The following is a 72,089-nucleotide window of genomic DNA, read 5'->3' on the forward strand; positions in this document are numbered from 1 at the left end:
AAATTATGTATTACTGAAGACTAGTCAGTTGTCTACTGCAGACAATTGTTTTGTTTTGTTTTTTTCTCAGTCATGAACCTCGAAATAGGGGCCTAGGTGCTGTCCCTTACCGCTTGGGCTCATGGCTAGCACTCCACCACGTTGAACCAAAAACCTTCTTTTAGCAGAGGCCACAGCCTAGTGTTCTATAGCTGAGGTCTGTCATCCTGCCTTCTCAGGAAGCTGAGATTTGAGTATCTGATTTCCAAACTATCCCAGACATTAAAGGTCCCATGAGACTATTAGCTCCAATTCACCACTAAGAAATCTGAAGTGGAAGCTTGGTTCTTGTGTCTCATGCCTGTCATCCTAGCTACTCAGGAGGATGAGATCTCAGGATCAAGGTTCAAAGCTAACCTGGGCAGGAAAGTCCTTGAGACACATAGCTCCAATGCACCACAAGAAAAGCTGAAGTGGCGCTTTGGCTCAAGTGGTATAACACAAGACTTGAGCCAAAGAGGTCAAGGACAGCACCCAGGCTAGACTTCACGTCCTACAACAATAAAAGAAAGACAGAAACAATCTAACAAACCTGAAGTAGAGGGCTGGGAATGTGCTTTAGTGGTAGAGTGCTTTAAATGTATGAAACCCCTGGTTTAATTTCTCAGGACCACATCACTAAAAAAAAAGGCTGAAGTGCCTCTGTGGCTCAAGTGGAAGAGGCAATCCTTGTATAAGAGAAACTACATACAGTACTCAGTTCCTGAGTTCAAACTCAAAGAATGGTGTATGTGCTTGCGCACATGTGTGCTTACACACACACACACACACACACACACAGACTAGAAAGTGATGCTGTGTTCAACCAGCCCTGTGTTCAACCCCAAATCCTAGACATCCAGGGCCCAACTAGGAGAGGTCAAACATTCCAAAACCTGATGAGATTCACTAGCCTTGTATGACAGGAAGCTTTGTGATATCACATATGTGCTTGGATTTCCGAAGCTTTTGGAAACCTAAGAGAAGCATCATAGGCCCATCATCGCCCTCAATGAAACACTTCATGAGGTTCAGTGCCCTAGTTATCTGCCTGAAGGACTCCTGAATTATATTAAGCACTGTATGTGAACAGCATAATACAGTCTCCCAAAGGCAGGATAAGTGCACAGGACTTGGCCTGCCACTGAACGTGTAACAAATGAAGGCTTCCTGTCAAACCAGAGCACTGGGGAGAGAGATAGCTAAGGCTACAAAGAGACCTTTTTCTTCTGACCTGCAGATCCTGCCCACACTCATCCTCACTATCTGACCTGGAGGAAGTTGTTTGTTACACAGCTGTACAGGACTGAGGTCTTTTGTCTGCCTATCCAGTCAATGAGAGAGACTTCTTCCAGCAGGCCTGGGATGCAGAGAAACCCTCAGGCTACACTGGGAAAAGTGAGAGGAGCCCAGGAACATGCACTGTCATCAAAACACTCTCTGTTATGAAATCATTGTATTGAATACAAATTTCCTAGCTTGGTGCTGTTCATCATAGCTACTCTGGAGCTTCACCTATAGAAATACATACATATATACACAAAGACATGGAGGTACAGGCTCTTTTTGAGGGGGCAGGTCCTAGGGATGAACTATGAGCCTAGGCATTGTCCTTGAGCTCCTTTTGCTCAAGAGTAGTGCATTAACCTTGAATCAAAGCCCCACTTCTGGGTTTTTCTATGATGTCTTAGAAATAACAGTGTCATGGACTTTCCTAAGCTGGCTGGATTCAAACTTATATTCTCTACATCTCAGCCTGCTGAGGAGCTGGGATTACAGTGAGAAGCCACTGACACCTTCTTTCCTTATTTCTTCATTTTTTAATCTGGACAATCTGACTCATTAAAAGGGTAATTCAATGGTTTGAATTTATAAGTCAACTACCCAATGTTCTTTATAAATGCTTTCTATGAAAAGTATTTTCTTTCCTCATCTTCTCCTCTGGTCACAGGTTTGAACCAAAAGGGAGAAATGAATGCCACAGGATTTGGGAGCAAATGTCCACAGGATATGCAAGCTCTGTCATTTAACATTGAGTTGAAGTGAATTTACTGTCTCAGGATGAGAGGACCAAAAACTGGAGTGATCCTCACACTGTCTGAATTGCACCTTTTGCCTATAAAATGATCTAATAATTATGATTGTTGGGTGTCTCAAAACCTTAAATATCTAGAACACACTAGAAGTATCTTCATGTATCTCTTGAGATTTCGACTAAGGGTTTGTGTGGAGAGGCTCCTAAGGGAATCCCTGAGGAAAGCCACTTGAAGCCTCTTCAGGAAATCACCATTCAAAGTCAGCCTGAGCAGGAAGTCTGTGAGACTCTAATCTCCAACAAACCATCAGAGAACCAGAAGTTGAACAGTGGCACAGAGGGTAGAGCTCCAGCTTTGAGGGAGAAAGCTGAGCAGGAGACACAGCCTAGTCCAGGCAGGAAAGCCTGGTATGTGCTTATGTCCAATTAACCACCAGATGGTTGGAAGTGGAGCTGTGGGGGTGGTAAAGCCTCAGCCTTGGGAAAATAAGCTGAGGAATGCATTGGGCCCTGAGTTCAAGCCCTGGGATGGCCACAAAAAAATTTCAAAAAGAGAAGGCCAAGTTTATATATCAGTGCCCTACCTACTTATGTGTGTATATTACTTCCCTGAGTACAAACAGACTGTATGCAATAATTCTGCTTTTATTTACTGGATTATTTTTCAGATATATTCCTTGTGCATACTGCATCATTCTCTTCATTACAGACCCATGGTTTTCTCTTCCAGGATTCCCGGCCTGTGTCCTTATATGATGCACAATGAAGCTTTCAGCAACCTTTATTTACAATTTATTATGAGGCCAATTCAGGAGCCATCACAAATCAGGCAGGGGAAGAGAAAATCAGGTTTCATAGAAGTAACCAGTATTCAGAAAGTTAAACTTGGGGACATAAAATGGTAGCATACTTATGTAAAAACTACCATTAAGGAAAAGATGAGGGGGCTGGGAATGTGGATTACTGAGAGAGTGCTTGCCTAGCATGCAAGAAGTCCTGGGTATGATTCCTCAGTAGTACATACACAGAACAAGCCAGAATATGTGCTGTGGCTCAAGCAATAGTGTGCTACAGACAATGCCCAGGCCTTGAGTTCAACCCAAGAACTGGCAAAGAGATAGCTAGATAGATAGATAGTTAGTTAGTTAGTTAGTTAGTTAGGTAGGTAGGTAGGTAGGTAGATAGATACATAGATACATAGATAGAAACATAGATAGATAGATACATAGATATATAGAAAGAAAGAAAAATGATAGATGAATTGGGTCTTGGACACCAGGAGGAAAGAAGGGAACAATTCCCAGTCATGAGGCCTTCTGCAGTGTGCCAGGCCACCAGCATCGCATTCACACAATCACAGAGCAGGAAGACTGTCTCTTTCCCACTTCTTAGGCAGCCAAGGGCCCCAGAGCCAAGAGGGCAGAGGTAGGTTCTAACTTAGGTGTTTGGAGAGAGAAGAGAAACAGCCGTACCTCTAGTTGGTCTTGGGATTTGCATTAATTACTTGGAGAATGAAGGAAGGAGAATGCACTGGCAGAGGTAAAAGAAGGGCCTTCAGATCTGACTGATGGAGAATAAAAAACCCACTCCCTAAGACCAGAGAGCAGGTTTTTTCTTCTCTGCTCCTCCTCTCTCCCCCACTAAACTGGTTCTCTATTGGTAAACTAAACATAGCCTGAGTCTCCCTTCACCTGAAGAGGAAGGTTAATTAGTAATTGTTTGAAGAGGCTGACAAAAGCCTGACCCTGGTTTAACTCTAACAAATGTTTCAGGTTTCCCCCCATTGCTGGTAGTGCCTGGAATGAATTGGTTTTGCAACTAACTTCCCTGTTGAGTGTGTACATTCTGCCTCCTAATCCTACAGGCCTGCTCTCTGCAACTAGCCTGACTTTTGCAACTGTTTTCTGTCATTCAAATACAGTGTTACACTGGAGTTCTTCCTGCTAACAGGACTAGGACTTGGATCCTGAAAACTTCATTTAAACACAGGATTGGTCAATAATGTTTCTTTCCTGCTTCTATAGCTCAAGAACTCTAGGAACATTTAGAGTGCCAGTAATTTCTCATCACCAAGGAAAAACAGGGAACTCTTGAACATCTGAATTTTCAGAAGTGGAAGTCAGATTATCATAGACTTTTCTGCCCTGGCAGGTATTACTCTGTGTCCTGAGACCTCAGCCTCCTGAGCAAGGGGGGAGGGCCTGAGTTACTAGTGCTCTGCTAGGTTCAGAACTGTAATGACATTGACAATACAAGTCAACTGCTTATCACAAAGGGATTGGAGAGCATATTAAGCCTTTCAATATTAGACCTTTCAGAACCCTGTGGACACAAGGTTACAATGCTAGAGTCTGAGAGGCTGGGCATATGGATCTGCTACACTTGAACCTGGAGCTCTAACTCCAATTCTGGTGTAGATCAGTGTTCATTTTCCAAAGAATGATCTCATCATTAGCAAATAGGACCTGGGTTCAAATCCGAGTCTTCACGCCAATGGCAGGAGATTACAAGAGACTCCTTCCTAAGGATAGGAATACCGTTTGAAAGAGTAGTTCATGAATCCATCTAGTCTAAAATTGGATGCAATAATCCTAGAATGCTGATTGATCTTAATTAATAGTTTATTAAGCATGAAAAGAATAATATTCCTCCAATGGGTGTATAATAAATACCTAAGAGTTAGTAGGAACGTAGTAGGTGTCATTAAATCATAGATAGATGGCTCTGGAACTCTTTACCAATATATATTTATTTGTATACCACCATCTACCTATTCATGTATAGCTGTTTTGGCCAAACCTGGGTGTCAATTTCAGTGCCTGCGGACCACCATACAGCTTCATTGGCTAGAGGCTGCCATGCTCAAACTCACCCATTCATGAACTGGGCCTGATAGGCACTGAGTTCAGATCCTCTCACTGCCAGGCATGATGGAGAACACATCTAAAATCTAGATGCTATGTGATAGGATGTAAACAATGAAATAAATTGTATAGGTGTCATCAGAGTCAATAAAATAAATGGTAAATAAATGAATGAAACAAGAAATAAAATGAATAGCCACAACAAACACAATGTCGACTGAACATCTGGACAGAAGTATAAATCCTATCTTTAAAATGTATATAAGGAGTATCTTTTCCAGTCCTGAGGCTTGAATTCAGCCCCCCTATGAGGAGGGAATGGCGGAGATCCTGAGATACTCGTTTCTGGACCTAGGAAGAGTCATGGAATGCAATCGATCTCATCTTTGAGTGAGTAATTCGTGCATGATGTGATTAGGAAATGTTAGGCAAGACTCATGGGGTATTTATTATTTGTAAAGAGCAGTTGAGGAAGTGTGACAATAATCATCACTGTCATGAAATGGAGTCATCAGGAAAGATCCAAGAATCGGTAGTCACACAGATTGGATTCCATCACAGGTCACCATCTCTCCTACTCTATACAAATATGTACTTACTTGCATGATACCTTCAGCTTTTGAATGGATGACTATTATGCTTCTCACTCCCCCCCCCCCCCAGGGAGGCTCAATCTTAGGTCCTGGGAACAGCCCAGCTCCTTTATGGCTCACAGGCTGTTGTGTTCATGTGGACCCATTCACCAATTGGGCCTGCTGGGCCCTGAGTTCAGATCCCAGCCCTGACAAAAGATTCATCTTCATATCAGAAGCCAATCGTTCCACCTGTTTTCCTTTCCTGTGCAAGTCCTGGGTCTCAGCTATAATGGAGAATTTGTGGTCCACCCTGTGGCCATGGGAATAAGTTGTTATCCATGTCAGCCCAGTTATACCTGTCACCATATCCTCAAGAAAATACACAATACATCCATGAATAGCATACAAAATAAAGAGAATAACTACACTCAACGCACGATGCAGTCCTCACACAGATGTGAATATATACTCCATGTTTCAATGATGCATTGAGGAATATTTTGACTTCCTTGGGGCTCGATCTCTATTCCTGGGAGCGGCCCAGCTCCTTAGTGGCTCACAGGTTGGTGTGATCACGTGGACCAATTGGCCAGTTGGGCCTCCTAGGACCTGAGTTTGAATGCCAGCACTGCTAACAATTCACCCTGATGTGAGAAGCCAGTCGTTGCATCTGTTTTCCTGTGCTGTGCAAGTTCTGGGCCTCACCTAGGAGGAAGACTGTATAGACAGCTCTATATTCATTGCAATAGGTTGTCATCCAATTCACCAGAGTTATATCTACCATCCTTTACTCAAGAAAAAACACAATACATCAATGAATAAGACACAAAATAAAGAGAATGACTACACCGAATGCAAGATGCCGCTCACCCATGTTTGGAAATATAGATCCTCTGTTTAATTATGAATTTATGACTATATTGGCACCCACCAGATCTCGATCTCAGGTCCCAGGAATGGCCTAGCTCCTTAGTGGCTCACAGGCTGGTGTGCTCACCATGACCCATTCACCAATTGGGATTGCTAGGCATTGAGTTCAAATTCAAGCACTGACAAAAGATTCATTCTGATGTGAGAAGCCTATGGCTGCACATGTTTTCCTGTCCTGTGAATGTCCTGGGTCTCAGGGAGGATGGAGAATGCTCTATAGGCAACTCTATAGCCATGGGAATAGGTTGTCATCCATATCAGCACAGTTATGTCTGTCACCATACTTAATAAAATACACAATACATCCATGAATAAGACACAAAATAAAAAGAATAACTACACTGAATGCAAGATGCATACCACACCTGTAGGTCAAGAGAGATCCTATGTTTATAAAAGGTGGGCTTGCTATTTTGTCCAGTGCTGGGGCTTCAAATCAGGCCCTGGACCAGGCCTGACATTCTAGTCTTCATGGATAGTAACCTTTCACTTCCCCCAAAGTGCAACAGAGCTACCCAGACCTGAGTTCAAATCTCAACGCTGACAAAAGATTCATCCTGATATCAGAAGCCAGTTGTTGCACACGTTTTCCTCTCCTGTGAAAGTCATGGGTCTCAACTATGATGGAGAATGCATAGGCAAACCTCTAACCATGGGAACAGGTTGTCATTCATGTCAGCACAGTTTTACGTGTCACCATATTTTGTAACATACAAAATACCTCCATGAATTAAAGACAAAAAAAGGAGAAGTGCAGCAAACACAAGATGCTGACCACCCAAATATGTCAATATAGATCCTATGTTTAAATTATGGATTTATGACTATATTGGACCACCCCCTGAGGATCAATGTAAGATCTTGGGAATGGCCTAGCTCTTTAGTTGCTCACAGGTTGGTGTGTTCACTTTGACTTATTGGACAATTGGTCCTGCTGGCCCTGAGTTCAGATCCCATTACTACCAACAAGTGGATCGTGGAGTAAAAAGCCGAGTGTGAAACTTGGTTTCCTATTCTCTGAGAATCCTGGGTGTCAGGCATGATGGAGAACATTTCTACAAATCTAGATGCTCTGTGGTAAGATGTCATCAATGTAATAAAGGTAATAGTAAAACATAGTAAAATCAATGGTTAATAAATGAACAAAACAAAAAATACAAGGAACAACCACACAAAACATGTATGGACTGAACATCTATGGGTAAGTATAAATACTATCTTTACAATGTGTATAAATAATATGTTTCTAGGGCTGGGTCTTGAATTCAGGACTAGTGAACAGGCCTGATTTTATCTTCAAGTACAGCTATGTTCCCCTTCATCCACACTGCTGCAGATTTACCCAGATCCTGAGTTCAAATCCAAAGCCTGGAAGAATAAACAGCACGAAGTGCAAGCCAGGGAACTAATTTACTTTTTTTAATTTTTCTCAGCACCGCGTTTGAACTCAGTCTTGGCAACTCTGCCTCAGCTTCTATCACCGTATGCTAGGATGCAGCCACTGGACCCACAGCTCTTCCTGAGATCCTAGTCACCTAGGTCTTGCAGAAACAATGCTCAAGAAAAATGCCTTTTTACATTTTCTTCCTTTGCACGGTGACCCTCCTGAATCTGAATTACACTGTTTCAAAAGGTACTTCACCTTGCATTGCTGAAGGCTGGCAGACTATCAGGGAAGCCGTAGGCCTACGTAGCAACATAGGCCCTGATTTCGAATCCCCGTCCTGACACCAACCAATGGCAAGAGATACTAAGAAACTGGTTCCTATCCATAAGAATAACAATGGAATGTTATCAATGTCATGGTTGAATGAGTTGATTGTGAATCATGCTCCTATAAAATTAGGCAGCATCATTTCAGGAGGTTCATTGATTTCATTTATTATTTATAAAGAATTAAAAGAATATTATTACTTACAGGAATGCAATAATTTCAGGACACTGATTGATTTCATTCATAGTATATGGATGAAAACAATAACATTAATTATATAGAGGCATAATAAATACCCAGGAATTGGTAGGAATGTAGTCTATATAACTGACTAATATATAGACATCTCTGGCACTCTAAAAATTATATATTTATTAGCGTGCTGCCATCTTCATGTCAATCTGTTCTTATTTTGTTAACCACTGGGACTCAATATCAGGTCCTAGGAATTGCCTGTCTGCTCAATTTGCCCCAGGATGGCATGTTGACACTCACCCATTCATTAATTTGGCCTTGTAGGCCATGAATTCAGATGCCAGAACTCTCAAACAATGAATCATGGAGTAAGAAACTGATGGTGACACATGTTTTCCTTTTCTGTGAATGTCCTGGGTGTCAGGTATGAAGTGGAATACATATGCAGACCTATATCCTATGTAATCAATGTAATCAATGTTCTATGTGCCATAATAGCCAATAAAATAAATGGTCAATACATGAATAAAACTAAAAAATAAAGTAACTACACTGAATGCAATATGGAGTCAACATATGTATATAAATAGAAATCATATATGTGAATTGTACATGAATATGACGTTTTCTATAGGTGGGGATTGATTTCAGGCCTAAGGAACAGACTTGAATTTCTTGACTTCAAGGGGGCAAGCTTCCCCTTCCCGCACAGTGGAACAGAGTTACCAAGACAATGAGTTCCAATCACAGTCCTGGCAGAAAAAATGGCACCTTTATACTATGTGATGTCCAATTCTTAGGTATTTCGTTAAAATGCCTCCATTTTATTACTGTGATTGTTTAAATGCTTCATAAAGTATTAATTAAAATCAATCAGTGTCCTATATTTGTGTATAATTTTATCCTAGAATCATTCAAAAAATGCTCCTTCAATCTTGACATACATCACATTCCATTGGTAATCATATGGATGGGAACAAGATTTTTAGGATCTCCTGCCATTTGGAGGTGGTGGCAGGGCCAGGACTTGAACTGTGGGCTCCAACTCCTACTTCAACCCAAGGATAGGGAACTCACCGGTCTGTCCAAGAACAACAGCAAGACCAATTAGGCAGGCACCAGTAGCTCTAAGTAGTTCTTGATACTTACAAGGCTGTGATAGGAGGAAAATGGTCAAAGTCACCCTAGGCAGGAAAGTCCTTGAGACCTCTGTCCAAATTCTTTGTCAACAAAGCCAGAAGCTCTGTGGCTCCTGTGTGGATGATAAGCCTTGAGCAAATAAAAGCTCACACACAGTGCCCAGATCCTGAGTTCAAGGTCAGGACTGGGAACAAATAAACATATACAACTATCTGTGCAGCCATCCAGCTAAAGCAGGTCACCCTCTTGTCCCCAACTGAATTGTGCAGAGTTCCTTGCGAAAAGTGCTAGGGGATCTGCTGTCATCCTTACTCTGCCCATGCTGCTTGCATCACAGGATTCTGGCCACATCTCCATTTTTTCATGTTTCCTTCTGACCAATGGGATACAAGAATGGTGACCACACCCACATTCCATGCTGCCCAGTAGCACCAGGGTTCCCTCTGTTAGTTTACACCACTACCAGCAGTTGAGGAACTTAGAGCTGACTGAGTGCTGAGCAAGAGACTCAATGTGACTTTGGAGTATAGTAGGAAATTGATGCACTCCCTGGCCCCCCAATCCCCTTCCTACCTTCCTGAGGTGCCGGGTTTCAAGCTCTGGCAATGGTGCGCTGCCAGCCAACCTAAGGCCCTGACCTGGTCCCTGCCCTTGGTCCTCTGCTCTGGGCCCATGTGTCCATAATGCCACCACCCAGGCTGCTCGCGCTACCTGGAGCAGCCACCAACAGCTTCTCCCAGTGGCTGCCCCAACAACACCCCCACCCTGGGTCAGACACCACTCTGGGGTAACCATGAGCCCCTGCTTAATTCCTCTCCCTGGCTCTGAGGGGCCACCTTTCTGTCTTGGGCATTTCTGAGGTAGAGACTCAACATATGCTCAGGATTGGCTGGATAGTGGTCCTTGTATCTGTGACAGGTATGATCCACCAGGCCTGGTCCTCTGTAGTTGGGATGGTAGACATGTAACTCCATGCTCAGTTATCAGTTTAGATCTATTAACCCAAACTCTTAGTCCACAGCAGCCGATTCTTGACCACAGGTGAAGCTCTGTGTAGGGCCTCAACCATGGGAACTCAGTCTCCTCAGGTGAGTTGTGAGGAAACATTTATACAGAGGGATCTCTGGAGCATGGCTAGGAACAGAGGGAGCAGCATACAGATAAAGTTCTTGGCTGCTGGCAATTCTGTGAGCATATGACAGGAAGATACCTGGAAAGGGCTCAGGTGGGGCCTGTTACTAATCGTATAACAAGTGTGGGATTATGAAACAAAGAATGGCTCTCTTTCATCATTCCCCTATCCCCATAAAGGAGGGGAGCCTTCACTCTCTTGAGTATTTCAGCTGGGGAAACCAAGGCACAGAAAAGCCAGGTGACCTTCTTATGACCTCAACTTCACAGGACCTCGGCCTGACTTCTCTACCATGTTCCCTAGGACAATGGGTTCCATTCAGTCCACTTCTTGTGGTGGGAAGTCCACTTCTTGTCAGTCGTGGTGCTTGAACTCTAGGCCTGGTTGTTGTCCCCGAGCTCCTCAGCTCAAGGCTAGCACTCTACCACTTGAGCCCATAGTGCCACTTCCAGATTTCTGGTAGATCTTTGGAGATAAGAGTCTCATAATCGTTCCTGCCTGGGCTGTCTAAGAACCATGATTCTCATATCTCAGCCTCCTGTGTAGTTAGGATTAGAGTTCTGAGCCACCAGCACCCGACTTGTGTAATTTTGACTTTCTTTCTCTCTCTTTCTCACAGGAACAGGTTGAATGGGTGCTGGAGGAAATGACCCAGAGTCCCCATAATGCTGGAACCCAAAGTGGCCCTCTCTTTCTGGAGGTTGGCTGTGGGTCAGGAGCTGTCTCATTCAGCCTGTTCAAACAGCTCCATGAGGTAAGCCCCTCTATGCCCTGGCTAGATTTTATGGGTTATTCATTGTCCATCCAGCCTTACTGGACTTATTGTATTGTATTGTTTCTACATCATTTTATAGCACCTGGCCAAAATTATGATACATAGTTACAGAATGAAAATATAATGTCAACTTAAGAAAGTCATTTAGGGCTCTGGGAATGTGGCTTCATGTTACAGTGATTGCCTAGAATGCATAAAACCCTGGGTTCAGTTCCTCATATCATATAAACAGAAAAAAACTGAAAGTGGTGCTATGACTCAAGTGGTAGATTGCTAGCCTTCAGAGAGAGAAAAAAAGCTCAGGAATAATTCCCTAGCCCTGAGTTTAAGCCACTGGGCTGGCAAAAAGAAAACAAAACACAACAAAATACATTTGGTTAGAACCCATACTTGGAATATAAAATTGCTCCTTCCATACTGACACCTGACAATAGTCCCTAAGTCATGTACTTTACTTATATTAGGATACTGTGTTGAAAAAAAATGTTTTGTTCATTAGGTCACAGCAATTAATGCCAGGAATGTGCTTAGATGTCAGGTGAAGATTAACTCTGGAAATTCAAAGACTCTAAGATTTTGTGTGGTCACTGCTAATCACAAAGAGAAGGGTAGTCTAAGTGAGATTTGAAAACTTTTTGGTCAGTCATGACACCAAAAAGGTAGAGGCTAAGTAACAGTTGTAACAGAAGAGGAGGAATAACTTCAGATGGAAGGAATAAATGATAGTAACTAAGGTATACCAGAAACTCTTCTAGAGAACCATTTTTGGTTATTGAAGTCCTAGTTATCAACTAGGCTTACTCCTCATTGCCTTTAGCATTCTAAGTCTCTTAGGCTAGTTCTTAATCTCTGTGAGATAAATGTATCTGCTTCTGTGCTGTTCTTTCATATCTGATCTCGTTTGCTTTCTAAAAATCTCTCTTTCTATATTTCTCTATGAACATTTCCTGATACTAAATGCATCTATACAGATGGCTCATGAGTCATTAATGTAACAACGTGGAAAAGGAGAACATATTTATTGCAACCTCAATGTTTCTGAAAAGCTTCAATGTCATCATTTGATTCAAATTTCCATTCTTTGGCTAGTGTCATTCAGAGTACATAAATGCAAATATGAGCTGGGTCCTGGTTGTTCACACCTGTAATCCTATCTACTCAGTAAATTGAGACCAGAGGATTGTGGTTCAAAAAAGCAAGCCTGGTTAGGGAAGACCAAGAGATCCTTATCTTCATTTAACCACCAGAAACCCAGAAGCGGTGTTGTAGCTAAAGTAGTAAAGTACTCAACTTGACCTGAAGAGCTGAGGGACAATGCCCAGGATCAGAGATCAAGCCCCACGACCAACAAAATAAGTGAAAATATGACTTTAAGTTTTCCCAAAAGGAACGAAAATATCAATAATCTTCCCAAGCAGAAAAAATAATTCCAAAATTATTCAGTGAACCTACTTTTGCTGAGTTATTGAGGTTATGGCTTCTTTGCTGGACATTTTCTTCTTTTAAAAACTGTCAAATATTAGCTTTATAATAAACTTCATTTAATATTTCTTGTTTCAAAAAAGAAGTCGATGCAGTTGATGTCACTTAGCTTTCTTAATATTTTAGTTCAAAGCCAACCCAGGCAGAAGACTCTGCCAAACTCTATGGCTAATTAGCACCAAAAAGTTTTGGTTCGAGCAGTAGAGTACTAGCTTTGGGGGCAGGTGGACAGGAAAGACAATTTTTAAGGGACAGGGTTGAGCCTCTGGCTTCAAGCCCCAGAACCAACACAAAGTAAACAAACAAGCAAAAAACTCCACATATTTCTTTGGGACCCTCCTTAAAGGAGTACTAGTCTGAGAAGAGGCTCCTTTTGCTGATCATGCTCACTGGATCCTGCTTTTTTAGAATCCTTATTGCTATGGAGAAATCAGGACCAGACTAAAGGAATTGATAACTGACTCCTGCAACAAGCGAATCATCTCAGGGTTCAAATATCCATCCATAATACACTTTAAAACCTCCATGACTTTGTTTCTTTGCAGTAGAACACTTTTAAAACAACGTTATTTCCTTTTGTTCTATGTTGGCCTTCAAATGGCATATTATTTCTTTTGGTAATATTCTAAACTAGAAGTTTACAGAAAAGTTTCATATAAGTAAAGAACACACTCGAACAAGTCAGGGACAGAGATTCCTTCAAGCCTTGGGATATTTTTCTTGTACAATAAAAAGGAAAGCACAAGTTAACTTGAATTTTGTCATTCCTCTATTTTCAATTCCTCTCCTGGGATCAGTGTCCACATCCAGTAACAGTTATTTCAAGTAACAATCAATTGTGCTGCTTGAGGTATAATGAATGTTTTCTTTCTTCACTGAAATAACACAAGGATATCTTTGGACCTGAGGTAACACATGTTTCAGAGACAAGTTACTAAAGAGAAAATATGAAATTTATATTGCTTATAAATATATTATCCATGAGTACATTAATTTCAAACTTTAAAGTTCTCAGTAAATTAAGGCAAATTTGAAATAGGAAGAAGGTTCTCAAATCATTCTTTTGTGAGTGTAGGTGCTATGCATTATTTCCCAAGTGCACATGAGTTAACAGTAAGAGAAACAATAGCAATAATAGGAGAAAGAGAAGTTTTGTGTTTAAGTATAAGGGTTCAATACACTATAGAAGACTCTACAAATAAGACAACATTGAAACAATAATTCCAAGTCCAGTATGTAGATTTACGGGAGTGATATAGAGAAAGTATTACTCCTACGTGGACCATGAAGTATGAGTCCACTCCCTTTCTAAATAACCCTTGCTAATCACGCAAATTTGTTAAAAGTAGAATGGAAGAATAATTCTTCCCCAATAAAGGTCAGATATAAGAGCATGAATTTAACCAGGAAAAAAAAATGTCCATCTTGAGAGAGCAAGGATTATATTAGCAATGAACTGGTGGCTGACATTTATTTTTCTTTACTTATATTTTTTGTTGGTGGTGTTTTTGACATTTGAACTCGGCCTGGGCACTGTCCCTCTGCTATTTGGCTCAAGGCTAATATTCTACCACGTGAGCCATAGTGTCACTTCCAGTTTTCTGGTAGTTAATTCGAGAAAGTAGTCTCCAGGACATTCCTACCCAGTCTGGCTTTGAACCTCAATCCTTAGATCTCACTGCCACCCAGCTTAAGATCACATTTCTAACAATGTACACTCAGCATATGTAATGTGTATGTTCATCTATCTTTATATCAATTCTTGAGTTAAAAATCTGGGCTACAGCTTAGACTTTACATTCACAAAAATGTTTTTAGTTTAAAAGTTGATACTCCTAGAAAAATAAAACCTAAGAATGTAAAGGAGTCTGGGAATATCAGTTTGCATACAGCCTGGGCAGAACAATCTTTGTTGTTAAGCAGCCAAAAGCTGAATTGGAAGAATGGCTCAGGTGATGGAATACCAGTCATGAACAAGATTGATGAGCAAGATTGATGAATAAGAGCTTGACACTTTTGCATACATGTATACAAATATACACATACACACAGAGGCACTTATATGTGCACACACAAATGAAACAACTCTCAGAATATGTAGAAAAGTTAGAAAACAATAGAAAATATGTCCTGAGTAAGACTAGAATCAAGTGATAATTTTTTATATTAGAAAGTCTTAAGTGAAATTCTTCAAAAAGTTTGAGAATATTACATAGGTAGAGACGAAATATAGTAAGAGAGTCAAGTAATCATAATTCAAGGGATCAGATCCATGGAGGAATGAATCAGAGACCCGTTCAGGTGCATCTGAAAATGTTCATATCCTGTGTGAAATGTTAGAAAATCTTTGAAAATAGTAGATAAACAGTCTGAGCAGTCACTTTGGTGGATAACATCACTGGAGAAGTTTAGAATTGTTAGTCTCTACCTAGATTAAATAAATCAACCAACTAGGCAGGGCAATGTGATACAAGCCTAGAATTCTAGCAGATTAGAGATTGGAATTATGTAGTGATACCTTCTCTGGACCAGGTAGTATAATTTTGTCTTAATAAAGCAAACCAGTCAAGAAAGGAATACACAGTTGGAAGTTTGGGCTAATTTTGTCATTATGGTTTGAGAAGTCAAGTTTCCTATTGAAATGCAACACATATATAATATTCAGTTGTGTTTTAAATGCTCTTTTTTACAGAACATTCCTAGATGCAAAATGGCTCATGATTCCCATCCAAAATTTGAAAAAGTAAATAATCATCATTCTTTTGGATTCCAAAGAAATGATGAAGGATTACAAAAGGGTATCCCTGGAGAAAAAGCAAAGTTCATCTAATGTAAGACTATGTAGATTTTGCTAAATTAGAACGTAGATTTAAAATAAATATTTTGGTTTTGTTTGTAATTTCATATTCTATATGATACTACAAAATTATTTTTAAGTAGAGTGTTTAATTGAAAAACTCACAAATGATTCTAACATTCTATTTGCCTAGAAGATTCTTTCAAAAGAGTTATAATTAAAAGTTATTTAAGAGATAATTCCAATCAGTTCATATATAAAATGATAATGTGAATAATATAGACAGAGTTGCCAACAAATGGATGAAATTAATTTATAAATTAAGAAAAATAGCATTTTTTGAATCTTTGGTATAACATGGTATGAAGAGAATAATTGTGTGACATATTCTTTCTTCTACATATATGTAACACAGGAAGCAATTTCCTTAATTACGTGCCTCTTTATACAATGAGAAAAATGCTAGCTTTGAGGTTTGTTTTTATTTTTGTTTTGTTTTATTGGTTTGTCCTAGGGCTTGAACTCTGGGCCTGGACACTGTCTCTGAGCCTGTTTTTGCTCAAGGCTTGTGCCCTACCACTTCAACCTCAGTGCCACCTGTGTCTGGCGTTTTCTGAGAAGTTTATAGGAGATAAGAATCTAAGGAACTTTCCTGCCTGGGTTGACTTTCAACTGTAATCTTCCCATCTTAGCATCCTGAATATCTATGATAGTTAAAAAATTATAAAATATAAATAATATTTACAAGTGTTCTGATGTCAAGAATACCACTGGGGGTAAAATTTATGGAACCCACTTTATTGAGGTGTTCTTTCCAGAACAAGGAGGGCATCACACAGAGGTGTAGTATTATTTCACAATAGAGATAAGCTATTTGTGATGTGAATTAAGGGAATTTTGAGGTGCACCATACAAGTTGGAAACTGTTGGGCTAGGATGACTTTATGAGATAAATCTTGGGATTGATGGTCATAGAAATAATAGCTTACTTTGATAAACAATTGCTTACTCTTAAAGAATTAATTATTACAGATGTTTCATAGTTTTATCCTCTACCAGAATGTGGCTATTTTTCTGTTGACTTCTAAATCTGTATCACCCCATTGGAAACTGCATCTATTGCAGAATTATATAACATGCAAACACGTATTGTTTTCAATCTCTCAGATATAGAATGTTCAGAATTTGAAAATGAGTATTTATTAGTCATAGGAATTTGAAGAACACATATATCCTGTCTTCTTAACAACTTATTTACTTTTAAAAGTTATGGGTTTCACCAGAATTAATTTGTTTTCGGTTTTAGCATGAGAAAGTACTATATTTATTCTTTTTTGAAAATATAGGCAAGTATATTGTGAAAATATTGTCAAGTTGGATAACATTCAAGTTGATGATCCTCTGATTAAAAAGGGATAATTAATTCAAATTAGATGCCAGCTAGTATTGATTTTTAAAATGGTACTACATAAAGAATAATATTTATTATACTAATCCATGATATTTATTTCATGCAGCTTATTTTTTAATTTTTTTATTAGCAAAGTGATGTACAGTGTGGTTACAATAATTGTAAGGTACTGAATACATGTCTTTTCAAACTTGTTACCCCCTCTCTCATTTTTCTCATAAATTTCTTTCACCCCAATACTCCTCACAAGTTGTAATGTACATTTCCAACATATTATTTTGTGAGTATTGCTATTAAATTGGTTTGTCCTTGGTCAAAGAAAATAGAAGTTACATAGTACATTAAAAACAACAATTGTAAATAAAAATCTCTGTTTCCATATCTTGGAGTTCATTTTGCTCAGCATCAGCTTACATGGACATATATATGCATAACAAAGCCACTGGAAAATAATAGTTTCATGGACACTATGTCAAGAAAACAGCATTTTAACTGTTATTGATGGTAAAGTTGGAATTAGCGTTGGTGAATTCGCGATTCTGATAAAGGAATTTCAAAAGAGTTTTAAAATTATGACAGGTAAATTTTAATTGTTCAAAGTTTGTAACAACATAGCCTATGAAGAAAATTTAAAATTGCCTGGGAAAAAAGGCTTTCATGCAAAGAAATCCATGGAGACTTAACTGAGAGGGAGCAATGTGGATAAAGATGGCTCATTTTTATATTAAACAAACAAACCTCAGAAACCTTGCTATCAATCCTGTAGGTTTCCTTGAGAATTGTCCTTACCCAGGAAATATACTCTTACTATGTGAAACAATGTTGTAGTGTAATTTAAATTCAAACTTCTTTAAAAAATAAGATATCAAAATTTGTGCATTGACCGTTAATTATCAAACAGTAATTCTCTGAAAAAGATAATTTGGGTCCAAATATTTAGGGAGAAAGTGCCCTCCACAATGAAAGAAGGTATTGGGTACACGTTTTTCTGTTTGTAATATTTTCCAAAATGCCTTTGCATGTGAAATACTGAAAAAGAGAAAAAAATCTGATTGGATACTTCAAACCAATGATTTCATATTTCTAAGTATCTCACAAAAACGTAATATCCTTATTAACATGAGATAGTGAGGACTTCTCTTATTACATTCGGCAAAAAGTTTTGGGATCAGAAAAGAATTGAGCAAATTGAAAAGGTAAGAAAACGTGGTCTTAGAAGCCGTAGCTCAGTGTATTGGCCTAAGCAGTGGAAAGAAGCCAAAACTTTTTGATATAGATTGTCATAATATTTTTGCTACCTAAAGTGATTTTACAGAGCGTATTTGCCTCACTACAATGTGGAATAGATTGAACGAAGACATGGAAATAAATTCCACATCCAAATAAAAGAGTTTTAAAAGAGAAACCATGAAGATGTAGCAGTGGGGGAGGCCTTATAGTCCTTCAGCTTCACTAGACTTGAAGCCAATAATCTGTGATTAATTGGAAATCACGCAAGAGCTAAGAAGAGGACATAGAAGTAGGACATAGAAGCATTGTCCTTTGTAACAGACACTGTCATCCAAGAAATGGGTGATTTAACTCTATTATTCTTCATACAACTTGTTGAGCAAATGCAAAATGAAGACAAAAAATAATCTATTGAAATAATTTTCCAAAGAATAACTTCACTGTTCCTGATATGGTATCTAAGGAGAATATTAAGAGAGAAGATAAAAGTGGAGTATATTTTTTGTTTCCTCTAAGCATATTTTTAGCAAAATACATCTTTGAGGTTAGAAGTGATTGAAGCAAAAAGTGGTGGAGTATTTATTTTTGTGGGCACTTTAGACACAAGAAGAATTTCAAGGTAAAAGAAAAAAGAATCCTAAATATTTGTGATCACAGCTTCTTGGACTGGTTTTTTGGAGACAAAGTTTTACATTAGAGTTTGTCCTCATTATCATAGATGTTGGGTTTTCATGGCAACCAAATGCAAGGGGGAAGTTTAATGTACTCGCTTGGACAAGTAAACAGATTGATAGAAAAAAATGGCAGATAATATTTAGTGAATTACTTTGACCAATTACTTTGCCAGAAAAAAGAAGGAAAGATATAATTCAAAATCACTTGACTTAAAATTATGAAAATATAGTAATGAAGAGATATGCGAGAAAACAGAGGATTTTTTTTTTCTCCAGTGGAGTAATGGGTTCTTGAACTTGTTTCTATCATTCTATCTTCACAAGCTATCAAGTGCGGATCAGGATTGGAGGATCCAGTTCAGACAAAGAGAACTCGAAGAAGAAAATATTTGCAGCAGATGTAGGTGATTTATAACCTTAGACAATCTATTTAAATCTGTTCAAAATTCTCCCCTACCCCGTACTGCCCTCTTTCAACAGTTTTTTTTTGCTTTCCCAAGACTGCTTTCATTAACTGCTTAAAATTTTGAGAGGTTATATTCAAACTCCTAGAGATTGCTGTTTGGTTGTAATTTCTGTGTGATTTTGTTTTTTTTTTTTTTGTTGTGTTTTTAAGCTGCATTTCAAAAGCTTGTGCAAGTATGTTACAATTAAATATGTCCATCTAATTGTCCAATGCTCCTGGATCAGAGTTACTCCTTCTATCATTCTGAACCAACCCCTTCTCCAAGATTTATTTCGGATTTACTACTTCCTTTATCAAATGTGTACATTGAGTATTCTAGCTGTACTTGTCCCTTGTTCCATTTTTCATTCATTCTATGTCTTTACTATTATTCTTCTCTGGTTTCATCTTCCAGATAGTCATTCTCTTAAAATGTCTGTTAATATTTTTAAAGGTTTATACACATTCCATGGAGTTTCAGTCCTGCAAATACTTGAACTTATGTCAACTTCTATTTCCATAATTCATTCATCTGCTAAAAATTCGCAAGTCTGGAGATGTGAATCTTTAGTCAACAAGAAAGTTTAAAAATGGCTTAGAATGTATTCCTAACTACCAATTTTTATAAATGCCTTTGTACAATGGTTTGTGATTATTTTATTTTACGTGGGATAGTATTTTCTGCTACCTATATGTTTTGGAAAAAAAGAAAAATAATAATTACTACTATAGAGAAATATGATAGATATAGAAGACAGATTTTATGTTTGTCACATCTCTGATGAGTACCTATATTCAAGACTTCAAGTCATAGTTTTTACTATGTTAGACAGACAGGGAAAACATAAAACAACATATGATAAGGCAACTATTTGTGACTTTTTAAAATGTACCTCATTATGTGATTAAATTTACTTTATTAGCTAATGTTTGGGTTTGAAACATGGGAGGCTGATCTATTTAACACATTTCTGCAAGGCACCTACTGAACAACACAAAGGTTGGGTGGTATTATTTCTACAGTTTAATGAATGGTTGAAACTATTTGACATTAGTGCTGGGTAAATAAATCCACTCTATTGTAAATTGCTCCCTCCACTTGAAAAACTTTTAATGTCACTAAGTATCATCTACTTGTCAAATGTTATTTTGGCGAATGTGATTTTAAAAAGTTTATTTGAAAAGGAGTATACTTTCAGGAGATTAAATGTAGGTTATCATTGGATTGAGAATGACAACATTTTTATACTACAGAATCAAGTTTTACTGAAGTACCAGTGTTTTGAAGCATTAAGGATCTTCTCAATTAATGTTTTTTCTGAATTATATTTGACCTCTAAGTCAAATTTTTCTGGCCTTGGTAGACCAATTATGGATCTATCATTCCAGGAACTATTTTTTTGGCCTACATATGCTGGACTGAAATATTTCATTAATCGTTAGGAGAGAGGTATTAAAAGTAATCTTGTGAAATTTGTGATCTTGCTCACTCATATGGGCTGGTCATCTGTAAATTGGAAATTTGAATTACAGTACTTTCTCTCAGATTTTTTTTTATCTCATCTTTATGTTGCCTTGCATTTCACAATTGCTTACTGCTAATTCCTATGTCTCAAGGAATTGAGGACCTGAAATATTATAAGAAATGAGAATTTGAGATGGGTCTTCAATTACTTTCTGATGGCATATTGCATGGGCCTAGGTGAGACGTCTTGCCCTTCTTATCTGATGATGTGGATAACTGGGACCTGGGATACTAGGAACCCTGGGTCCTGCAAAAGAATAATACTTTTTCGAAATAACATCAGCAAAATTTGGGTTCAAAAATATGATTCAAAAATATGGAGAAAACAGTTTGGGACCAGAGAGTTAAACAATAAACAGAGCAGCAGTGTAAAATCCCTTATAGATTAGAGGAAAACAACATTGTTTTTTTACCATGTGAATTAAGATGACCAAGAATATTTAGAAGGTATCCCAAGTTAATACCGAAGACATTGCATTGATACTTTTATATTCTAATATATACTCTAAACCTAATTATTTATATTCCAATTGTATTTATTGGAATAAATAAATATAAATTTATTTCTCAAATTATCAACTGATTCTAGTAAGTTTCACTGTGTAAAATATAAAATCAGCACATATAAGTATAAATTATATAACTATATGTAATATAATAAAAAGGCACATGTTTTGCATTGTTCTGTTGTTGTTAGGATATCAAAGGCAACTCTGTTTTAAAGTTTTATTCCATTATCTCTACCTCAGTGTTTGGTAGGGTTAGGCCTAAAGATTTACCATTTGTAGATTTACAGACTGGAGGCAAGAGGAAACAATGTGATAAAAACATTACCAATTTAAGGCCTAAAATCGAGGAGAAATATATGGACTTCTCCTGCAGCTATGGAAATATTTGGTGATGTAAATGCTGTAGTGTAAGTTCCTGCCTGGTTGGAAGGTAGACAGACCAGGACTTTAGGTAATCATGCATATGAATGATTTTTCACCTTCTTGGCTTTAGCTACTTTTGAAATGATAGGTATAATAAACAATTATATTTTGATAAAATACCTTCTAGTCTGAACAGTGCTGTCTGAACTGTTCATCTCTCTATGATCCCTTGTAACTAAGATTAATTTTGTTGCAGTAAGACAATCTTTGCTGTCAGGGTAAGATACTCTGGTTGGTCTGTTCCTACATGGAAGAATGAGAAAGGGTCAGGGAGACATTTGTGCCAGTAAGACCTCATTTGGGACATTTTAAGCTGCACAAGTTTAGAAGTAGCTCTTGAGCAAAGCTTACTTTGAATCCCTTAGCTCCACAAATCTAACTCAGTTGGACAAATAAGTACTTGAAAAAGCCATCACCTTTGGACCTAGCTATAAAGGCTTCAATGTATGATCAGGTTTAAAATGAAAAAGACTTAAAATAGTCATTGACAAAAAAGGTTGAAATGTGAGCAATCGATTAAACAATATACATTTTTTCCCCACTCTACACAGAATTTTAGGGAAATAAGATCAATAGCATTGCTAGGAACAATAAGGTTTCCTTTTTACAAATAGGCAACGAAAGATATATGCCTATATTAAGATTGCATCATTAACTACTTAAATTTACAAGATACTACATGCTTCAGCAGCACATCTACCCAAATTGCAACAATACAGAGAATTACATGGCACTTCCACAAGGATGATATGGAAATTTGTGAAGTATTCTTCAGATTCAAGAAATGAAAAACAGTTATTAAAAAGTTGATTACAAAGATACAAGTGAAAGAATACATTTAGTTCATAGAATTAAAAGTTTGTCTTCAGTGTATTAACTCTTCATCTTAGAAAGGCCTTTACATAGCATAACCTTTACAAAACATTTGAAATTAGATAACATTGTCATTTTATCCCAAAGAAATAAAATACTATAAGGACCTAGGAAAAACGGAATCTTAAACTGTTTCTATATGGAATGCAATCTGAAAGAACACATTTATTAATGAACCTATATATTATAAATCAACGTAGAATTCAAAGTATTATATTTGGAGAGAATGAAATAGATTTTGGACATTATACAAACAGAATACAGACTATTTTAAAATAAACTTTTTCAGACAAGTACCAGAAATATCTTTAGTTTCTTTACTGCTCATTTCAACAGGTAAGTTAAACTTATTTCTGATTTTAAAAAATCACAAACTCTGCAGAAATCATTATAGATATATACAAACAAGTCTTGAATACATTTTGATATCAAAGTCAGGCAATTCACTTGGAAGAATACCATGGAGTCCATGAATTTTTATAGTAAGATATTGTTGTTACTTTGTATTGTGAGAATATTTTGGAAGGACACAAAGATGGACCATCATTTTTGAAATTTAAGAAACTTAGCCGAACCATTACAACATATGAGAACAATTTGAACAGCCTTTCACAACTTCAAAGATGTAGTGATACATATTATGCTTTTTGCAATATCAAATGCAGTTTCTTCCAAGTTGTTCTTCAGACCTGGTTTGATAAAATGGTTCAACAGAAGGCAATCCAGCATATTTTTTCTACCTCTATTCCCAGCAGCAAGATGCAAGGGGGTCAAGAGGCATTTAGTTTGGACATTGGTATCTGTATCATGATGAAGTAAAAAAGAAGCAATTCTGGTATTATTCCATGTATAAGCACTGTGCAGGGGTGTCCGGCCATCGGCAATTATTTCATGAATATCTGCCTCGAGCCACCAACTCATGGACAAGGTCTAAGTGTCCATTGTAGGCTTGCCAATCAAGTGGGGTATACTCATCCTCATTCCTAATATTCACATGAGTGGCCTTTTTGGAAAGTAGTGTCTACACTGTAGTAAGCTGAGTATTTTCGGCAGCCCAAAGAAGAAATTTGCTTGGATCCTTCTCCATCTTTTTTCTTGCAAATGATACCATTCCTCACTTTTTCATCTTGTTCCTTGTCTTCATCAGAATTGCCTAACCAGTGACTTTGAATACCACTGGGAATGAGGTGCCTATGTATTTCCCCAATAATTCACATTGGTTGAACTGGTCAGAAAAATCCAATGAATTTTCTGCTTCTGTTTTTTCACCATGATTTGTTTTCTCTTTTTCCATGTTTTCTATTCTAAATTATTCTCACTGGTGAATAGGGAATTGATAGAGAAAAGAGAAAGATTTTCCTCTATATTCAAAGTTATAGGCTGAAAATGATGACCAGTGGTGTCTTCATGTGCAGCTTATTCTAGGAATGAGAAAATAGGAAATAATGCTTTCTATGAAAATGATTGGGATAATGGCAGAGCAGAAAGTGAAATGATGCAAGCAAAAATATAAAAGCAAAATAAATTAAGATAATTATGGAGCAATCATATTATCTATGAGAATCATGAAAAAGAGAGAGGAAGAGAAAGATGTACAATGACCTAGCTAGCCACAAATTCCATCCATGCCTCTGATCAATTTATAGAGGAAACAATTTTATTTTTAAAAAAGAGATGGAAATAGAATTTATGTATTTACTTGAAATTAGTAAATACATTTTAGTAGCCTACCCAAAGATACATAGCTTTGACTAAATTACAGACAAGAATATAAATCCTTGACAATTCTAGTAACAGATCTGACAAATCAGTTAAATCACACTTTTCCTGTACAATGAACGAATGTGTCTATTCTAGAAAAGCAGCTAGAGAAGGAAGGCCGATTGTATCTGTAACAAAACTTTGTGGAAAATGGTATTGAGGATTACTTACTGGTGATCCACTTGCACTGGAAGCATGATTCTGAACTATTGCTTGCTGATTCTGAATTATTGCTTTAATCATTATATTCTCCAGGAAGAAAAAGTGAGATTTAATTGATAGCAAAGAACTACTAATACATTTTGACTTCTCATTAAGCACCTTCAATCATCAAAATCACATGAAGACCATAGACAGGCCTACTTATTTTAGATGAAAATGTGTGTCTTTACAAAAACAAGAAATTTAAGTAGTCATACAAAGGACTTCTATTTTATTACTGCGTTATACTTTTTCCTAATGTTGGGCAACAATAAATAATGGACCTATTAGAAAGCTCTTATACCTCATATGTTCAATAGTGAGTCCTCTTATATTATATCATGGTATTTTTTGTTTATGGCCTTAAGAAGAAATTTACCACCATGAATTTCTGACAGGACAATATCATCACTATACATCTTGTTTCTATACACTCAGTTTTAAATTACTATCTAAGTATGTGCATTAATAACTATAGAGGAAAAAGAAGCCACACTGGTGGCTTTTGTTTTTAATCCTAGCTAATAAGAAAGATGAAATCTGAGGATTGTGGTTTGAAACCAGAAAAAGCAGGGGAAAAAAAAGCCATTAAATTCTGATTTGAAAGTAACCAGCAAAAGCTAGAAATGGAGCTGTGGGAAAGCAGTAAAATGCTAGCCTTGAGAAAACTAAAACAAAAAAGTAACAAATTCTGGGACAGAGCCAGGCCCTGAATTCAAGCCTTAGTATTAGAACTAAACAAATTAATTAATTAATTAAAATAAATTAAGTGGTCATTTGTGGAGAGGCAAGTACAATGAAACATGCATGGTGACTAGATTGTGTACTTTTTTAATAAGGAAAACTATCATTTGTACTAATCACTAATATTTTATTTGAACTTTTTTGTATGATAAACTCTGAATGTATATGTGTGTGTACATGTGCGCACATGTGTGTATATATATATGTGCGCGTGTGCTGATGCAATGTTGTTTGCCAATGTGGACAGGGTGAGGTTGAAAAGAGCTGTGTTGCAATGTTTTTATTTATCAGCGTTCTGTCATGTCATTTTATTGGAACCACCCTTCTGTACATATATATGTCAAATAATGTCATCATAATCAAAATATTTACAACATTAAGTTAGATAAAAGAGATCACTTTCAATTCCTTTTATATGTTAGGTAGGAAGATACAGAAATAATTAGGTAGTAAGTTATTTCTGTAAGATGACTGTCAGTACAAAATATGTATTTGACCTCTTAAATTGGTCATACTTTTAACATATACGCATTGAGTGTGTTTGGCCAACTTGACCAAACAGGTATTACTCTCTGGTTAATCCTATGAAACACAAAGTGGATAAACTCTTTCCGGATTTCTATTGAAAACAACTTTCTTCGTAAGATCATATCTATTCTCACTAAGATAATCTACCCTGTATTTATTAGGTTTGAATATCCCATCATATTGACTGAAAATCAGTATTGTGGATATGCTTGTTAGATATACCTTTCAAAAACAAACAAACAAAAAGCATGTGTCACCTCCAGATTGTGGATGCATTTGAAGTTGTTTTGTACCTGCAATGAGGTCTTCACTAATGTTTCTTTTATGGGAGTAACTATCACAACATTAACAAATAAGGCTTTTCGAATCTTTTCCAATATAAATAACATCCCAGAGTGAGTCTTGTAATTTCTGAAGACCCTTTGAATATTTTAGTATTATTTAAGTTCATTGACTATAGAGCAAAAATCATTTCTGAAATAAATATTGTTAAAATCTGAAAATGTAAGTGGGTATATAGGATTTGTGCATCATTTTATGAAAAACCAGTTCTTATGAAACTAAATAAAATAGAATAAAAGGATGTAAGTGACTTGGGTAAGCTAACTATTATTATAACTTGGTTTTCTATTAACATAGTCCTTTGAATAGATGATTCAGTTAAATTATTTCATTTGTGTCACTGCACTTCTTATTTTTAGAATCTTTGTAGTTATAAGAGTGAATTTGTGGTATAAATAAGGGTCTTTTAAAATGGATTAAGCTTGTCTTTTGTGTCCTACTCCTAAGAAAATGAGTTATTTTCAAGCTTTAATAGTTTATAATTTAATCTTCAGTATCATAAGGCATTAAAAATGCAATAGAATTGATGTCTTTTCTTCATAAAAGAAAGGCAAATCCATTTCCTAACAAATGGGGCGATGTCATTCTTTCTGATGGAGGCATAGAATTCCATTTTGTATATATAACACATTTTCTTGATCCATTCATCTACTGAGGGGCATCTGTTTTGGTTCCATATCTTAGCTACCGTAAATAATGCGGCAATAAACATAGTTGTGCTGGTAGCTTTATAGTGGTCTTGTTTGTGATCATTTGGGTAAATGCCCAAAAGTGGGATTGCTGGGTCATAGGGGAGCTCTAGGTGGAGTCTTTTGAGGAACCTCCATACTACTTTCCAAAGTGGTTGAACAAGTTTACACTTACACAACAACGTAGTAAATATCCCGTGTGTCTACATCCCCTCCAGCATCTGTTGTTATTAGAGTTCTTGATTATATCCACTCTAACTGGGGTGAGGTGGTATCTCAATGTTGTTTTGATTTGCATTTCTTTTATGGCTAGGGAGGTTGAGCATTTCTTCATGTGTCTATTGGTCATCCTTCTTTCCTCTTCAGAGAAGTTAATAGTCTAGGAAATTTGTTTAACAGGATCCTAGCAAATAACTTACCAAACATGCAAAAAGATAGACCTATTCAGATACAAGAATCTGTTATAACTCCAAGTAGACCAGACCATAACAGGACATCCCACCATCACATTATAATCAGCACAAGATAAATTCGGACCAAGGAAAAGGTCCATAAAATTGTCAAAAAGAAAAGAACAATCACCTATAAAGGGAAACCAATGAGAATCGCCTCAGATTTCTCGGCAGAGACAATTAAAGCCAGAAGAGCCTGGAATGATGTATGCCATGCCCTAAAGACAAACAACTATCTAGAAAGAATACTGTACAAGCTAAACTCTCCTTCATAACCGAAGGTCAAATAGAAACCTTCCATAGCAAAGAAAATTAAAACAATATATCTCCACCCATCCAGCCCTACAAAAGATACTTAAAGATGACCTACACCTAGAAAACCAACAAGACCACAATAAAGGCTAAGAGCACACCAAAATTGAGAATCCAAGAACCATAGGAAGAACCCAGTTGTCTCAGCCCACAAGAAGGTGTTATCCACCTGCCATTTTATCAAAGGCAGGAACTCCCAAATAGCTCAGAGTCCTATCTCAATATTAATGGGATTAACTCTCTAATTAAGCGACATAAACTGTCTAATTGGGTTAAAAAGCAAGATCTTTCTATCTGCTGCCTTCAGGAGTCACACATTGCTAATAAAAACAAACACATTTTGAATGTGAAAAACTGGAACAAAATCTACCAAGCAAATAGCCCCCATAAACAGGTAGGAATTACTATCCTAATAGCAGATAAATTAGACTTCATATTAAAATTACTTAGAAGAGATAAAAAGTGCACTACATACAAATTAAGGGAACTCTCCTTATGGAGGAAATTACAATTCTAAATCTGTATTCGCCAAGCAACGGAGCAGCCAAATATATCCAAGAAACACTACTTTCCCTCAAATCTCATATAGATCCAAAGACACTAATTGTTTTGGGACTTTAACACACCACTATCCCCACTGGATCGATCAACTTGGCAAAAACTCAACAGAGAAACCGCAGACCTACACAACTGCATAGATCAACTAGATTTAACAGACATCTACTGAGTATTTCACCCAGCAATATCAGAATACACGTTCTTCTCAGCAGCCAATGGAACATTTTCCAAAATAGACCACATTTTAGCTCACAAAGCATACTTGTCCAAATTTAGAAACATTGAAGTAATACCTTGCATTCTCTCACACCAAAAGGGAATCAAATTAGAACTCAACACCAAAAGCCACCAAAGAAAGTCCTGTAACACATGGAGGCTGAAAAACACTGTTGAACCACCAGTGGGTCATGGAAGCGATTAGAAACGAAATTCAAGTGTTCATGACATTCATCAAAAAGGAGCTCACAAACTGCCAGCTCCTCTGGGATAAAGCAAAGGCAGTACTCAGAGGCAAGTTTATATGTCTGAGTTTCTACATCAATAAATTGGAGAGATCTGAAACCAACAATTTAATGAGACAGCTAAGCCTCCTTGAAAAAGAGCAGCAAGATAAAGCTCAATCTAGTAGATGGAAAGAAATACTTAAAATTAAATCAAAATTAAATGAATTAGAATCCAAAAAATCCATAGAAAGAATCAACAATACAAAGAGACAGTTCTTTGAAAAAATTTACAAAATAGACACACCTTTAGCTAATCTTATTAGAAAAAAAGAGAACATACCAAATAAATAAACTTAGAGATGAGAATGGAAACACCGGAGAAACAATCAAGATTCATAACATTATAGGGGAATACTTCTCAAAACTTTATGCTAATAAGTTTGAGAACTTGGCAGACTTCACCTTTTCCTAGCAAATATCGACATGCCGAAACTAAACCAAGATGAGTTAAACCATCTTAACAGGCCCATATCCAGCATTGAAATAGAAACAGCAATAAGAGACCTCCCATCACAGAAAAGCCCAGGACCAGACGTTTTATAGCAGAATTATACAAGGCCTTCATAGCCGATCTCACACCAATACTCCTTCAACACTTCAATTAAATTGAAAGAGAAAGTTCACTACCGAATTAATTCTATGAAGCCTTAATTACCCTCATCCCCAAACCATGCAGGGAATCATCAAAGAAAGATAATTATAGACCCATATCATTGATGAACATTGATGCAAAACTTCTCAACAAAATTTGGCCAATCAACCACAATAATTCATCTAATAAAATCATACCCCACTATCAAACAAGATTCATTTCAGGGATGCAAACCTGGTTCAATATAAGAAAAACAATATAATTCATCACATCAACAAGAGCAAGGATAAGAATCACATGGTTATCTCAATAGATTCAGAAAAAGCATTTGACAAGATCCAACACCCCATTATGAGGAAGGTTCTGAGAAAATTAGGAATCCATGGAACATTCCTCAATACAATAAAGGCTTTATATGACAAACCTACAGCCAGCCTTGTACTCAATGCTGAAAAACTAAAGCCATTTCCTCTAAACTCAGGAATGATACAAGGATGTCCACTCTCTCCACTTCTCTTCAATCTAGTATTAGAATGCCTAGCTACAGCAATAAGACAAGAGGGAAACATAAAGGGGATGCAAATAGGGAAAGAAGAAGTAAAACTCTTCCTCTTTGCAGATGACATGATCTTGTATTTAAAGAATCCCACAGACTTCACTCCCAAATTACTGAAAGTGATTCAAAACTTTGGCAAAGTAGCAGGGTATAAAATAAACACTCAAAAATCAATGGCTTTTATATATGCCAATAATAAGAAAAGTGTAGCTGAAATTAAGAAAGCAACTCCATTTGTATAGACCCACCAAAAATAAAATACCGAGGAATTAACTTAACCAAAGAAGTGAAAGACCTCTATGATGAAAACTTTAAAAACCTGAAAAAGGAAATCAACACAGAACTTTAAAAATGGCCAAAAATCCCATGATCCTGGATTGGAAAGATCAACATTGTGAAAATGGAAATACTTCCCAAGGCTATCTACAAATTCAATGCAATACCTATCAATATTCCAACCTCATTCTTCAAGGAAATGGAAAAGGCCATCCCAAAATTTATATGAACAATAAAAACCCTGAATAACAAAAACAATACTTAACAGAAAGAAAATGCTGGAGGAATATCAATACCAAATTTCAAACTCTACTACAAAGCCATAGTAATCAAAATATCTTGGTACCGCACAAGAACAGACCTCAGGACCAATGGAATAAAATGGAAAACCCAGAAAGACCTATAACCATGTAATCTTCGTTAAGGGAGCTAAAAAAAAAAAAAAGAATGGAAGAAAGTCAGCCTCTTCAGTAAATGGTGCTGGCAAAATTGGTTAACTACTGTAGAAAAATAACGCTAGATCCTTTTGTATCACCCTGAACCAGAATCAACTCCTAATGGATCAAAGACCTCGGATTCAAAGCAGACACTCTGAAAACATTACTGGATGGAATAGGAGAAACCCTAGGTTTCCATGGCACAGGCAAAAATTTTCTTGATATCTTTTTAAACCAATTGTATTCACAAGTTGGAGAGTCTTTAATTCTTGCTTAGGTCTTGGAGTCTATAATTTTTAACCTTTCGTTTCTAACATTAATGATAGGTCAGACTGCATTTTTTGCGTATATGAAAGGTAAAATATTTATCTGGGTTCAAATGTGATTTTTATATCAGTCTTCCTTTAATAGCATTTTAAAGTTGTAAATTTCTCTCAAAATGTTGGGTATCAAAAGCAATCAAAATACGTCTAATGGTAATCAACTTAGGTGAGCTACAATGTGGAAATGATTGGTCCATAAGCCCTGCAGTCTGTTTCCAGCAGGAATTGGGCAGGTCATTCTTTCAGTAAGACTGAGTTAACCAGAGATGGCGTCCCCAGGCAGTGCAGTGTTGAGTCATGGGTAAAATACGATTTTTACTATTTTGAGCTAGAAATCAAGAACGTTATAGTTTAGCAGTTCCTTTCACAAGGGAGGTGTAAATTGATTATGACCGTGGAGTTTTCATATTACAGTTACCTATTTTCTAACAAAGTGAAATATTATTAGAGTCTACAAAATAATTCTGGGTAATTTTCCTAGAATTAGTAGACTAAGTGCTGGTATTTTAGTCATAAAATAGAATGAAGTTATTTGATCAGTGGGAGATGGACCTTAGGCTAACACTTACCATGTGTGCAATGTTGTACTAGTAATTCCAACTCTAAAGACTTCAATATCATTATCTGAGAGTTCAAAATGGAAATAGTTACACTTTATGGAATTATTGTGAGGATTAAATTAGATATCATAGGTTAAGTACTTGGAAAAAAATCAATTAGCTTTTGGCACATTCTACCTGTTATTTTATCATGTAATGAATTCTAATATTTTACTGAGATTTTATATTGTGTATCTTTATGATGTGCAATGTGATGTATTGATATTCGTTGTATTGGTCACTTTTCTGTCACTATGAGGAAAATAACTGCAAAGAAAATTTCTGAGGAGGAAACTATTATATTGAGTCAAGGTTTAAGAGAACACAATTTAAGAACAGATGTCTCCATTGTTTTTAATTTTATTTTTTATTAACTTAAACAGTTGTACAAGGGAATTTCCATTCAACAAATCAGTTTTAAGTACAATGGATCTTTATATAACTTCCCCTCACCCTTCCAAATTTCACCCCCACTTTAATGTTTTTCTAGTTTCATTCTATCGGCATTGAATAGTATGCCTTCATTCTCTTCCTCCATCACACTCTTTATTCCTTCCTTTTGACTTCCCCTCACATCTTCCAAGTGATAGTTTCCTAGTATTGATTTTGTGGGATTAAAAGTTCAATTTTATAAGAAATTACACCTTTTAAATACCCCTCTGCAAATAGCATGCTTTGGTTAATATTGTTGTGTAAACTTGTATAAAGTTCTAGCTTCCAAATATGAGACAGAACATGGCTCCCTTGTGTGTCTGGCTCTGACTTAGTTAACTTAACATATTTTTAGATATATCCATTTATTTGCAAATAATTTAACAGTCTTCATAATGGATGGGTACAATCCAGTTATGTATATGTACCATAATTTCTCCAAGCATCCCTCCACCAAAGGGCATCTGGGCTGTGTCTATAACTTGGCTATGGTGAATAGTGTAGCAGTGAACATGCTTCTGAAAGTGATTTCATTGTAATCTTTTGGAAGAATTCATCACTATCTTTCTGGGAGCAATCCTCTAGACAGTTTTCCAGAATAAGCACATGCCTTCCTTCAACTCCATCACAACGTTTTTCAAGTCCTCAAAAACACACTACTCCTTACAGGTCTCAATAAGCTAAAACACACTGTGCCCATATTCTTTCAATATATTTTTTCATAATTGTACATATAATTTAGTGAGAACCTTCTATGCAATCCTAATGTGAGAATGCGGGACATGACAAGAGAGTAAAAGTAAGAAATATGCAATTTAAGTTATCATCATATTGAAATCTTTTTCAGCTCTAACTCATAGCCTCACATACTATTATTTTAATCTTTATTTGATTACTTCATCTATCACCTAAATTATAACAGGTGATTTAAATACAAAGGCAAAAATGTGTGCTTTGATTTTGACACTAATGTGTGAGGATGCACAATATGTGAAAATAGATGGATTGGAATTAATAGCTATTATCTATTTTGTTAATGTAGAGATGGTTTTCCCAAACTGATTCTCACAATTCACATTCCATTCAACAACAAGAAACGTGTGACAATTCCCTTTGTTTTGATCCTTATTAACTTTTTTTTCCTTTTTGTTTTATAATGAAGGATGATTTCATAAATTTCTGTAGATACAAAAATGTGATAATATATTTCTACATGTATGCATTGATATATACGTACACACATATATTACACAGGTTATAATGATCATTTATAACTGCTGTAATGGTACAATTTAATAAGTTATTAAAAACATCGATGGCTCATGCCTGGATTCCGGAGGCTGAGATCTGACGACCATGGTTTAAAACCATCCTGGGCAGGAAAGTCCGTGAGTCTCTTATGTCCAAACAACCAACCGAAAATCAGAATTGGAACTGTGGCTCAAAGTAGTAGAGTGGTAGCCTTGAGAGAAAAAGTTCAGGGACATCATCCAGTTTCTTAGTTCAAGAAATAAAATCTACCCCAAAAAAATCTATTTAATTTGCACCTGTTAAGTAGAGTATTTCCATTGCCCAACTGAACATCCATGTTCATTTGCAGTGTAACTTTGTTTTGTCTGAAGTACCACAAAACATTATCACTTAAGTAGAAAGCATTGCAACGTGGGTTCATTCTATCTGTCTCATGGACTTTTCTCCACTCACATATTAAAATGTTACAATTTATTTAAAATCATAACTTTTTAATACCCATAATAGATTTTGAATTGAGTGTCTTGTGCCCCTAAATGGTCTTCTTACCACTTTGTCATGTCCTCAGCCCTAAATTATCCTGATTATTTTTCATATAGAATTTGGCTTCCTACTTCTGTATGATCTTGGGCTCAGCCCACTTTATGTTATTCTTCCTGAAATTTATAATAACAGGTGAATGGCATTGAGTACAGATATTTCTGTCCAGTCTGGGCTTTAACCACTATCCTCACAACAGTTCACACTCCCATGTACTCAGGATTTTCATAAGCTTGTCGTAGCTTTTTTTTTTTAATCATTGCATTTCCTGCAGGTTCTTGAGTACTGAATTAATTTGTGTTTTCTTGGGTTGTTTTGTTTAATTTGAATGTATGTGTTGAGTTTTTCCTCACTTTTCCTTTTGTTTCTTTCACTCAAGTTCTTATCTAAAATTCTGAGAAACCAATTCTTCTTTCTCAAGATAGTCAAGGTGAACATTATTTATTCCAAAGCAATTTTAGTAATATTTAAACACCTTCATATCTATGAATGGTATACAAATGCTAAATGCTGAGAAGGGCCTTTTTATTTTCACAGCAGTCCTTAGCATACACAAACAGATCATGAAATAGATGAAGATAATATAACTACAGATGCTGGCCAGGAGGAGAAAAACCTATTATTAATTGTTTGACAGAGGCTTCCCTTCTGGAGAAAGAAATATGCTGCTTGATGCAGGATTACACAAAATCATATTGCTAGGAGGATCCTAAATGATAATCTAAAACTACAGAGTTGTGAGAGATGAATTGACTTCCTGAATAATATACTTTTGGGTCAACTAAAAGCAGGCTTCCAAAAAGAGAGTAGATTTTAGAGAAACATGACGAATTTTATGTAAATAGGTCCTTACCTGATTTTGCTAATTTGTGAAGTAATACAGGGAAATAAAGTACAGCAAGGTAAAAAAATAAAGAACTTCCTTAAGATAGTGTTCTAGCACAAAACTGGTGCTATCTTCATCTCAAATGGGCAGAGTAAGCCAGAAAAACACTAGAAAAATGGCAAATCCGGGTATCTCAATTCCCAATCTTGATAATCAGGGGTCAGAACAGATAATGAATAATCCAGAAGAGAGTTCCCAAATAGCTCTACAAACACTGCTGGCAAACATGATAAATGAGAAGTTTGACAACTTACAAAGGACTCTGTATGAGCGTGATAGGGAGAGAGAGGATGCACCCCAAAAGTCTATACCGGAATATCATAAGCGTGAGGAAGCTACTCAAAAACTGATACAGGATTTGCATGAACAACTTGAAAATACTCAAAGAGAAAGGGAGGAATGGCTTGAGCAGGCTGAGAACACTCAAAGAGAAGTGCAGGAATCCCACGAACGGGAGGAAAGAGAGCTGCAGAAATCCCACAAACGGGAGGAAGCTAATCAAAGAGTAATACAGCAATTGAAAGACCAGGTAGAGAACACACAAAGATCACTAAAGGCATTCATGGAATCCATTAACAAAGAGCTGAAGGAAGTCAGGGAGACCACAAAGGGAATGCTGAATGGAACCCAACAGAAGGAATGGGAGTCCAAAGAAACCATAACCAATCAACTAAGTGATTTGAGAACAAACACTGAACACCAAATTAAGGAAGTAAAGAAATTCATACAAGACCTAAAACAGAGCTTCAACAAAGAACTTGAAGCCATCAAAGCTGACCAATTAGAAGGAAAAGAGATAAAAAACAAAGTAGAGAGTCTTGACAGCAGGTTAGATCATGCAGAAGATCGAATCTCAGGGATTGAAGACAGCCTAGATATTACACAGAAAGAACATACAACCATCCAAGATAAGTCCAAGAAATATGATAGAACTATCCAAAACCTGGAAGACACCATCAGAAGGCCTAATCTAAGGATAATGGGTGTACAGGAGCACCTAGAAACAGAAGTTAATGGTCTAGGAAATTTGTTTAACAGGATCCTAGCAGAGAACTTCCCAAACATGCAAAAAGATAGGCTTATTCAGATACAAGAAGCCTTTAGAACCCCAAATAGACCAGACCAGAATAGGACATCCCACCGTCACATTATAATCCACACAGGATCAACTCAGACCAAGGAAAAGATCCTTAAAGCTGTCAAGGAGAAAAGATTAATCACCTATAAAGGGAAACGAATTAGAATCACCTCAGATTTCTCAGCAGAAACAATCAAAGCAAGAAGAGCCTGGAATGATGTATGCCATGACCTAAAAACAAAAAACCATCAACCAAGAATACTGTACCCAGCTAAACTCTCCTTCATAACTGAAGGCCAAATAAAAACCTTCCATAGCAAAGAAAAATTGAATCAATACTTCTCCACCAAACCAGCCCTACAAAAGATTCTTAAAGATGTCCTACACATAGAAAACCAACAAGACCACAATAAAGGCCAAGAAACTGCACCCAAACTGAGAATCCAAGAACCATAGGAAGAACCCAGTTTTTGCAGCCCCCAAGAAGGTGGATAACATGGAAGGAACTCCCAAATACCTCTCAGTCCTTTCTCTTAACGTTAACGGACTGAACTCTCCAATTAAGCGACATAGACTGTCTAGTTGGATTAAAAAAAAAGACCCTTCTACTGCTGCCTGCAGGGGTCACATCTTGCCAATAAAAACAAACACATTTTCAATGTTAAAATCTGGAACAAAATCTACCAAGCAAATGGCCCCCATAAACAGGCGGGAGTTGCAATCCTAATAGATAAAATAGACTTCAAATTTAAATTCGTGAGAAGAGATAAAGAAGGTCGCTACATACTAATTAAAGGATCTCTCCCTCAGGAGGATATTAAAATTCTAAATATCTATTCGCCAAACAATGGAGCACAGAAATTTATCAAAGAAACACTACTTTCCCTCAAATCCCATATAGATCCAAAGGCATTAATTGTTGGGGATTTTAACACACCACTCTCCACACTAGATAGATCAACTCGGCAAAAACTCAGCAGAGAAACCGCAGATCTAAATAGCTGCATAGACCAACTAGACTTAACAGACATCTACCGAACATTTCACCCAGCAGCATCAGAATACACGTTTTTCTCAGCAGCACATGGAACGTTTTCTAAAATAGACCTCATTTTAGGTCACAAAGCAAACTTGTCTAAATTCAGAAACATTGAAGTTATACCTTGCATTCTCTCTCACCACAGTGATTAAAATTAGAACTCAACACCAAAAGCCACCAAAGAAAGTCCGGTATCACATGGAGGCTGAACAACACACTGCTGAACCATGAGTGGGTCATGGAAGAGATTAGAAAGGAAATTCAAATGTTCATGCTATTCAACAAAAATGAACACACAAACTACCAGCTCCTCTGGGACACAGCAAAGGCAGTACTCAGAGGCAAGTTTATAGCTCTGACCTCCTACATCAACAAATTGGAAAGATCTGAAACTAACAATTTAATGACACATCTAAACCTCCTTGAAAAAGAGCAGCAAGATAAACCTCAATCCAGTAGATGGAAAGAGATAATCAAAATTAAATCAGAATTAAATGAATTAGAATCCAAAAAAACTATAGAAAGAATAAACAAAACAAGGAGTTGGTTCTTCGAAAAAATTAACAAAATTGACAGACCCTTAGAAAATCTTATCAGAAAAAGAAGAGAACACACCCAAATTAATAAACTCAGAGATGAGAATGGAAACATCACCATGGAAACAACCAAGATTCAGAACACTATAAGGGAATGCTTCTCAAAACTTTATGCTAATAAGTTTGAGAACTTGACAGAAATGGACCTTTTCCTAGCAAATATTGACATGCCAAAACTAAACCAAGATGAGCTAAACTATCTTAACAGGCCCATATCAAGCATTGAAATAGAAACAGCAATAAGAGACCTCCCAGCTAAGAAAAGTCCAGGACCAGATGGTTTTACAGTGGAATTTTACAAGGCCTTCAAAGCAGAGCTCACACCAATTCTCCTCCAACTCTTCAATGAAATTGAAAGAGAAAGCTCACTACCGAACACATTCTATGAAGCCATCATAACCCTCATCCTAAAACTAGGCAGGGACTCATCAAAGAAAGAGAACTATAGACCCATTTCTTTGATGAACATTGATGCAAAACTTCTCAACAAAATTTTGGCCAATCGACTTCAACAATTCATCCAAAAAATCATACACCACGATCAAACAGGATTCATTTCAGGGATGCAACCTGGTTCCATATACACAAATCAATTAATATTATTCATCACATCAACAGGAGCAAGAATAAGAACCAAATGATTATCTCAATAGATGCAGAAAAAGCGTTTGACAAGATCCAACACCCCTTTATGATGAAGGTTTTGGAAAAATTAGGAATCCATGGAACATTCCTCAATACAATAAAGGCTGTATATGACAAACCTACAGCCAGCATTATACTCAATGGTGAAAAACTAAAGCCATTTCCTCTTAACTCAGGAACAAGACAAAGATGCCCACTCTCTCCACTTCTCTTCAATCTAGTATTAGAATGCCTAGCTACAGCAATAAGACAAAATGCAGACATAAAGTGGATTCAAATAGGGAGAGTAGAAGTAAAACTCGCCCTCTTTGCAGATGACATGATCTTGTATTTAAAGAATCCCACAGACTCCACTCCCAAATTACTCAAGCTGATTCAAAACTTTGGCAAAGTAGCAGGGTATAAAATTAACCCCCCAAAATCAATGGCTTTTCTGTATGCCAACAATGAGAAAAGTGTGGCTGAAATTAGGAAAGCAACTCCATTTGTAATAGCCCCACAAAAAATAAAATACCTAGGAATTAACTAAAGAAGTGAAGGACCTCTATGATGAAAACTTTAAAATCTTGAAAAAGGAAATCAACACAGAACTTAAAAAATGGCAAAATGACCCATGCTCCTGGATTGGAAAGATTAACATCGTGAAAATGGCAATACTTCCCAAGGCTATCTTCAAATTCAACACAATACCTATCAAAATTCCACCCTCATTCTTCAAGGAAATAGAAGAGGCAATCCAAAAATTCATATGGAACAATAAAAGACCCCGAATAGCAAAAACGCTCCTCAACGGAAAGAACACTGCTGGAGGAATATCAACACCAAATCTCAAACTCTACTATAAAGTCATAGTAATCAAAACAGCTTGGTATTCGCATAAGAACAGACCTCAGGACCAATGGAATAGAATTGAAAATCGAGAAATGAACCTACAGACATATAGCCATCTAATCTTCGATAAGGGAGCTAAAACAATAGTATGGAAGACAGACAGCCTCTTCAGTAAATGGTGCTGGCAAAATTGGTTAACTACATGCAGAAAACTAAAGCTAGATCCTTATATATCACCCTGTACCACAATCAACTCCAAATGGATCAAAGGCCTTGAACTCAAAGCAGACACCCTGAAAACATTACAGGATGGAGTAGGAGAAACCCTAGGTCTCCTTGGCTCAGGCTGAAATTTTCTGAATAGAGACCCGGAAACACAGCAAATCAAAGAAAGGTTGGACAAATGGGATTGCATAAAGTTGCAGAGCTTCTGCAGGGCAAATGACATACTAGCAAGATCAACGGAAAGCCCACGGATTGGGAGAAGATCTTTACTAGCCATACAACGGACAAGGGTCTCATATCTAAAATATACTTGGAACTCAAAAAATTAACCCCCCAACAACAAATCCTCAAAGAAACAACTGCCCAATAAATAAGTGGGCGAAAGACTTAAAGAGAAACTTCTCTGAAGAAGAAAGAAGGATGGCCAATAGACCCATGGAGAAATGTTCAACATCCCTAGCCATAAAAGAAATGCAAATCAAAACAACATTGAGATACCACCTCACTCCAGTTAGAATGGCAAAAATCAAGAACTCTAACAACAACAGATGCTGGAGGGGATGTGGACAGAAAGGAACCTTACTTCATCGTTGGTGGGAATGTAAACTTGTTCAACCACTTTGGAAAGCAGTATGGAGGTTCCTCAAAAGGCTTCACATAGAACTCCCCTATGACCCAGCAATTCCACGTTGGGGCATTTACTCTAATGTTTACAAACAAGACCACACTAAAGCTACCAGCACAACTATGTTTATTGCAGCAGTATTTACCATAGCTAAGATATGGAACCAACCCAGAAGCCCGTCAGTAGATGAATGGATCAAGAAAATGTGGTATATATACACAATGGAATTCTATGCCTCCATCAGAAAGAATGACATTGCCCCATTTGTTAGGAAATGGAAAGGCTTGGAAAAAATTATATTAAGTGAAGTAAGCCAGGCCCAAAGAAACATAGGTCCCATGGTTTCCCTTATTTGCAATATCTAGTATATGTATGAGTCAAGCGGAAAAGGTCAGATAATGTGATGTTAGGAAAATGAAACCTTAGATATGTATTTTAATGTTTTTTTCTTTCATGCATGTGTTTCTAACGCATTTATAAGATTATTTCTTTGTTGCTTTGTATGTCCCTCCCCCACAGTGTAACCCCCACTTTCACTATATTTGATGTCAGTATAACTTGTGGAGGAGATGGGGAAAAACAAGTCGTTTAAGGATTCAAGTGGACCTGTTGCAACAATGAGAAGTACAAAATGTCAGGTCAAAAACGAGCTTTAAAATGTCGTTGTGGGGGGGAAGGGGGGGAAGGATTGGGTGGGGGGGAGGGTGGAGGCTGGGAATGGAGGTGAAGGGTAAACAAAGGAGGAGGCTGCTATGCTTGGTAAGAAATGTACGCATTATCCTGCCCATGTAATTGTAACCCCTTTGTACAGTATGTTCTGAAATAAAATTAAATTAAATTAAAAAAATAATAAAGAACTTCACATTGAAATACTCATTTGTGTTTGTCTATGTGTGCATGCATGTGCAAGTACACACACGCACATGTGCATATGCTCATGCATGCATTCATCATTCTGGAGGCTTGATAGTGCCTGGGCACTATTCCTAAATTTCTGTGCCCAAGGATAGTGTTCTACCACTTGAGCCTCTGCTCTACTTCTGGTTTTTTTGGAGATAATGGCATGTATTTTCATGATTGGACTGGCTTGGAACAGAGGTCTTCAGATCACAGCCTCCTGAGTAGCTAGATAACCTGATTCAGCCTCTGAATAGCTAGTTAAAATTCTGCCTGTCCTCTATGTTTCACTGCTCTTTTATTCTTTTCCTGAGGTAATCACAAGTCTAAGACATATATATTTCTAATGGCTTTAAAAATACTGTTACTGCTTGGCACAAGTGGCTCCCATCTGTACTCTTTAACTAGTTACGAGGCTTGAGAACAGAACCCAGGCCAAAAGTTTAGTGGACTTCCTTCTCAATCTATAGCTGGGTGAATTGGATCATTTCCACTATCCTGCATTATCTTCAGGCTAAGTTTGGAAGGACTGCAGAATCCAGGCCAGCCTAGGTAGGAACCTAGACAAGTTGGTGTGCAACTCTGGTGCCATTGATGATGGGAAGGCTAAAAGGACAGATCAGGTGCATGTTCTTGTGGAAAGGGAACACCTATCCTAAAATTAACCACTGATATGACGCCAGCCTAGCAAGAACAATACCCCAAGTTGAAATCCCCACAATTTCCCACAACCAAAATAAGTATATACATTAACATCCAAAAACTTAGTACAATCTGTTCTTTGCTCAACTATCAGCTTTATCTGATTATCATATGATATGATAGAATAGTTTCTTCATTAAACTTAAGATATATTTAAAACGACATGGAAAATTCTTTCTCAATTGTTAAATGCAAACAAATGGCAAATTGCCTCATTTCTCACCTATTTGACGACCACTATAAATTCTTCTTATGATTATTAGTAGTGGTAATATATTCTGACTTATTACTTTATTTGTAACAGTTTTTAAACATTTTGCTTCTCTGCTGAAGTTGAAGTATTTAAATAATATTATCAAATTATATTCCTTAGGTTGTTAGGGCAGTTTTTTTTTTTACAAAGTTTTAATCAATGGCTTCTAAGAATTCTTAATTGGTATATTATTTGCTTTAGTTTTAATTTCAATTTAATTTTATTATAAAGGTAATGTACGGAGGGGTTATAGTTACATAAATAGGGGTATAAGTACATTTCTTATAGAAGCAACATTGTTATCTCTCCCATCGATTTTTTTACAATCAAAAAAAGAACTACTGATGCTTTTGCTGTTGCTATTGATCTATGGGTACTTTTGTTTTCTTGTTCATGCATTCTTTATTAAAAAAACTTGATATACAGAGGGTTTACAGTTACTTAAGTAAACTAAACAGTAGACTTCACTTTATTTTCCAAATTTCAAATTTTGAACTCAGTTATTTTCTTTTGTTTCTTTAGGGTAATTCTTTTTTCAAAGTTGTATAATTTAAATTTGCATGATTTTTACACATGTAAATTATTTAGACACGTATATTTTGCTTTAAAAATATTTAACATGTGAATATTTAAAAATTATTTTCTTAATTTTTATATAGTTGGTGAATTTAAATATATTTATTTTCTTACAGTTCTAAACCTATTTGTCCAGGTAACAAATACTTACTGTATTTTCAAGAAGCACATACTTTATTAAGAAAGGTTTCATTACCTGGTCACTTTTTGGAAATATTTGTACTGGAATTAAAAAAATATGTTTGATGTGGGCATAGTGATTTGTGGCTTCCATTAACTAGCCATGGCAGGAAATGTAAATAGGGTTTGTAATTCGGGAGAGACTGAGAAACTATGAGACCTTATTATAAAAATATTCAGAGTGAAATGATTATAGGTATAGCCATCCATAGCGAGATATAGAGAACCTGGTTATCACATTCTAAATATTGCGTTAAAACACAATAACATCAGTCTTTTTGTCAAAATAAAAAGATACATGTTTCAAAATGTTTATTATTTAAAACTTATTTGCAAAGGTTCTCATGTCTTCTATTTCTTAATTTTCAATTTAGTTAATCTATAAGAATCTAAGTATATTATGACTATTTTATTCCTACTAAACTTTTAAATACTATGAGCAATATTATGATTTTATATATTAACATACTTGTATTATTTGGGATAATTTCCTGTTTAATATGATAATATCAATATTCTAAATGTAAGTGGTGTGTTTATACTTGTATGCATGTGTGTTTATGTGGTTTTTGTGTGTGTGTGCTTTGTTCGTACTTTATAATGCTTGGGAGATAACACCATTGCTTCACATATGCTAGGCTAATATTTTACCATTGAGCTATACTGTCTAGTTATAATCCAAATAGTGTTTTAAATTATGACTTTAAAACTTTCATTCCAATACGTTTTTTCAAAATTATATATGATAAAATGTGATCCATCTCTATCCACATTAGCTATTTTCAATGTTATTTAGAATACTTCCACTGACTTTACACTTCCAAAATCTTTTGTTTGTTATTGACAATGGTTTTACTTTGTTTCTTTTCTATCTTCGTTCTTTTTCCTTTGAGAGTTTACCTATTCTTTCTCCTATATCTTTGGAAATTAATTATCATATTCTTATTAAAATATCTTTACATTGTAACAGGTCTAGTATTTTCTAATTTATTTTTTCCCATTTTCTCTGACTTTCAGTACAAACTATTAGGTGGATTAAAAAGAAACTTGATTCAGGACAGTTTATCTTTCTCCTTCTCATCTCTGAAATCTTTCTGTTTTTTGAAGCACAATACCAGTGACAAGCAGCTCCTATGTGGTCCATCATTCTTTCCCCTCTCACTCTCCCCTGTTGTACAGCTCAAGTTTTTATCATTCAGCTTTATTGTGCTACAGCGTTATCTAAATCTTAACTCATTCCTAAATTAATTTTATTTGTTTCAAGCATTCTCTAAAACATTTTTCTATATATAATATCTAGGATATTGTGTTTTCACAAGGTGCAAAATATGAGTGACTATCAAACATCTATATATCTCTGTAGAATATTGTTCCACCAGCTCAATAAACTCATATGTAAATTCAAGGAATACAGGTCTATAGGACAATCATGTAAAATGGTGTAACTTGAGCCTTCATACTAGCTTTGAATCTTATTACCAAGTTAAGTAGTGAAGACAACATAATTCTACTATAAGAACAGATATATAGAAGAATTTAACACATTTGTCAAAAATAAATTCTTAGTTTTATGGTCAATAGATTTTGAAAAGGATGACATGACCTTATGAAATACAAATATAATCTTCAATGGGTGTGTTGACATTATTACCTCTCTAGATTTAAAGAATGATCTTAGGCTACTACCTCAATCCTTTTTGTGTTTTGTTTTGATTTTGTCAGTCATGGGGCCTGAACTCTGGGCCTGGGAGCTGTCTCTCAGCTCTTCAGCTCACGGCTAGTGCTCTACCACTTGAGCCACAGCACCACTTCTTTTTGCTTATGTGGTGCCTAGGAATCAAACCCAGGGACTCACGCATGCAAGGCAAGTGCTCTACCACTGAGCCATCTTCCCAGCCCGTCTTAAGTATTTTTATATCTTCTAATTCTATATAATTTTTTCCCGAATAGGGTATTTCTTTAAAGAACATATGTAACTTAATAGTCAATAGGAAGAGCATATGAAATAATCTCCACTCTAGTATCTAAAAAAAAAAAAGAAAAAGAAAACTCACTAGTATGATTATAATATAAGAACATGATGCAAAATATATTAATTCATTTGTGGAGAAATTGATCACAGTGATTGATTTTTATAATACTGCGATAATTTTAGCAAGCACATTTTCAAGTCTTCAAAAGGTCAAAGAGAATTGTATAGGATCCATGAATTACACTTCTATGAATGTATTAAAGAAAAGTAATAAAACTTGTTTGGATATGGAATGTAGTTCATTGACAGTGCACATGAATAGTATGTGTGAGACCCTGGAAATAATCCCCAAAAACAAATTTTAAAAGGCACACTATAGAGGATATATGCTGGGCAAATTCCTGTAACTGAATTTTTTATCTATTTTAATGTCTGTTCTAAAATTTACAGCATTTCTATTTGAAGAAATGTAAGTTTGTGAAAATTAGGCTTTGAAAACCTATGAAGATACAATTCACATCCAAATCACTAAAATGTATACAATAAAAGGAAATAATATATTGCAAGTGAATTACATGTCAGGAAAAAAAAAACTATTGTTAAAAACTCTGCAAACAAAATGCAGATTACCTATAATGATGTTTTCTGTGTTGGCTGAAAACTCTTTATAAATTACAGCATTAAAACAAAGATGTGATTTCTGTTTATTTTGAGAGTTTTCTCTGTTTCTTTTTAGTTTATACAGAGATAACTCAATAAAAAGTGTATGTGATAACTGGAATACCTAGGAATTATGCATCACTTATAAATAATTGATAACCTTTTCTGGAAGTAACATTTAGCAAATGACAGAAGACCCAAATCTAGGCATATGAATTTTATGAAAGGCATATATGACTTGCTTGATCCTTTGTTTTTCTCTACTTTGCTAGGAAAAAATATTCTCAAGATAAGAGCCAATAGCAGTGAAAAGAAACAAAATACACAATCATCTTGATTTATTTGTGAAAATAACAAATGAAATTAAACCACTCCACATAAGGAACTCCAATATTAGTATCTATGAAGATGTACCTGAATGCCAAAATCCATTGAATTTTTTAATTTTAATTTCTACCAACATATGAAAACTAGAACAAGAAAACAAAGATAGTCTTAGAGTGAACCAGCCTTGGAGTAATTTTCTTAATTGTTTTGAAGTTACAAAAGAATTGATATTCCTTTGTTTGGAAATCGTTTAAAATGTTTATCACTTATTATAATTCAAATACCAAGCAAGAATAATTTTATAAAATCATTACAAATATCATTCTATTACTATCATAAGATAGAATAAGAAACCAGTCCCAATATATTATCTACCTATCATTATTCTTAATTCCTAATCATTACCTAAATATCTTAAACAATCTAAATAGTCATGTCTTCAACATATTCTATACTTTTTACTTAACATTTTCCAGGGGGATGTATTCATGTTTCTAAGAAATGTTCACAGCAGTTAAAAGATGCTTTTGTGAAATTAATGTGATACATTTTGTTGTTGTGGGTATTGTTTGCAGGCCTGGGCATTGTCTCTAAGCCTTTTTATCCTCAAGGCCAGCACTCTACAACATGAGGCACAGAGCTAATACCTGTTTTTGGTGGTTAATTGGAGATAAGAATCCAACATGTACTTTTCTGTCTGGGCTAGTTTCGAACACAATTCTAAGATCTCAGCACCCAGAATAGCTCAAATTATAAGCCTGAGTTACCCGCACTTGGTATGAAGAATTTTTTTAAATTTTAATTATGTTTTAAGATGTTTGTGTTACTGTAACATATATCAGTCTACACATGAATTTAGATATATATATATATATATTTCTGAAGACAATTCTAAAAATGTATCTTTCTACACATAACATATACATATACATACATATACATATATATGTATATATATATATATATATATATATATATATATATATATATATATATATATATATAAAAGACAGAATCCCTGAAAAACTTGTATGCTACTCTTTTTGATCTTTTTTCATTTCAAAGATATACAGTCTATTTTTCTAAAACTTTCCTAAAATAAAATAACTAATATTTCAATAGAAAGTAGTGTTTATTACTTTCAATGAAATTTTAGATATGCACATGATATTGTACCATTTACGATATATCACTTGAAAAAGTTCTGTTCAAACACTTGAATATTTGTGTGTAGTATCGGGGAGAGAGGAAGTTAATTCATAATTTGTTATAAGCACATAGTCAAGCTATCTGATATGGTTTAGTTTTTTTGTCTCTTTATTTGTTTAAAATTTTAATATGGATGCATGCAAAGTACAAACATTAAATTATTTATCAAAAGACAAAAGAAAAAATCATAGACACAAAACACACTTTCAATAATTAGCACTTATGATGATAATAATAATTTTGTAGAAGATGATGATGATGATCACGGTGTAGCACGATAATGACAATGTTGTGATTGAAAAGGAAAAAACTTTAGACATTTTTGAAGCTAGATTTCCTACATTAAATACATAGTAATAGACAACATTGGATTACATACAATAAGAATAACAAGAGTAGAGTTTCAATTTCAAGAAATACAATCATATAAATAGGTAAAGACAGTAAAAACCCTAATGTTATCCCTGCAGTCTCAAATGTATACTGACTTTTCTTGGTGGTATTTTTTAAAATAAAATCGTTTACTTCCACATTTTGATGGACTAAGATATAGTTTTCAACTTAGTGTGATTATTTCAAATACTATTCTTATATAGATATTATTCAATAACCAATGATTTACAATAATAAATTAAGAGTATGTTCTTCAATACAGCTGTGAATACATGACACAATTTACATAATACCACTTAAATATCTGTAGTTGCCTTAAAATGCCACAAGCCTTAGAGCCAGGCGGTAAAATTTATTTTTATTTCTGCATGAAACAATTTGTGAGTTTACACCAACAAACTGAATTTGACTATTTCCTTATTTGCAAGCTAAGGTGGAAAATGTAAAGATTCGTCACTTTTCTCTTTTCTTGCTCTACAAGTCAACAAATATATTCTTCAATATTTCTGGTAGATTACATCCATTTACTTATGAGAAATGTAAGGCCAACAGTCAATGTAGTGAGTAAATAATGATACTGGAATTTGTGTCTGAGTTCTTCATTCTGTTTGCTTACAAGGAGAGTAATTTGTTGATGGAGAGGACCAATATGAGAAGATTATGGGAAAAAAGCATACTTTGTAAATGGTCGTTTTAGGAATAGGTGACCAGTGATGAATACTTGAAACAGGCTGGTGTCAGGGGCATAAAAAGGGGTACATACAAATTATATTAGTGACAGAAACTGAGAAAATCTTGATCATTTATCTTATCTAATGTGCAGGAGTAGAAGGTTAAGAAGAAATCTGAAGTGCGTCCACAGCTCTGGCTGGCAACTGTGTTAGTTATATTCTTGATAATAAGGACTACAGGTGGAAATGATGGATTTAGAGTTAAAATTTTCTGATATTTCTAAAGTTTATGTTAAACAGACACAAAGAAAGGTCTGTTTAGACATCATCAAAATATACACGACCATGAATATGAAAAAGAATAATAAAATCGGGGACATAATTAAAGGGAAGAGGAAAAGGAAAATTCTGACACAAGTGTGAGCAATGTAAGCACTAGTGTGGACAAGATTGGAAGAAAGAGATAAATAAGGAATCAAGAAAGTAATAAACAGATTTACAGAAGTAAAGAAAATAAAGAATTCTCAGGAAGCTATTGAAGGAAATATACTATCTGGATTTGAAAACTAAAAGGACATAGACAAGTTCAATAAGAACAGTGTTTTGGTGAAAATCATATTGATAAAATTTTGAGATATGAATGTGAAGCCATAAAATTCTAGATCAATGAATTCAACAGATCCTGTTGATTTTAAATATTGGCAACAAATGCTTTTATCCTGACCTTAGAAGAATTACACAGATATAACTGTCATGAACTTTACTTAGAGGTATCCTGTGAATATTTTTGAAAACTTTGTTTCGCCAGGAGATTATAGATTGAACTACAGTACAGACAAGCATAATTTGTCCTACAGTTCCAATGAGTGACCAATGTATCCATATCAGTTTGGGATTTGATTGAAATATCTTTAGATATGTTTGGATATTTATCAGCCTACTCATTATAAATGTAGGAAAAGTAACACCAAGCATTAGGTTGAACACACAATTTACTGATGTTACTGAAGACTGCTCGAATTGATTCTTCTTTAGAATAGAAAATGCCTCAATAGCCCTGGACACATCATATCTGCCATATACTCTAAGTCTAGTTCGTGTTAGGGATATCTCCATGCTGAAATAACCCTGTCAATCAACCTGCCAAAATTTTTTATATGTAGAAAGTGCTCTTATAAACTTCAAGCTTTTATTGAATGGAAGTGCTCAGACATTACCCTCACCACTGGGATTAAATGCCTAAAAAGATAAGACATGTTGCTTTATTGAGTTTCTTTCATTTTCTCATAGTGAAGGGTTCTGACGTAACAATACTACAATGGTGACTTTTATTAACACAACATCTAGGATCTAGTATTAATTCGGATAATTAGCTCCAAATTTTGTGGATATATATATATTTCTCCTGGGTGAACTTAATGAGCTACAAGAAAATGTTCTTAAGGAGCCTTTCAATTCTAATATCACAGTCTCAAAATGCTTCAAATTCTACATCCTCTAATGTTGGCATAGTGTTATATTGTGGAAATTTTCTCCTCAGAGAGTGAGTATTATCCTATTGCTTAACCTAGACAAAGTACCTTCATACATAGACTGGGCCTGTGCAATCAATTAGTGGTAGTTGAACAATGTTCTTATTAGTTTATAAAAATGAAATGGAAATAGAGCAACTATGAACTCAAAAGGAATGTGCATACAGACAAAGGCACAAAACAGACTGTCCCAAGAAATGCTGAAGTATAATTTCAAATAGTATTCTCAGATGTGAGGGTGTGTTCAAAGTACAGCTTCAGAAAATGTAGTTGGATAACTTAGGGGAAAAACTGCTTTAAACTATTCTGGGATAATTGTACAAGTGAAAGCCCCAAACTCTTACTCTAATCAGCCACAGCATCACCAATTTAGGGATTATTTTCAAAGTGCAAAGTGAGAAAAAAGGCTCATCACAGTTAGTGTTCATTTTGAATCAATGGCAATCACATAACTTTTCTTATAAGTCTTCATTTATTTTTGAGCATTAAAGTAGGAAAATGCCAAGTAAATATTTTGCACGTACGTAAATTAAGTGGGACATATTATATTGGTCTCTCGCTAACTTGAAGTTATAAATTAGGTCTTTTTATACTCTAACTTGAGACAATGATCTGCTGTCAGTTATTTTCTTCTCTTCCCCTTCTTTTGCCCTTCTAATTACATAATTATTATTTATAGACAAATACTTGAGCTTGCATTTCTAAATTCTTCAAAATGATCTGAACTATTTCATACTTCTGGCAGCCTCCTATATCTTACTCAAGGGAAATATTTTGTCACTACCATTTTTTCCTATATGATATTGGATGTCTTCCTGCTTAATTCAGTGCAATACATAAATAGACTCATCCAGATATCTCAACACTTGTACTTCCATAAAATCCTATCTTACTTAGAAATCATGATTTTAGAATGTCATGGGAAATGGCATCTGTCATTTTTTAATGAGCCTAAGTGATACTTACATGCAATCATGTTTTAAACCAATATGTCACTCAGTAGATGAACGAATTGACAAAATGTGGTTTATATATGCACGATAGAATTATATGTTTCCAATTCATGTGGAAATTGAAAGAATTGGAAAAATCCTACTAAGTAAAATTAACAAGACACAAAGAAACAGATGGCATGGTTTTCCTCATTTGTAATAAGTAGGAAATGTCTAGGATGGTCCTAGCAGTTGAGCAGAATTGCTCAATATCTATGTATATATGACCACATAAGATGATGCTGAGCAAAATGAACTCCTGGGTACGGAAACAGTGGTTTTCCTTTGTGGTTGTTGTTTTTAATGTAGTATGTGATTTCTTTTTTCTTTTGTGTTTTCCCCTTTGGGCTATCCCCTGTTTTATTTGATTTCAGGATCTCGTGTATTGTATATACATTTATCTTAATTTGGCAAGGGAAGAGGAACAACAAAATGGCGAGAAAAATGACAAAGGGCAAACCAATGCAATAGCAAAACTCACAAGACAACATGTTGTAAATTTACATTACTACTTGTGCGGGGTATTGGGGAGAAGGAAAAGTGTGAGAAAAATGAGGGAAGGGGTAAAAGTTCATCATGGTATGTATTCACTACCTTAAAATCACTACACCTCTTCTATATATCACCTTGACAATAAAATTAAATTAAAAATGGGTTGCATAAAATATAATTTTTCTGTATTGGTATAGTAAATATTATTCTATGTGTATTACCTTTTTTAAAAAAATGAACGTTTTGGCTGCTAATTTGAATTAATTACACCTTTCTTTATCAGACGGTCATCAACTTGAATGTTATCAAACTATACAATATTTTCAGAAGATACTTGCCATTATTTTGAAGAAAAATATTATTTTAGTATTGTCTCATACTAAAACAGAAAACTGTTCAATTCTATGGAAACTTCTAACTTTTAAAACTAATTAATTGTTAAGAGGATAGAATATATGTGTTCTTCAAGATTCCTATGAGTACTAATACTCATTTACAAATTCTAAGCATGCCATACCAGAGACATTCAAAACAGTACCTGTTTGCATTTTATTTAATTCTGCAATAGGTGCAGTTTCCAATGGGGCATTACATATTTAAAAGTCAACAGAAAAAATAACCACATTCTGGTAGAAGATAAAACTATGAAGTATCTATAATAATTAATTCCTCAAGAGTAAACATTTGTTCATCAGTGTAAGCTATTATTTCTATGTCCATCATTCCTAAGTTATATGCCGTAAAGTCATCTTAGCCCAACATTTTCCAACATTTTAAGGTGCACTATAAAATTTCCTAAATTCACATCATGACTAGCTTATCACTATTGTGAAGAAATACTTCACTTCTGCTAATGTGATGCCTTTCCTATCGTGGAAAGAACACAACACTAAACTTTGCTGCATCATTTTTCCCCCACTGCTATTCTTGAGATCAGAACACTTGCAAATATTATTTATAGTCATATTTTTATCTATCATAGATATTTAGGAGATCTGAATATTTGAATATTAAGATCTGAAGATTATGGTTCAAAGCCCACCCAGGCAGGAAGGTTCCTTAGATTCTTATCGCCATTAAACTGCTCACAAAAAGCCAGACACAAGTGGCACTGAGGTTCAAGTAGTAGAGGACTAGGCTTGAGCAAAAACAGGCTCAGGAACAGTGCCCAGGCCCAGAGTTTAAGCCCTAGGACAAACTAAATAACAAAAATAAAATAAAAACAAACCCCAAACCTAGCATTTTTCTCATTGTATACAGAGGTACATAAATAAGAAAATTTATTCCTCTGTTATATATAGGTAGAAGAAAAAGATGTCACGCAATTACTCTCTTCATACCATGTCACACCAAAGTCTCAAAAAATTGCTCTTTTTATAAATTTATAAATTAATATAATCAATTTGTTAGCAACTTTGTCTAGAATATTCACATTATCATGTTACACATGAACTGTTGGAATTATCTATTAACTAAGTTCTAATTATACCTCATTGAGAGAATATTTTAGGCAAATAGAATGCCAGAATCATTTGTGAATTTCTAAATTAAATTTTCTACTTGAAAACAATTTTGTAGTATCATATAAAATATGAAATTACAAACAAAAATATTTCTTTTAAATCTAAATTCTAATTCAGCCATTCTACAAAGTCCTACATTAAATGAACTTCCTTATTTCTCCAGGCTTAAGCTTTTGTAATCCTTCAACATTTCTTTGGAATCCAACAGAATGATGCTTACTTTTTTCAAATTTTTGGTTGGGAATCGTGAGCTCTTTTGCATGTATGAATGTTCTGTAATGAAGACAACCTTTAAAACACAACTGAGGATTATATATGAGTTGCATTTCAATAGGAAACTTGACTTCTGAAAACATAATGACAAAATTAGCTCAAACTTCCAACTGTGTATTCCTTTCTTCTTTATTTTTTATTCCTTTCTTGGTTTGTTTTATTGAGAAAAAATTATACTACATAGTCCAGGGAATATATCACTATGTAATTCCACTCTCTAATCTCCTGTCCTAGTCTAAGTGCTAGAATTTTTGGCTTGTATTACATTGTCCAACCATAGTTTGTTGGCTTCTTTAATCTAGACACAGATTAGAAATTTTGAACTTCTCCAGTGATATCATCCACCAGAGTGACTGCTCAGACTGTTTTATCTACTATTTTCAAAGATGTTCTAACATTTGACACAGGATATGAACCTATTCAGATGCACCTGAAGGGGTCTCTGATTCATTCCTCCATGGATCTGATCCCTTGAATAATGATTACTTGACTTTCTTATTATCTCTGCTCCCTACCTTTGTAATATTCTCAAGCTTTTTTGAAGAAAATTCACTTGTGGAATTTCTCATATTAAAAATTATCACTTGATTCTAGTCTTAAGACATATTTTCTATTATTTCCTAAATTTTCTACACATTCTGAGAGTTGTTTCATATGTGTATTTGAACATATAAGTGCCTCTGTGTGTATGTGCATGTTTGTATATATGTATGCAAAAACCTCAAGCTCTTATTCAGCAATTTTGCTCATAACTAGTATTCCATCACTTGAAGCATTCTTCCAATGCAGCTTTTGGCTGGTTAATTATAGATAGTGTCTTAAAAACTGTTCTGCCCAGGCTGGATGCAAACTAAACATCCCAGAATCATTTACATTCTTAAGTTTTATTTCTCCAGGAGTATCAACTTTTAAAATACAAACATTTTTGTGAGTGTAAAATCTAAGCTGAAGACCAGATTTTAAACTCAAATTCATATAAAGATAGATGAACATACACATTACATATGCCGAGTGTACACAGTTAGGAATATAATCATAAGCAGGGTTCCAGTGGCTCACGCCTATAATCCTAGGTACTCAGGAGGCTGAGATCTGCGGATCGCAGTTCAAATCCAGCATGACTAGGAAAGTTTCTGATGCACTTATCTCCAATAAAGCACCAGAAAACTGGAAGTGGCACTGTGGCCCAAGAGGTAGAGCACAATCTTTGAGCTGAAGTGTAGAGGGACAGTCCCTGTCCAGGAGTCCAGACCCCACTACCATCAAAAAAAGGAAAAAAAAAGAAAAAGAAAAAGAAACAACAAAGAAAAAGAAATGTGATCTTAGCCACCAGTTCATTGATAGTATAATTCTTGCTCTCTCAACATGGCCTTTTTCCAGTTAAGTCCATGCTTTTATGTCTGACTTGCTTGGAACCAGAATTATTCTTCCATTCTACTTTTCTCAAATGTGCATGATTAGCTACCATGATTTAGAGCTAGTAGAAGAAAGAGCATCGCCTCATCCTTCATGTTCCACTTAGGAGTAATGCTTTGTCTATATCACTCCCATAAATCTACATACTGATCTTGGCTTTATTGTTTCAAAGTTGTCTTATTTGCAGAGTCTTCTATAGTGTATTGAAACATTATACTTAAACACTGAACTTCTCTTTTTCCTATTCCTATTGTTTCTCCTTCTGTTAACTTATGTACACTTGGGAAATAAAGCACAACACACACACTCACAGTAAAATGTTTCTGAAAACTTCCTTAAACTTAAACTTGATCTTAATTTACAGAGCACTTAGGAAATTTGAACTTAATGTACACCAGGATAATGTTTTTTTTCATGTTTTTATTGTAAAAATGGTGGGCAGAGGGGTTAGAGTTACATAAGTAAGTTAATGAGTACATTATCTAGCGAGCATTATTACCCCTTTTGTTTTTCCCCTGCCATCCCTTTTTTCCTCACCGCCTCAACTACCTCCTCCATCCCCAAGTTGTAAAGTTTGTTTTCAACATAGTGTCTTGTTCTTCTCATTGTTACAACTGGTCATGCTGTATTCTTGTTTCAGCATTTTATTTTCCTTCCCCTCCCCACATTAGAAAAATGTATTTGCAAGATGCAGGTAACCAACATCAAATTCAATGGGAACGGTCTAAACCATGGAGGAAGAAAATAGAAGAGAAACAAAAAAAACACATAGTACAAGTTAGATATATTAAAAAACAATATTAAGAAAGGAAAAACAAACTGTGTCCCTATTTTGGGGTTCATTTTACTTAACATCATCTTATATGGCCATATGCACATGGACAATATTTTATGACATGAAAATTCCATATTTTCTCATTACTAAATTTGTCTCTGAAACACGTGTTACCTCATGTCCAAAGATGTTTTTGTGCTATTTCAATGAAGCTAGAAGACATTCATTTTTGCTTGGAGCAGCACGGTAGATTGTTACTGGAAGTAAGTGGAAGGAACTGATATAGGAAGTGGAAACTGAATCCAGGGGAGAAATTGAACATAGGAAATGACAAAGTTCAAGTTAATTTGTACTATCCTTTTATGGGGGAGGGGGTCTGGTCTTGGAGCCTGAACTCTGGGCCTGGGCGCTGTCCCTCAGCTCTTCAGATCAAGGCTAGTGCTCTACCAATTGAGCCACAGCGCCACTTCCGGCTTTTTTTCTTTTTGCTTATGTGGTGCTGGGGAATCAAAGTCAGGGCTGCATGCATGCAAGGCAAGCACTCTACCATTGAGCCACCTTTCCAGCCCATGGCTGTCCTTTTTACTATACAAGAAAATAATCGAAGGCTCGAAGGAAACTCTGTTCCTGACTTTTTCAAGTTGCTCTTTACTCATATAAAACTTTTCTGTAAAATTCTATTTGAGAATATTACAAAAGGAAACAATATGCCATTTGAAGGCCAGCATAGAACAAAAGGAAATAACTTTGTTTTACAGTGTACTACTGCAAAGAAACAAAGACATGGATGTTTTAAAATGTCATATGCATGGATATTTAACACCTGAGATGATTCTCTTGTTGCAAAAGTCAGTTATCCATTCCTGAGTTAGTCATAGCAATAAGGATTCCAAAAAACAGAATACAGTGAGTATGATCAGCAAAAGGAGCCTCTACTCAAACCAGTGCTTTAAGGATGGTCCCAAAGAAATATTGGGGTTTTTTGTTTGATTGTTTGTTTAGTTTGTTCTACTTCTGGGGCTCGAGTTCAGAGGCTGGACCCTGTCCCTGAACAGTTGTCTTTCATGCCCACCTGCCCCCAAAGCTATGCTTGAGCCAAAACTCAACTTCTGGCTTTTTGTTGTTTAAGTAGAAATAAGAATTTGACCAACTCTCCTGCCTGGGTTGGCTTTGAACTGAGGTAATAAGAAATCTAAGTGACATCAATTGTATGGACTTTTGTTTTGAACCAGGAAATATCAGATGAAGTGTATTATAAAGCTAATATTTGACAATTTTTAAAAGAAGATATGTCCAGCAAAGAAGCCATAATGTCAATAATTCAGCAAATGTAGGTGTACTGAATCACTTTGGAATTATTTTCTCTGCTTTGGAAGATAACGAGTGACTTCATAGTTCCTTTTGGGGAAAATTAAAGTCGTATTTCAATTTTTTTTGGTCGAGGGGCTTGAATTCTGATCTTGGGTACTGTCCCTCACCTCTTCCAGTCAATTTGAGCACTCTACCACTTTCATTACAGCATCACATCCAGGTTTTTGTGGCTAATTGAAGATAAGTGTCTAATGGATTTTCCTGACCATGCTGGCTTTGAACCACAATCCTCTGGTCTCAACCTCCTGAGTAGATAGGATAACAGGAGTGAACAACCAGGATCCAGCTCATATTTGCATTTATGTGCACTTAATGACACTAGACAAATAATCGAAATTTGAATCAAATGATGACATTACAGCTTTTCAGAAAATTTGAGGTAACAATAAATAATCCCTTCTTTTCCATGTTGTTACATTAATGACTCATGAGCTATGGGACTCTTAATTTAGCATCTTCTGATGTTCACATATGTGAACTTAGTATAAATAAATGTTAATAGAGAAATAGAGAAAGATTTTTTCTTTTTTTTAGCGTGAAAATACTGTACAGAGGGGTTACAATTCCATGAGCAATATAATGGGTACATTTCTTATTAAGCATTGTAGCCTCCTCCTTTGTTTCCCCTTCCCATCACTTCCCATCCTGCCCCCATCCTCCCACCTAATCCATTTCCCTCCCTCCCCCCCTCACCAAAGTTGTAAAATTCATTTTTCGACATAACGACTTGTACATCTCATTGTTGCAATGGGTCCACCTGTATCCCTATTTAATCGATTTGTTTTTCCCTTACCCTCCACAAATTACACCAACATCATATACAGTGAAAGCAGGGGTTATACCGTGGGGGAGGGACATACAAAACAACAAAGAAATAATCTTATAAATATGTTAGAAACTATTGCATGAAAGAAAAAAAAATTGAATACATATCTTAGGGTTCATTTCCCTAACAACTTATCTAAACTTTTCTGCTTGACTCAGACATATACTAGCTACTGCAAATAAGGGAAACCATGGGACCTATGTTCCTTGGGCATGGCTTACTTCACTTAATATACTGTTTTTCCAAGTCTTTCCATTTCCGAACAAATGGGGCAATGCCATTCTTTCTGATGGAGGCATAGAATTCCATTGTGTGTATATAACAATTTATGGGAAGAGTCTCATATCTAAAATATACCTGGAACTCCCAAACTTAAATCCCCAAAAACAGCTCTTCAAATAAACAACTACCCAATAAATAAGTGGGCTAAAAACTTAAAGAGAAACTTCTCTGAAGAGGAAAGAAAGATGGCCAATAGACACCAATGAAGAAATTCTCAAGCTCCCTAGCCATAAAAGAAATGCAAATCAAAACACCATTGAGATACCACATCACCCCAGTAAGAATGGCTATAATCAAGAACTCTAGTAACAACAGATGCTGGAGGGGATGTTGACAGAAGGGAACCCTACTGCATTGTTGGTGGGAATGTAAACTTGTTTAACCACTTTGGAAAGCTGTATGTAGGTTCCTCAAAAGACTCCACGTAGAGCTCCTCTATGACCCAGCAAAGACTGAGATTTTTAGAAAGCCAAGGAGATCAGATATGATAGAACAACATTGAGTGTGATACAACTTATCACACAGACATTAAGAACTAAATTAAGTGATTTAGAATGCTAAAGGCTATGAGGAATAAGCCTAGTTGATAACTAGTTCTTCAATAACCAAAAATGATTCCCTAGAACAGTTTCTAGTATAATTTAGTTATTATTATCATTTATTTCTTTCATCTGGATTTATTCCTTAACTTCTTTCACAAGTATCAATTAGCCTGTGCATTTTTGTTGCCATAACTGAGCAAAAAGATTTCCAAATCTCACTTATACTACCCTTCCCGTTGTGATTAGTAGTGACCACTCAATAGCCTGAAATCTTTGAATTTCACCTGATATCTAAGCACATTCCTGACATTAATTGCCATGACCTATTAACAAAACGTTTTTTTTCTCAATGCAATATTCTAATGTAGTTAAAGTACATGAATTATGAACTATTGATAGGTCATAGTTGGAATGAGCAATTATATATTGCAAGTATAGGTTCTTTATTTGGCATTTACTAGCTAAATGAATTTATGGCAGTCCTGGGGCTTCAACTCAGGGTGAGGGAAATCTTACTGAGCTATTTTTTTTTTTGGCTCAGGCTAGCACTATACCACTTGAGGCAGAGCACCACTTTTTTCTGTTTATGTGGTACTGATGAATTGAACCCAGGGGTTTCATGCATGCTAAGCAATCACTGCACCGTGAAGCCACATTCCCAGAGCTCTAAATGACTTTTTTAAGATGGCATTACTTTTTCATTCTATTATTATGTATTATAATTTAGGTCAGGTGGTACAAAAGGAAGTGGAAAACAATACTAATTCCAGTACATCTGACATTCCTATCACATCCCTAAGGAAGTACAGTGTTAAGATCTGCAGGACTCATAGGGCTTTTGCATGTGACATTATTATGTAAAAAAATCATTAACAGTCATCTCTAACATCCATAACATTCTGCTTCCACTTTCAAGGTCAAGAACTAAATATCCAAGCCTTTTTATTGATTGGGTGTGTTTCCTAGGAAGGAAGACAGAGGATGTGGATGGTGACAGTGGAAAAATATGTGTATTGGTTCCCTGTCCACATTTTCTACCTTTTAAAAAAGTGCTACTGAAGAACTCCCATATCTACTTGACTATGCTGCACAAGATCCAGATAAATGAAGACATTTATGCCGGTGGATAGTCACATATATTAACAAAATCCAGTTCCTGAAAAAAAGTTACTAGTATAAATTATTGTCTATAAAATGGTTTCTTTTCCTAGCAAAACAAAATGTAGTATTAAATGATTACCCCAGATTTCTTTGTGATTTTATGCTGTCTCAGTATCAAAATGTTCTCTAATTCCAGTAACATCCAAGCATAAAAGTCATGATTTGAAGATCTGAGTAGTTTTAGATACAAAGGTACATAATAGCTTCCTTCCTGCAGAGACATGTGATGGTAATTATGATTGATTGTATTGTAGTTCTCTTCTTTTTCCTCTTTATCTCAAGTGGTGCATATCTTGGCATATTACTCTGTCCTGCATCAGCTTCTTGTAGGTGAGGTTTACCTCTACTCTGCAATGTCAAGATGGGTCATGTGTCTTACTTTAGCTTACAAAAAGTAATCAGAAATGATCAAAGACTATTTCTAGGGGAAGATTTCTATTGCATTGTCTGTGTCTAAGAGCTAACTTCTTTTCCCTTAGCTAAAAAATAGCATATTTCCACAGGGTATGTTCTTTTTCAACATATACACTGGAAGAATATATCATGTGAAATTGATACAAAACTCAAACACAGCAAGAATAAAGCTAAAATTAGAATATGATATTAAGATATTAGTTTCTTACCATTCTTGTATACCTTTATGATAGTTGACTACAGCACTCCAGAATTAAACAAATACTAAATAAGTACTAAACAAATAGATAACACTTCCTGTTTAAAGCTATTATTTATTTATAAATAAGCATTCTTTATGTGATCACTTGAGGGGTTAACTTGTTCTACAAAGTGTTTAATCACTCTAGAGCATGTATCTAATATCCACAATCATTATCCAGACCTTGTGAGTGAGATGAGGAAGAATAAAATATCTAGATTTCTCCTTCTCTTTTCCTCTTCTCCTTTTTCTAGTGTGAATTCGCATCCTTTCTCCAAATTCTTCTATTAATAAAAGAAGCATGTCACATTGTGGATATCAAGCAAAAGGCTACAAAGCCAGAATTTTATTCTTTCAGAAATAGATGAAGTAAATCAGAGTGGTTCAAGGAAGAATAAAAACATGATTTTTTCCCTTTCTGGTTTCCACCATAGAGTCTGAACATGACTCTAAATATCTAATATGCCACTTGCCTTGCATAATTTTGTAAAAAAATATATTTTTAAATCAATAATAATTTTAAAAATTAAAAAAATATTTTTAAAACAAAGTAATTTGTTGGTTGCTTTTAGGAGGCATGAAATAAGACTGCATTATCATTGTGTGAGTTGAGAGGCTAAATTTTATCAGAATCTAAACATAATGAAAAATAGATGATTTTAAGATAAATAGCTTGTAGGTATATTTTTAAGGTGACATACACACAGAAACATCTCTTTTCTTCTGATTCAACTTCAATAAGCAGTTCATTTATTCAAATAGCTGTGTTTCTTTCAGAAATAAATTAGACCTAAAAAAGTTAGAAGAGAACCAGTATTGGGTGGTGCATTCTTTAAAAATAGCAATCAAATAAATATTAAGCATAATTCCAAAATACTAACAATCAAATTCTCTTGAAAAAAGGGTTAATTTCTTACTCTAAACAGGGCAAAAAGAAGGAGCGATATCCAGTCTGTGCCAGTCTCCAAAGCCAATTTAGTTAAGATCTCTTTGAGAGTCCGATTCATTCTTTCTACCTGCCCTGAACTCTGGGGTCTATACGCACAGTGCAATTTCCAATCTGTCCCCAGTGCCACGGCTATTCCCTGACTTACTTTTGAGACGAAGGCCGGTCCATTGTCCGCCCGATGGTGGATGGGAAGACATACCTGGATAGGATATTTTCCAGGATCTTCTTAGCCACGATGTTAGCAGTCTCATGCTTTGTTGGGTAGGCTTCAACCCATCCTGAAAAGATGTCTACAAAAACTAGCAAATATTTATATCCAAATTTTCCAGTTTTAATTTCTGTGAAGTCTACTTCCCAATACACACTTGGACTATTTCCACGGAAGCAAGTTCCTTTTGTAACCGGCTGATTAGGGGCATCCTCAATGAGTTAATTTCCTTGCCTAATTTTTACTTCTGAGTGTCAGAGCAAGTCCTGCGTTCTTCGGGTTCCCATTTGAGAGATCCGATGGATTCTCTTAAGAAACCCCTTGACCAATCTTTGTGGCAAGATAAGTTTCCCCTCACCAGTTTCCTACCACTCTTTATTTAATTCTCTGTCTGAGGGTTTATAGGCCATGGGAATTTTCTTTATCCACTCCAAGCCTTGGGAGAATTGGGCTCAGGAGTCAAAGCTCATGGCCCTGGGTCTACTTCAGCTCTGGGCTGGAGGGCCGCCTCCTTAGCTGCCTGATCGGCCAAGTTATTTCCTTTGGTTATTGAATATGTTCCCTTTTGATGGCCAGGGCAGTGCATAATGGCAATATTTGCTGGTTCCCAAAAGGCCCGGATGAGGCTTAAAATTTCTTATTTGTTTTTAATAGCCTTTCCCTCAGCTGTCAGCAGCCCCGTCTCTTGATAAATGGCTACATGGACATTCACAGTGGCAAAAGCATACCGACTGTTCATGTAAATATTTAGTCTCTTCCCTTTTCCCATTTGTAGGGCTTTTGTTAGTGCCATTAGTTCTGCTTTTCATGCAGACATTCCCCAGGGGAGTGCTTCTGCCCACACTATCTCAGTGTCCGTGGTGACTGCTGCGCTCACGAACCTTTTTCCATCTCGAATGAAATTGCTGCAGTCTGTGAACCAGGTATGCTCGGCATGCGATAGTGACGAGTCCAACAAGTCTGGCCTCTTTTCCTTGGCCCGGTCTCTCTTTTCAAGCTCAATTTCACATTCTCTGTCCTTCCTTTCCTGTCTTTGCTCCTCTGTCTGTCTCTTATTGTAAACCTTTTCCCCACTGCTACTAGATCCCTAATAGACTTTTCACAAAGTCTGTCTGGAGCCTGCAACTTTAACTTTATGTCTGGTGCAGCTTGATTTTTATAGGTAAACACAATCATCTGAGCCTACTCCTGGGTCTCAAGATCATATGGGGTATGTTGACTAAAAGCTTCCATGAGCCTCTCAAGATGTGCTGCCAGACTTTTACTTCCTCCCTGTCTAACATCATAAACTTTTGCCATATTAGTAGGCTGGCGAGCAGTCGTCGTGAGACCTGCCAACAGAGCCTGGAGATAGATGAAGAGTTGCTCCCTACCTTCAACTGTATTGTAGTCCCATGTTGGTTAGAGCTCAGGAAAATAGGCAGCGATTAGGGCAGGATCCATGATGGGTGCTCCTGTGGGGCCAGGGACATGTTTCCGAGTGGACTCTAGGATACAGTCTCTCTCTTCCTTGGTAAAAAGGACCTGCAAAAGCTGACTACAATCATCCCAAGTGGGCTGGTGAGTAAAGAGAATAGTTTCAAGCAAACAAATTAAATCCTGGGGCTTTTTAGAAAAGGGGGCATATTAGGTGCACCAATTGTATAGATCACTGGTAGAAAATGGCCAATATTGGATTTGCTGTCAACCATCTGCATCCACAGGACCTACGGTGTGTAAGGGAAAAGCGCTACATTATAAGGGGGGTTGATCCTACAGCGTCATTGAGTGACTGGCCCCTCAGAAAGTTTACGAGCAGGTGCTGAGGGTTTGGCTGATGGTTCCATAGCTCCCTCCTCCTCTTGAACATTCTCAGGTTCTGCAAAAGGAACCTGGGAAGGGTACTACGGGGGAGGAAACAATTCTTCTTCCAAGTTATCTCCCTGAAATACTGGGGGGGGGGTACAATTTCTTTTTCTTAGTTTCTTTTTGTAAGACTAGGGGGCTAGATGAACTGTTGCCCATGGTTTCCTGTCTTGTCAGTGGTACAGTCAAAAAAAAAAAAACAATAAATACTACAAACAAAACACACGCAGGTCTGACAGTTACTAAGTGGAGATCTCCCAAATTGGTCCGCTGACTCCTGACACTGGGAGGTTCCCCACCAACCCATGCCCCACAGCAGAAAGATCCGACCCACAGTGGCTAGTTAAGCCTCGGTTAGGAGGCACTCTTTGCCATTTCTGGCCCAACACCGAACCGACCCATGCCCCACAATTCTCACGGCATGGTTCCAAGGACCCCTACACCACAATTCACACGGCGGGTTTCCAAGGAAACCCCTTCACAAGAGGATCTGGGAAGTCTCCCAGTTGCTCCATGGTTGTCATGCAAGCATGTCTGCTTTAACATCACTTTTCACAGTATGAATCAGAGCGGCCAACCTCACAAAGGAAAACGAAAGTAAAACATGCAACAACAGGGCAAGACAAATTAACAAAAACAGCACTGTTTTACGTTTGGAGACTGAGGTCTCAGGGGTCTTTGGGGGAATCCTGGATAAGCCCCCACTAATATGTTGGGCCCAGGTCGCAGAACTGCCACCAAGAAGACCACTGAGAGTCAGACTTTACAGCTGTTTAAAGATTTTATTTAAATGGGCTGCAGCTCAGGCCTCATACTACACTCTGACACAGCAGAGCCTAGGAAGAGAGCCCCAAGCTAAAGATTTGCAGGACATATAAAGGCACACAACAAACCAGGTGATTGGATTACCACCACGTGTTGCTCTGCTAATTCGCTGATTTTAAACAAGCAACAAGTGGTCACTGCCTCAAGACTTTAACCCTTCACTAGCTTCTGAGAATAAGAAAAAGTTGCCACCGGCTTTGGACACATGTATGATGAACATACTACTAAGGGCCTTGCATTAATGAAGTCTTGAAATTCTAAATATTATTTAAATAAGAAGCTCCCTATATTTATTTTCACTTTTGAGGATTACTAAGTACCAAAGTTATGTAGAAGGCTAGGATAAGAATATGGAAATGAAATCTGTCTCCTAATATCATAAAGATAATTTATGTCATTTTGAGTTACAGTTTCTAAAGTAATACAAAATAAGTTACAACAGAAACAAAAATACAATCTCCTATCCTACCTAACTTTCCAACAGAAATTAGAGAATCCAGTAAAGATACAGACATCCCAGGATGGTATAGGATGTTATAAGATCACTAGATGGTGAAAAAGAAGATAACAAAAATGGGTCCACTGGAACAATGGGAAACAAATTCTATACCTATTAATTGTGATACAGCTAGAAAATAGTTTCTACTATGCTGAGTCTTTGATATTTTAGGTTTGTTAACACAATAACTTTCCTTTCTTAGGAAATGACAGCTTATTAATACTCAAGTGTTTGCAGCTTATAAGCAACAAATAATGCTTTTAAATGTAAACAAGCATGATACTAAGAGGAATCAAGGCTACTTTCATTGATATACATTATAAATAAGAATGATAGGGCTGGGAAGGTGGCTCAGTGTTAGAGCACTTGCCTTGCCTGCATGAGGCCCTGGGTACGACTCCTCAGCACCACATAAGCAAAAAGAAAAAAGCCAGAAGTGGTGCTGTGGCTCATGTAGTAGCGTGCTAGTCTTGAGCTGAAGAGCTGAGGGACAGCACCCAGGCCCAGAGTCCAGTCCACACGACCGGACCAAAAAATTTTTTTTAATAAAAAATATAAAATAAATAATTAAATAAATAAGAATGATCTTGGGGAATAGTCAATCTTGAACTTTTTCATATCTTTCCTCTTCTCCAACATGAGAAGTCCTAGTCTACATATGTAAAACATTAATAAAGGATTTTTATATATTTTTTTGTTCACACTAAAGCAAATACACTTTTCCACTTTGCAAGCCTGACTTTGAAAGAGTCAGACCTTTACCATTATTTTATATACAAAAGTTTACTGCTTAGGCTTAGCTGTTTTCCTGCCTTAAGGTATTTCTCTCTATTATTTTGGTAACTACATAGAAAAACAAGGTAAATCCATTAGATTATGTTGGATTGTTCAAAGTCGAGCTGACTTCAAGCACGTTTTTCTGTTCCCTTCTTCACTGCTAATTAAAGTTTAATTATTGCTCTTTAAATGATAACAAAAAGGTGATACTTTAATGTATATTCTCATTGGAACCAGTGAAAACAGGACTGTCTGCGTTTGTTTTACTATTGTTTTCAAGTATTTTCCTTGAATATTTTCATTATTGCCTTTGCTCCGGTCTTCTAATCAAGAACACAGGGTTACACAAAAAGGTCTTCCTAAGGAATAGGATATTAGGCAGAAAAAAAAATAGATGTACAATTAAAGTATGTATTTTAACATTTATGTCAAAATATTTATTTGTAACTGTTTATTTTTAAATTTTGCTGGTCATGGGGTTGAAATCTTGGCATTGATGCTGTCCCTCAGCAGTTCAGCTCAAAACTAGTGCTCCACCAGTTGAGCCACTGTGAGTTTTCTGGAGGCTCATGGGAGATAAGAGTCTCACAGACTTTTCTGTCTAGGCTGCCTTTGAACCATGATTCTCAGCTCTCAGACTTCTTAGTAGCTAGGGTTAAAAGCATAAGCCACCGGCACCTAGCTACATAATTATTTTTTAAACATTTATGAAGTATGGAGTGGTAATCCCAATGTAATGATCAAGCTACATTATATCCGTTAATTTCTGCATGTAACATTTTAGTGAGAATGCTCAAAAGTTATCTTCTGGCTGTGATGAAATATCTATCTTTAACTATAATCACTTTGCTTCTTGTAGTATAAAATTAATATATTTACTTTTGATCATGGAAGTTTGCTAATTAAAGTTATATAAAACATGAATTGTAAAGTGAAAGAAATTCATGGTTCCTTTACTCATTTTAAGAAAAAATTATGCCTTTTATTTTCAATTATATTTCTGTGGGAATGTGTAACATTCATTGATTTAACTGTTAAAATTGATAACAGTTACACTATATAAAGTTGATTCAAACTTGTATTTGAAAATTGCACTCTTAGCACAAATATACTTTCACTTTCTCCTAACACATAATTAAAATCACAGTATAGCAAAACTTGGTGTTAGCCATTCATGTGTATAATCCTAGAAACAAAGAAGGCTAAGACCTGAATGTCTTAGTTCAATGTCAGTCCAAACAGACAAAAATGTGAAGTTATCTCTAACTATCCAGCCAGAAGCAGAAGGTAAAGATGTGGCTCAAAGAATAGTGTCATCAGCCATGAGCAAAAAATACAAGGGAGACTATTAAAGGGAGAACATTAAACATTGAGTTCAAGGCCCAAAAATGGCATATACATACAAGACAACAACAAAAGTACTATGTACATCAATAATGAAGACAAAATAGTAGAAAAGATCATGAGAAATGTTGTGTAAACATCTGGAAGACAGAAATCATTTGACAGAATTTTGATTCATGAGAGGGAAAAGTTACAATCTCATTTGTACAATCTCATTGTAGTAATTTGTGTTGAAATCTGGCTATTGGGTAACATGTGAATGAGCAGACTGGATTACCTGACATAGCAGACATTGCCTGTGACTATGCACCATTCCACTCTGTAAAAATCTAAAATAATGCTTGTTAATTTAAAAAAAAAAAAACTCATGTTAGAGACTGCTTGGATCACACCAATCTGGGGTCCTTACTTTGAGGCTTCAGACCAGTGCTTTTATTTATATCCACTCCTCTTTTACCCCTCTTCCTTTGTGCAGATATACATTAGTTTGCTGGCACCAAGCCAAGACTTTGAACTAGATCCCCCTTCCTTGATTCAGTTACAACTCATTTCACGTACTATCTATGTTTTAGCATTTTCTTAATAATCCCCACCAGAAAACTCTTATATTCATGTAAACCCACTATAAATAACCTATGTAGATAAGGGAGTATTGGTATACATTGTCTCAGGCTCTCATATGTAAGTTTGCTCCCTAATAAATCTGTGCTACACTATCTCTTTTCCTTCATGGCTTTTGAGTCTGACTAATGATTGATTTGTCTTGATGTATTCCCATTTATCTAAACTTACTTTGAAAGTTTTCTCCTGTGCCAAGGAGCCCTCCTCGTTTTTCTCCGAACTCTTCCTGTAACATTCTCAAAGTATCTGGACTTAAATTGAGGTCTTTGATCCATTTGGAATCAATCTTAGTACAGGGGGATATATAAGAATCTAACTTCAGTTTTCTTTGTACAGCCAATTCTGTCAGCACAATTTTTTAAGAGGCTGTCTTTATTGCATCCTGTGTTTCTTACTTCCTTATCAAAGATTATGTGACTAGAAGTGTGAATTCCATTTCTGGTTCTTCAGTTCCGTTGTATTGATAGAATACCGTGCTTCCATTGGAAAGAATGTCATTACCCCATTCCTGAGGAAAGGGAAAAACTGGGAAAAATGATATTAAGTGAAATAAGCTAGATCCAATTAAATACATGCTGCATGGTTTTCCTCATTTGTAATAACTGGACTGTGTCCATAAATCTGCAAGTTAATCCAATAGATAGTAAAAGATAAATAATTACACTTGGACATGATTAACTAACAGCACTCTAAGCATTCACATGGCAAGAACAATGGAAGCTATTCTTATGAGAGGATCACAATGGCTCAATACCTATGGTGCATATTACAAGATGAATGTTGCTTATTGCAATGAACTCTAAGAATCAATCGTACATGTGAAATTCATATATCTATATATAATTTTAATAGATGTCATAAAACAACTGACTTCTCTGTAAACTCAACAGCAACATTCTAAGTTTAGAAGATAAAATTGAAAGTTTTCAACACATAAATTACACATAGGGGAAAAGATGGAAGAGAAAAGATAAGACGAAAAGTAGAATAGCTAACTATTGAAGAAATCATAAACAATTTCCAAAACTATACAACAGAGATTGGGTACAGCTTAGTTGTAGAACTAGACTAATATATACAAGCCATGGGTTATATTTCCAAGAAGGCCTAATAATAAATTAATAAATAGTAGTAACACAATAATTACTTGAAATAAACGCTTTCATATTAGAGAGGTCTGAATCCTTGAAAAGTAAACAAAATATTTTCAATTCTTGTACCCAATGACATGAAACTACAAGAATGAAGAGGAAATAGTTTCCCTTTTCTATCCTTTCTTTCCTTTTCTGTTTTCTTCTTTTCTTTTTTCCTTTGGCACTACTGGTGCTTGAAGTTGTTAAAGCTCTAACCACTTTAGATTATTTTTCAGGCCAAGCCTCCCTTGAGCAATGATCTTTTACCTATGGCTTCCACAAATGTGAGATAATAAGAATATTATATTATATTTAGCTTACTTTGGTCTTGTAATTTCTCACGATTTTTTTTTTAGAAACTGTCCCTGATATCAGCCTTCTAAATCTCTGCTTTCTAAATAGCAAGGTATATTTCACCTCAAGCTTGGACCCAGACTATTTTTCATTGTAAACATTCAACATTGACTTCTGTTTTATAGATATCATTAAGTTTTATTGAGGTTTTATGATGTTATTCGAAGAACACAGAGATGTCCCTTGAATACTTTTCCCAGTTTCTTTAAATTTTTATAGTATGACATCACAAGTAGGACATTAATATTTCACAAGTACCTTATGCAGACTTCAGTAGTTTTAAATATTTTGTGCACATATTAAATCCAATATAATTTTATCAACTCGATATGAATATACCATATTTACAGATATGTTTCTTTACAAAAAATGTGTCTGTCTCATGATTCCTTTTTATAATTAAACCCACTACTTCTCTTTGACCCATCCCCAACTCTGTCATCCTGGAAACCAACACATTTTGTTTCTCTGACTTGTAGATCATGCAATAAATAAGCTTTTAAGATTGCCTTCAAATGTATGATAGATTATTCCCAGTTATTTGTATGCCTTAATATTTTATTGTATTCACTCAAGTTGCCTTTTGGCTCTGTCATTATAGAATGTAGCACAATTCGTTTCCCATTCACCTGAAGAAAGCCTGAATTTATTTCCATTTCTTTGACTGAGGAAATAATGCTGCTATAATCCTCTGTGTTTTAGCCTTTGGGTGAATGTTATGTTTTATGTCTATGAGACAAAGCCTGAAGATCTCAATTCGTATGCTATGCTGTTGTTGGTTGCAAATTTCATATTCTAGGAAGCTGTAGAAATCTTTTCAGAAGTGGATTTCCCATTTGACATTCCTGCCAGCATCCAGTTTCTCTGTTTCTTGATAGCATTTTGTATTGTCATTATTATTGAATTATGTGAAGTAATTCGCATCCATGTTTTATGAGGTCATTTTAGTTTTAATGTGCATTTATTTGATGACTGATGATGTTTTTCTTGTGCTTATTTTTTACAAGATATATTATGCTGGTGTCTAATTGATGTTTTTAACATTAGGTTTTGAGAGTTCTATGTGGAGTCTCAATTTGAGGCATTCTTCAGGTATAGGATTTGCAAATATTTTATCCTTGATGAGGAGTACCCTTCATCTTCATCGTCATCATCCTCCTCATCATCATCATCATTATCATCACTATTAGTATTACTACTATTAATTGTACATGTATGTGTGTTCTTGGGGCTTGAACTCAGGGTCATTGAGATTTGTTGCAGTTTGTTAAAAAATTACCCTTTGAGTCATTCTTTACTTCTGCTTTTTTGCTGATTAATCAGAGATATGATTCTCAGGGACTTTATTTTGTGGGCTGGCTTCAAACAGCAATACTCAAATCACAGCCTCCTAAGTAGCTAGGATGATATACATGAGCCCTCTGCTCCCAACTTCTATTCACTACTTGTATATGAGCTTTCACAGACAAATTTTTTACACTTTCATTGAGTTCTACTATATCAAGTTTTGCTTTCCCATAAGTTTAATGCCTAAGTTAAGAATGCTTCATCTCCAAAATTGTCAAGACATCTTCCTTTGCTTTACATTTACCTGACTCTTTTTGTTTTATATGCCATGTATTAATCCTGCTTGAAGTTAATATTTGAATAAATTGTTACGTTTAAGTCAATGTTCATTTTTTATTCTTCCCAATATTGTCTAACCTATCACCATTTATTAAAGAGACTGTAATTCCACAAATGTTTGGTTTTACTCCTTATTAATATTCCTTGAAAGTAATTATATGGACTTAATCAGGTGCCTTACAGACCCATTGAGTTCTGCACTCTTTCCTCTACAAACGTAACAATTTTACACTAACACCTTTAATATTGGAAAGAGAAATATATTCCAGTTTATAGTCATTTGTCAATGAATCAAAGAGTGCTGGTCAGCTGTTTTTAGAAAATGTAATAAATTTATAAATATTAATGCCAATTAAAAACTAACCTTCCTGAATAAGTTATCAAAAAATCCAAATACATATCTCTGTAATAATATAACAACAACCAAAGAACATATGGAAAGATCATATCATACCTAGACATTGCATACATGTAGTGATTAGTGGAAATACAAGCAACAATAAGATAGCCCTGCACAACCAGTATGTAGAAATTGGAATCCTTATACCTTGGTGCTTCACACTTAAAGTGATATAAACAGTTTGATAAACATATTGGCAATCATTAAGATATTACATATAGAGTTGCCACTATGGTCCAGCATTTTCAATCATAATTTTATATACAAAATATATTTCAACTTATGTCCAATGAGACACATGTACAAAACCTTTTACAATAACATATAATAAAATATTGAAATGCGCATTGAGGACGTTATACAATTATACATATGCATACAAAACAATATGCTCTATCAATGAGAAAAATTTACATGGACTTACTTACTTGGGAAACACTAATATTGCATGGGAGAAATGGATAGACTACTTTTTCTAATTATATGAGCTTTTTTATATTGGCACATCTGTAGTGGTAGACTATGAAGTAATGGTTAGTCACGTGGATGGTAGGTTGAAATGATGACAGGAAGTGACTACTAATAAATATTGGAGTATTTTGAGAGGGCAGTGATAATAAAATATTCTAGAACGGAAGGTGACGTTCATATTCCAACTCTTTGACATTCTATGAATGTACTTTATCGAAGAATTACAGATTACATTTGCATTAACCTTAGGAAAAATTTTAGAATAGTGAATCTAAGTGATAATTAAGAATTTAAAATCACAGAATTCTGTAATGGATAAGTTTAGTATGTTGGTGAATAAGACTATCAAGAAAATATGATCAGTGGCATATCCTCTGAGTGACTATATATGACATTGCAAGTTTATGTAAATTTAGGGATGAGAAAGGATTGAGATGGATAAGGGATAATGGACCTCAAGGTGCATTGTATTAGCCATGAAAGGTGGCTTAGTGGTAGACTGTTTGTCTTGTATGTATGAAGCCCTTTATTTGATTCTTCAGTACTACATAAACAAAAAAAGCTGGAATTGGCACTATGACACAAGTAATAGAGTGCTAGCATGAGGAAAAGAAGCTCAAGGACATTGTCAAGGCCCTGAGTTCAAGTCCCAGAACTAGCCCAAAATAAAAAAATGCATTGTATTAAGCTGGGCACTAGCAGCTCACACCTTTTGTCCTAGATGCACAGGAGGCTGAGGATTGAGGTTTGAAGCCGGCCCTGGCAGGAAAGTCTGTGAAAGTGTTATCTCCAATTAAATCTCAGAAAATTATGAAAGTGCTGCTATGCCTCAAGTGGTCGAGTTCAAGCATTCATCCAAAAGAGCTCAGGGAGAGCACCCAGAATAAGAGATCAAACCTCAGGAGAGAAAAAGAAAAAAAAAACCTCACTAAACACTATTCATAAACTGCTTTATCAAATAGCAAATCCCATTCAACTAATTAAAGTTAATTAAAAATATGATTAGAATAAAATATGAACCATTTTGGGAACAAGATATAGATAGAATTGAAAGGTTGTTTACAGGGGCAAAGTAAATTTTATATCACCCAGTTTGATTTGAAATTTGTTCTTCAGTCTTCTTATATCATTTATGAAATTGACAATATTGCCAGTTACTGTTTAATTTCCTTGAGGAACAGATTGTATTATGCTGTATTTTCATAGAAAACCGTAGAGGTGATTTTTGGCCTCTTTTTTATCTCAATTGTGAAAATACCTTACAGATTGGTTACAATTACAAGGACAAGGGAATGAGTAAATTTCTTATCAAACATTGTTGCCTCCTCTTGTTTCTCCTTCCCATCCCTTCCCATATTCCCCCCCAGCCAAGTTGTACATTTCGTTTTTCTACATAAAGTCTTGTCATCTCATTGTTGCAATGGGTCCACCTGTATCCATATTTAAACAATCTATTTTTTCTCTCCACATCACAAATTAAAACAACATCAAATACAGTGAAAGCAGGGGTTGTATCCTGAGGGTAGGACATACAAAGCAACAAAGGAGTCATCTTATACATATGTTAGAAACAATTGCAAGAAAGAAAA

At 35.7% G+C, this 72,089-nt stretch overlaps 1 pseudogene; it reads left to right on the forward strand.

The window, feature by feature from the left end:
• Positions 1-22,553: 22,553 nt before the first annotated feature.
• LOC122096977 lies at positions 22,554-22,653 on the forward strand (annotated as a pseudogene).
• The last annotated feature ends 49,436 nt before the right edge of the window (positions 22,654-72,089 follow it).

This window comes from Dipodomys spectabilis, unplaced genomic scaffold, assembly GCF_019054845.1.
Source record: "Dipodomys spectabilis isolate Male_0828 unplaced genomic scaffold, ASM1905484v1 ptg000408l, whole genome shotgun sequence".
In the NCBI taxonomy this organism is placed as follows: Eukaryota; Metazoa; Chordata; class Mammalia; order Rodentia; family Heteromyidae; genus Dipodomys; species Dipodomys spectabilis.